We start from the raw sequence: 67,211 nt of genomic DNA on the forward strand, positions 1-67,211 counted from the left end.
GTAAGGTTGAAAGGGGCTCGTTATGAACAACAGAAGACTCTCCTATCACCCCCATCACTCAGCAAATTCTATGGGTTTCAGACAGTCGAGTCCGGAACAAGGGAACAGACCAAATATATATTTCTGATTCTAACACAGTATCATGGGGCCCCATTGCAGGGCAGGGGCACAGAGTAGGTCTGCTTAATGAAGGAAGTACAGTGTTCTGTGAGCCTCACCATGAAACAAGGCTGCCACTTCCCCCGGCCCCGAGAGCCGCCAGCACTGAGCCCACCCCTGTGGGGTCAGGGGCATCTCCGCAGGGGTTTTAGGACCAGACAGAGCTGGTGTTACATCCCAGCTCCATCTGGGCTTCCCACAAGCCCAGCTTTCTCAGGTCCCTCCGTAATAGGGGCACAAGGCGACGCCGGCCCCTCAGGGCATGTGACAATAATGAGACAGTGGATGTCAGGGGCACAGCAGAGAGAGGGTAGGATAAAGGTAGCTGCCTTGGCCTGTAATTTAGACAGGAAGGTCTGGCGGCTGGTGGGAGGGCCTGGTGGGACCGGGATGGTCCTGAGGACTGCGTGCTGCCGGCCCAGCTACCCCCCTGCCTCAGCCAGACAACGAGCCTCTGGAAGGTGTTGGCACACGGGAGGGTCCCTGAGGCGGCGCGGGATGTGGGGTGCGGGGAACAGCAGGGGATCAGGGAGGAGCGGGTGAGACTCTGCAGGAGTCTGGGGGCGGGTGGAGAGCTCTTCCGGGTCCTGGGGAGCAGGGCTCTGGGAAATGATGGGCTCGGGCTCCACTGTGGAGAAGCAGCTGCGGCAGCACCACGCCCGCCTGCACAGTGCACCTGGCGGCCCGGCGCCTCACTCCCTCCACCTGTGAAATGGGGCAGTCGCACAGGGAGCGCCCGAAGGAGAAAGGTTTGCAAACCCGGAAGCGCCGGCGGTGGTGGGCGGGGCGGGGCGGGGCGGGGCCTGGAGGCGGAGCCCGGCCTGCGGCCCCACGGAGTCCAGAGTCTTCGTAGTGGCCGCGGTAAGCGGGGAGGCGGTGGCGGCGACGCGGCGGCGACAGTAAGTGCGGGCCGGCGGTCAGGCGCGGGTCTGGCCCCCGCCCAGCTCTTCAGGCTCCCGGTCGCCCCCTGGGCTCGCGCAGTCGGCGGCCTCCCGTCGCGGCCCTCCTTGGGGGCTCCACGGGAGCCTCAGGACCCCGGCCTCTGTCTTGGCGCCTCTCGCTGTGACCCCTCTCCCCAGCGTCCCTCCCCTTCCTCTCTGCTCTCTCCTCCTCCCCCTACTTTCCTCTCACTTTCCCTCTTTCTGGGTCTCTATCTTCTTTCTCCCCCAGATTCTCTACCCTCCTCCCCATGGATTTCCTGAGACTGGACCTCACCGCCTGGATATGGGGGGCCTGGGTATGGGCAGATCAGCCCAGAGTATCCAGAAGGTGGCTGACTGTCCAAACTGGGAAGCCTGAGGCTGGGGGTGTCCGCAACCCCAAGGCAGATTCTGCCATGTACTCTGGGTGGCACCGTGTGTTTCCCAGCAGTGCTTTCCCGTAGGTTAGCTTCACCAGCCCCCCTGCCCCCATTTCATAGGTGAGGAAATAGAGACACAGAGGCGAGACTGACTTAGCCAGAGTCAGTCAGAAACTTCCTGGAAACCAGCACCCAGACCCGGAGGATGGTCTGCAGTGACTCCAGGCCCCGCGGGTTTCTGCTGCTTTGTGCAGGGGCTGCCCCTTGCCCCAGGTCACCCAGGACGGGAGCAGGGCTGAGCCCAACCAGCCCCTACAGGTGCCTGAGGAGCACTCCAGGCCACAGCCAGGCCACAGCCAGCCCACCAGCCGAGGCTCTTCCTTACCTTTCTTTTTAATCCAAAAGCCAGCAGCTAGTTTTCATAAAGAGTAATAAGACTTTGCTCACTCCAGTGCCTTGGCCTGTGACCTGGGTGAGAGGAAATTCCAGACTCCTTCAGAAGCTTTGTCAAGGCTGAATGGTCCTGGACAAATAGATGCCTGGAGCTGAGAATGGACTCTGGCAGAGGGTGGCCTGGGTGACCGAGCTGTTGGCCCCTGCACCCACCCTTGGAGCTGGAGCATCTGGAAGGAACCACTTGGTCTTTGTTGTCCTACGTGGGTGATAATTTTTACATTTTAAACACTAATTTAGAAATGGTGTGTGTGTGTGTGTGTGCACGCATGTGCATGTATGGCCACACTGTCTGGTTAGTGCTGAGCTCCCTGTGAGCAAAGCTGGGAAAGGGCTCTGCTCAACCAGGGGAGTTTAAGATAGACTTGCTGACTCGGATGCTCTGGGTGTCCGGCATCCTCCTGCCTGCCTGCTGCAGGGTGTATGCTGCCCCAGCAGGGGAAAACATCCTGGCTGCGCAGAGTCCGTTCATTCAGCAAACACTGATGAGGGTGCCCTGCAGTGTTGCCTTCACCTCTGCTCACAACTCACTGGCCAGGAGACCTTCCAGAAAGTCTGTACTTCGAGCCAGCAGACAAGGGTGCACGTTGCCAGCCACCTGCCTCCCAGGGACGCCAAGGAGTCCACGTGGGCCTCAGACTGCTTGGCTATGTAACCTCACTCTTACTGTGTGACTTTGGGCAAATTACTCAACCTCTTTGAGGCTCACTCTTCACCTGTGAAATGGGTCTTAGAGTACTACCTACTGTACTGGGCTGTTGTCAGCCTCAAGTGCTAGGTACAGACCTTGACACGCATGAGTACTGGATTTAATTTTAACTATCGGGAATTCTTACTGGTTGAATGTGGGACAAATCAAGTGACTTTAAGTCCTCATTCTTTGCTTCTGATAAAAAGGAGACAATAATTCGTGTCCTGCCTAATTCCGGGAAATGTTGTGAGGCTCTCCTGAAATAGTAGCAGAGCCTGATAAGGCTCTGTACCTCTGTGACAGAGTGTTCCCATCTCACCTGGCCTGGCTTGATGCTTTGAGTTAAGGCTCAGATTCCTATGTGAGCCGAGATGCATTGATTTGTTTATTGCAGAAGGGACTACAGAGTATCCCATCCTCAGCTTTATGGAAATATTTCCCATTTATCAAGCTGCTGCCATGGCCTAGGTGCTATATAGAGCATAGAAGTAGGCATGCTACCTTGCAGCCAAACTCCGCAGCCAGCCAGCCAGGTGACAAGCCCAGGATGGCAGGGAAGATGCTGACGTTTGTCAGCATTGCCTGCCAGTTGCAGTTTACAAAAACCATTGTAAAAAGGCTTCCCTGGGTTTGCAGATGGGGATGGGGAAGGTGAGGCTCAGAGCATGGTGACTTGCCCAAGGCCATGTACACAGTTGTTACTGGCAACCCAGAATCTTCAGTTTGTCTTAGCTGCTACCACGGATGGGGAGTTGCTGTCTCATGGTGGGATGTGATGAACAGAGGTGGGGGCCCAGGCCAGAGCTGCAAGCCCAGGCTTGGCCATTGGCCTGGTCTGTGACCCGTTCTTTGGACCTCGATTTCCCCACAAATGAAATGAGAGAGTGGACTATTAGATGTTTCAAACCAGCTTCTGGGGACAGCTGTAGACATCATGAGTTGTTTGTTGTTGTTTTTTTTTAATATTATTTAATTTGAGTGCCTTTATTTTTGTTTATAATTTTATTTTTGAACAGATAATACATTCACAAAGTTCAGAATTCGAGAGGCACATAAGAGTATGCAGTGAAGTCCCCACCCTCCCCATCCCCAGCCTCCCACCTCAGAGGCAACCACTGTTTGAAATTTTTTGTGTATCCTTCCAGAAGATATACGTACATATGTGTGTATTTTCTCCTTCCCATCTACCCCATCCCTGCTTTTTTGCACAAATAGTACCATATTCTGCACACTTTTCCTGCTCCTTACTTTTCTCACATAAAGTTGAAGAGTTTAGAGAGCATTGTGTGCTCATCAGGGGTCCTAATTCCTTTTGTTATGGCTGCTTAGAAAGTATGCCGTGAGACCAGATTTGCCCTTGCAGATTGATTGCCACAGGCCCCACCATGCCGCATTGCCTTACTCCCTGCTACCCCACAATTATTTGCTACTCTGTTGCCCTTGTATGGACTGGGGGGAACCTGAGGTCACTTACAGTGCGACATCTTGTCCTTCTCCCTAATCTTTAAACCTGAAGCTCTCGAACCACGCCTTGGTGACCCTGTAGACCTCAGAGCGGGGACATAGTCAGCTCTGTAGGACGGGTGAGTCCCGGCCTCAGCTTCTGATCACCTGCCCCATCTCTGCTTCTCTCTCTGCTCCAACAGTGGCCATCGTCTCAGAAGATGACTTTCCTCAAAGCTCCAACTCCACCTACAGAACTGCAAGCAGCTCTCTCCGAGCTGACCAAGAAGCACTGCTTGAGAAGCTGCTGGACTGCCCACTGCCCGGCCTGCAGAGGCCCAAGGACCGCTTCAGTGGTACCTACATCATCTTCTTCAGCTTGGGCATCGGTGGCCTGCTGCCATGGAACTTCTTTGTCACGGCCCAAGAGTACTGGATATTCAAACTCAGCAACTGCTCCAGCCCAGCCACAGGGGAGGAGCCTAAGGGCTCGGACATCCTGGTAAGGCGTGTTCCTCCTGGGAGGCGGTGAAGGGCGACTTCATTTGGGTGCACCCTTCCAGGGAGGCTTGCAGTGTCCTAAGAGTATGGATGCAAATTGGGAAGCTGTGTGGAGTATAGTACGTAGATGGAATTCACTTCAGCCCTAAAACACGCTCTGTGTTGTGTTTGAGGCCTCATGCTTCACGTGGCAGGGGAAGATGGAAATGGATAAGACACAGTCCCAGCCTTCACATTGCTTAGTATTTAACTTGGGGAGGAGATGCAAATGATGATTCTGTGCAGTGTGGTATGGTAACCAAGAATCCAGAGTCCATGCCTCCAGGGGTTTGAAAGGGTGGATATAATAGTGCTGAGTTCAGCTGTGAGTTGCAGAAAATTCCATAAGAGCAGTGGCTACCACAAGATAGAAGGTCATTTTTCTCTCATGTGCAAGTCTGGAGGGGGCCAGCCCAATGCTAGTGTGATGTTCCATGTTGGCACGAACCTAGTTACTCCACCATGTGTAGCTTCCATGTTCAAGATCACTTCATAGTCAAAGATGGCTGTTGGAGTTCTAGCCATTACATCAAATAAGAAGAGGAAAAGGACAGGCATAAGAACATAAACACTCTGGGAAGTAAAACACATTGCTTTTGCTCATATCGCATTGGTCAGTCATGTGACCACAAGCACTGCAAAGGAGGCTGGGAAATGTAGTCTTTAAGTGATGTCTTTATCCCAGAGAACCACGTACCCAGCTCAGATAGGAGTTTGTGCAGTTATGGAAGATGGGGAATTGAAGACTGGGCGTAAGTAGTCTTGTCATTAGGGGAGCGATCTCTGCAACTTAGAAGAATGGGGAGGAGACATTCCAGGTGGAAGGAAAACTCTGAGGTATGGCAGGTTGGGAGGAAAGTTCAGATGTCTATGAGGAACAGTGAAGCGTCTGGTTTTGCTATATGTGGGGTGCGCATAAGAGAGAAATAAGGCTTGAGATAATTTCCTGGGCCTTGAAGGCTTTGCTTGGGCCTTGAATGTCAAGGTGAGGAGTCTCAGTTTGGATGGCAGTGGCATCAAGCCCTCTCTCTCCACCTGGGGCTGCTCATTTTGCGGGGTGACTTTTCCCACGGGCAGGGAGAGTGTTAAAGAAAAAATTATTGTGCCACTTGTTAAAGCGGTAAGGAAACCTTTACTCAAGACTGTTGCAGTAAGGGAGAGAGATTGGGCTCAGCTCCAAATACTGCAAGGACAAGCGGGGATTTATAGCTAAGGAGCAAAGTGAGGGGGTCAGTGGTTGGAACATTACTAAGAGGAATCATCAGGGTAGAGGGAATTTTTTTTTCTCATAAATTAAGGTTTCATTATAATTTGGTTTAGTATAAAAATTGTCACTAACCTTACTTGGAAAGTAGCCATAGCATTTGAGAATTATTTCTTTTTTTAATGTTGAAGTATAGTTAATTTACAATGAAGGGTAGGGGGATTCTTGCTAAAGGCAGGCCAAAGACATAGACACCAAGGGTGAGGGATGAAGAACTTGATCAGATCTCGAGGGTGATAAGATATCAAGGGTGGGGGGATTCTCCATAAACTGACTTAGCAGGATTCTTGCTAAGACTGAGCTGGCAGGTGGAGATAGGACGGGGGCTAAGGTCCAGGTTTGGTGGAGAAGAGGGCTCAGTGTGGTTACTCTTTGTCAGGAGCCTCAGTTTCTGCAGCTGATCTAGGGCAGGGTCTGCTCTCTCTTGAAAGCTCATGGATGGGGGAAGCAGGGTGCTCTAAAGGCATGCCAGGCTGGGGGTTGCCAGCTGCCCCTCTCCTCCAGGGGTGCCCCAGGGGACAAGAAGAGGATACCCTAGCAGACCCTAGCCATACCCATCAACTGGCCTAGGAGTTGGCTCGCCACCCCTTTTCTGAGAGCACCTTTGAAATCCCTGACCTAACCCCACGGAACTTTCAATGAGCCTGACGTATTGACTGAGGCATCCCTATTGTCTACCTGGAAGGGCTCTACCACGGCTACGCAGTCGAATCACCCAGGGAGCTTTTTAAAAATTCCAATCTGGGCCCTACCCCAGAGATTCTGATTGAATAAGGCCGAGGTGAGGTGTGGACATGGGCACTTTAAGACTTCACACTCCCTCCTCCAGCCCCAACCCCTTGATTCTGACACCCTGTGAGGGCCTCTCCCTGTTAACTGAGGAATTCACAGCCGCCTCCAGAGGCCAGAGCCGTGCGTATAAACTCATTTCTGCAGTGAAGGGCTGTCACGGAACCTAGTATAGTAATTTAGAGCGTCCTACTCAAGGCGTGGTCTTGGGGCCAGGCATCACTGGGAGTGTGCTAGTGATGCAGAGTCTCAGGCCCCCAGACTGGCTGAGTCAGGAGCTGCCAACACGCCACCCTGGTGACTGGCAGGCATGGTAGAGTTTGGGAAGCACTGGCTAGGGCAGGGCTTTTGGAAACAGACTGCAGGGGTTCAAACCCTGCCTCTGTTCTTAGCTCCCTGGCCTCTCGGTGCTGCCTCATCTTGCAGGTATGTAACAGGAGGATAATACACCCACCAACTTCTTAGAGTTGTTGTGAGGATTAAGTAAATTAATAGGCATACAAAGCACTTAGAACGGGGTCTGGCACCACTACTGTGAGTTCCGTATAAACATTATTATTGTTACTATCCTTCGAGGGATGGGGCCACACTTCTGAGCTGCATGTGGCCCTGGTGTATTTCCAGACGTCTGGCTTAGCCAGGGTGCTTTATGATCCACTTTTATTTACCAGTGACTCAAGCGTCCCAGCTTTCTGCCAGCCTCCGTAAATCAGCCAGCCCACTTGGGCTTCATCCAGAAGATCCCTGTCTGTCTGGGGCAGCACCTGGCCTTGGGTGGCCCCCAGGGCTACATTCCCTGTGCACCTGTCCTGCCTCCTCTTCTGCCCACTGCCCTGGCCCCAGCAGCGGGCTGCCCAGGGCAGGCGAGGACGTGCGGTCCAGTCTCTGAGAGCGGCCCTCGCCCAGTGGACGTGTGCCGTGAGTGGCTCTTGCTGCAAAGCAGTCCCTTCCCAGCTGCAGGCACTTAGCATTCCAGGCCCTGCTGCTATGCTTTATTGCCTCTTTCCAAGTGCTGGCAGGTGCAGATGTAGTACCTGCGGCTACCCGGAGCTCCTGGCTCTTGGCATCAGAGATGAGAGACCTGTCACCCCTCGATTCATGGGCCAGGTTTGGGAAGCAAGCATGCTGGAGTGTTTCTGCATTTTGTGGGCCATTTTTCTTTGCCGAATTCCTCATTCCTGCCACCCACCTCCCCAGTTCTTTCCCCCTTTCTTCCTGATTTCCCTGCAAGAGGTGGCTGGTCTGTGCTGTCACCTGACGGCTACTCTGTGGGGAGCGAGCGGGGGAGAGTCAAATGGGTCTGTCTCCAGCCACCACCTGCAACTCAATTAGCTGTGGGTCTGGATGTCGGTTGTTCTCCGTAGTTCCTTTTTTTTTTTTTTTTTTTTAAATTTTATTTATTCATTTATTTTTGGCTGTGTTGGGTCTTCGTTTCTGTGCAAGGGCTTTCTCTAGTTGCGGCAAGCGGGGACCACTCTTCATCACGGTACGCGGGCCTCTCACTATCGCAGCCTCTCTTGTTGCGGAGCACAAGCTCCAGACGCGCAGGCTCAGTAGTTGTGGCCCACGGGCCTAGTTGCTCCACGGCATGTGGGATCTTCCCAGACCAGGGCTCGAACCCGTGTCCCCTGCATTGTCAGGCAGATTCTCAACCACTGCGCCACCAGGGAAGCCCTCAAGTAATCTTCTTGATGAGCTTCTCTGGTATGAAGAATGCTGACATCTTCCATTTGTTGGGTTTTAAATTAGTCACATGTGGTGACAGTACCCTTTTCGAAGATGAGAATTCCTCCCCCGCCAAACCGTTTGCTCTTTGGGAATAGTGAACACAGTTCTCTTACTCTACATCCCTGTGCCCCCAGCACAGAGTTGCGCATGATAAATATTTGTTGCTTTAGTTATTATATGGCTGGGGAAGAAAGCCCCATCACCCCAATCCAAGATAGGGATGGCATGGTTTTACAAGGGAGCAGAAGATCTGGGGGTCACAGTGGCCACCACCAAAGGAGTTCTGACGTTTCAGGTGGGTTAGCAGAGACATGAAGTGGGATTCCTGCATAGGAAAGGGATCCAGGTTGATCTGGTTCAGCAGGTCTCTGAGCATCTTCTCATTTATGGCATCTTTGTCCTGGCCCAACCCCTCAGCCCCAGAAAGCAGCAGGATGGCATGACTTGGGAGCTATTCTTAGCACTAAGGGCAGACATCCCAATTCAAGCAGAAGGGTTAAAAGCAACCAGGATGAACTAGTTTAGAGAAGGACAGATTATCAGAGGGCTTGGTAACGACCTGTTGATTTTACAAAGTCCCCGCCACACAGCCTGTACCTGCCGCCATTGGACCCACCATCTTACTTCATCTGCAGGATGACCTGGTGCGTTAGGTGCTGTAGCTCCAGTTTTCAGATGGAGAAACTGAGCCTCACAGATTTGGAGCCACTGACCCAAGGTCACTGACTAGCAAGTGACAGAACTGGGCTGTGGACCAGTCTGGAGGTCAGCAGAGCCTGTGCTGGTAACCAGCGTACTCTGGCCTCTCCATCTCCCCTAGCGTCCTCCGCTCTGGCTGTACAGTAGAATCACCTGGAGAGCTGTGAAAACCTACCCGCCTGCCCCACCCACCTGATTCTGGTGACATTGAAGGAAGGGCCTAGGCAGAAGCATTTTTAAGCTCTCTAGGTGAGGCTAACATGCAGCCACATGATCCAAGAGAAAGGTTAGCAGGTGGGGGTAATGAGTACCTGTCTTCTGCCTCTACCAGAGCATCCATTGAATGGGCTTAGGCTGCATCATGAGAGACTTAGGTGAGCCCTCTAGAAGGACTTCCTGCAGTGCAAGTGGTCAAAGCTGGCAGTGGAGGGGAGAATGAGAGCAGGCTCCCTACTGGAAGTCCGAGGAATGGCTTTCCTTAACCTGGTCTTCAGAGAGTGTGGGGTCCTCTCTGGGACCCTTACAAATGGAGGTGGTGATGCCAAAAGCTCAGCCTTTTTTGCACCGGTGCCGAATCAGATCTCGGAGACAGAGTTTTGGGTAATGTAGAAAAGAATAGCTTTATTGCTTTGCCAGGCAAAGGGGGACACAGCGGGCTCCTGCCCTGAAAAACTGTGTGTCCCAACCTGGAGGATTTGGTGAGGAGTTTTATAGCAATGGTTCAAGGGTGGGGTTGCTGATAAGATCAGGGTGTGTGCAGGGCCTGCACTCCCCTAATCAGGTCTCAAGTAATCTTCTTTTTTAAAAAAAAAAAAAAAATTTATTTATTTATTTATTTTTGGCTGTGTTGGGTCTTCATTTCTGTGCGAGGACTTTCTCTAGTTGCAGAGAGTGGGAGCCACTCTTCATTGCGGTGCGCGGACCTCTCACTCTTCATCGGACCTCTCACTCTTCATCGTGGTGCACGGGCCTCTCACTATTGCGGCCTCTCTTGTTGCGGTGCACAGGCTCCAGACGCACAGGTGCACAGGCTCCAGACGCGCAGGCTCAGTAGTTATGGCTCGCTCAGTAGTTGTGGCTCACGGGCCTAGTTGCTCCGCGGCATGTGGGATCTTCCCAGACCAGGGCTTGAACCCGTGTCCCCTGCATTGGCAGGCAGATTCTCAACCACTGCGCCACCAGGGAAGCCCTCAAGTAATCTTCTTGATGAGCTTCTCTGGTATGAAGAATGCTGACATCTTCCATTTGTTGGGTTTTAATTCTATAAAGAGCTTAAAGACACTGTTGTGTATATCCCTTGAGGCCAGGGCCCTGCCCCAGGGCTGCACTATTGTTTCTTGGCTGCCCCTCCCTTGTCTTTGCATCTCCTGCCTTCCCTGATTAGCAACTGTTGGAATCTGCCCTTTGGAACTCAGGGAAGGTCATGGAGGCTGGAGTCTGTTGCCTACAAGAAAGGGGGGACAGAAGGGCTTCTGTGCCCAGGAGCCCCATAGGGTCCTGCTCTGTTTCACTGGATGGAGGGTCTGGTGCTCGCCTGACCTAAATGCGTTGGGCTTAATTCCTCAACGTGACTCTGCTGTCCCCTGATGCCTGACAGCCTGGAAAGAGACTTCAGCCCTTCCTCTGGGCACACGCTCAGTGTGAGCTGAGGGGTTCCATAGCCACCTTCCTCTTCCTCCTTGTTTGCCAGCCTCCTGAAAAAGGAGCAGTAGGGCCGACTGGGCCCCGAAGTGGATGTCCTAGCACTTGGGGTAACACAGGCCAGAGCAGGTGAAGCCACGGGAACGGAGGACAGGGAAATGGAGACAGTCGCGGCCTCTGCTCTCCTGGGCTGCTGTCGCTGCCAGCACCAGCCAGTACCCTCTCTGTGCTGGATTGGGGAGTGGGCTGTGACCTGCTCCTGGAGGTTTAAGAGCCCTGGGTAGTTGATTTTGTGAAAGCTCTGTGCCTGGGAGGAAGCTGGGTCTATCTGTCTCGTGGGACTGCAGGGTAGCTGGGAGCAGCCCAGAGGGTGACAGAAGGACTTCATTCAGCCCCAGTCCTAGCGGTGCCCTCCCCCGCTGTGTGGCTCGGGGCCAGGCTCCGTGGCCCCTGGGTGCTCTGAACACAGACCCGCCACGGAGCGTCCGCAGCATGTACAGAGCGCTCCAGATGTCGCCGGGAGGGAAGTCCGGTATTTACTGCGCATCTCCTACACGGTAGCTGCGATGTGAGGACTGGGCCGATTCCGCCTAACATTCACCGCCTTTACCAAACCCTCGCCCTGTGCCAGCCACTGCGCTAAGGGCTCTGATTTGTTTATTAATTCCACGATATTTATTAAGCAACCTACTGTGTGCCAGAGGCTTTCTTTCCCTTATCTGTTTTGCTCCTTACTACAGCCCTCAGGGATAGGTATTATTATACCCATTTTACAGAGAAGGAAACCAAAGCTCAAAAAATACCGGTTATTTGTTCCCAGGCACAAAGTCAGTGACTCAGGCCGGGCCATCCGAACCCACATTGTCCATGCCCTTAACCCTGGGCTCCATATCAGCCTTTCCAGATGTTTTCAGACTACACATTTCATCTGGCAGAACCTACACGTCTGTAATGGAAACAGCAGTTTCATGAAGCAGCATCTACACTTAAAAAAATCTCTGATTGTAGTTTTCAAGGAGGAGCAAGTGATCATCCGTGCTGATCGTACAAATGGCTTACAAGCCACCCAGGCTGAGGAGGATGGAGGGTTTGCCTTTGGATTTAACCTCGTGTGGGCCCTTGGTGGCCCTGGGGAGCAGCGACATGGGGGTAGGGGCAGAAGCTGGACCCGAGGCCGTGAGGGAGAGGGTGGGGGAGGGACTGGGGAGACTGCAAACCTGGGAAATACCTCTAGGAGTTTTGCTCTGCAATTCTTTCCTTCTGGAGGATTGGAGCGGGAGTTACTGGGGATGTGTGGTCAGGAGGGTACGGATTTTCTGGGTTTGTTGTTTAACACAGGAGAAATAGCAGGTAGTTTGTGTGCTCACGTGAATGGTCCAGTGGAGAGGGGACCGTGGGTGCTGAGGAAGAGGAAGGAACATAGCTGAGTGCAGTCTGCAAGCAGACAGGGCCTGGGCTCGGGGCACAGTGGAGGGGGTCCCGGAAAAGCACACAGATGATTCATCCTGAGGAACAAGAAAGAAGGCAGGAAAAGAGAAAATGAAATAAAATTCTGGTTGTGGCCCATTAAGTGGATTTCATATCCTTTATGAACAGGGTTGCAACCTGTCATTTGAAAAGCCCTGCTCCGCCCATTTGCCTGTCACCTCACATCCAGCCATAAGGATGCATTTTGCCCACAGAGGAGGAAAGTGAAGCAATAAGTGACTTGCTGATGCCACAGGGCTATGAAGACAAGAGTGGGGGCCGTAACCCAGGGGTATCTGAGTCTGCATCAGATTTCCTGGGGCACTTGGCAAACACCCAGATTCCCAGGCTCCGCTGTGCTGGCTCCTTCTCCCTGGGGTGGGCCTGGGCACTGTTGCCAGGTGCTCCTGACATGGCCAGCTGGCAGGGTAGCAGGTATCCAGGTCTCCTCTGTGCCACATGCTGTTCCTTGAGAAGCACCATTCTGGGTGTAGATGGACCATGACGCTCCTGCAGTCCACTCCTAGTGCAACTCAGATCTCTCCGAATGGAAAAGTGCCTAGATTCCATTTGGCAATCCACTTTTTAAGAGCAGAATTCTGAGGAATAGTGCTAAGTGAGTGAAACACCCTTCCTTACGCCATGAAAGCACATTAAGGCAGGATTTTGCCTGAGCCCTGTCATCCCAGAAAAGGAGAAGTTGGGGGCGGTCTGGGGGTCAGGCAGGTTAGGATGGGGCTCTAGGCTTCCTGAGCAGGGCATGGGTGAGTGGCTGCCAGGCAGAGAGGGCAGGTCCCTCCTGCCAGCTGCCCAGTGGCCTGGGCTAGCATGGATGGCTGCTCTAAACCATTTTTAAAAATTAGAACCAAAGTGAGTCATTTTTTTTTTAATTCCCTTGTCCACCCTCTGATTCTAACTGCAGACCCAGCCAGCATGCTATTCCCAGTAAATATACCTGTGACGGCTTTTTCTTCTGTTTTTAGCTCTTGCTGTGTCCTGCAGAGGGAGAGAAAAAGCCCGACCCGAAACGCTGTCAGTCATGCCTTCAGTGGCCTCAACTTCTCTTTTTATTTTCTCCCTGTGTGCTCAGGGCCCCTGTCCACAGCTGCGCCCTGCTCCCTGGCCCTCCCAGGCTATTGATCGCTCCCCCTCTGCCTTCAGTTTTACTTCTTCCTGCACACATCCTTAGAATCTAGAGGCGATTTCCTCGACAAATTAGAACACAGCCTGGGCCTTACGTGCTCCACTGTCTCCTTAATGTGATTGATCATTTCGAGTACCCGGAGAGCAGAACCAAACTGTAGTCTTTGCCGGGCACCTTCGTTACAGGGCCATCATCTGGGAGGGGTCTGTGGCGGCAGCAGCGACCTGGGGGGCCCTCTTGGGAGTCTTCGTGTGTGTGCACACACACGCACGCATGCATGCATCTGAGGCCTGTAGCAGCCTGTCGTTTCTGCCCACATGGACCCCCAAAGAAAAACAGCCTCCCTGTAGAGGAGAGGGCGTGTTGGGTGAGGAAGTGCAGCTGGGTCTGCTCAGGACTGCCTCTTCCTGGTTGTTCTCCTGGGTTTCCTTCTACAGAGAACAGCTGGAGCACCGCCAGGCCACCTCATTTTTTTTTGCTTTTTTTTTTTGTTTTTTTTGTTTACCGCCTCCTCTTTAGGCACATGCCACAGGGCCTGGTCCCTGTCCCCAGCCGTCAGCCCTGGGTTGCTGATGTGTGTCAGCCCTCTGGGGGCTGCAGAAGCTGAGGGTAGGTGGGGAATTTCCTTGGAAGGCTTCTTCCTCCTTGCCCTGGCCACATGATCAGGCTGCAGAAGAGGAAGGACAGGCTGGCCGAGCGTCAGCAGGGACCGAGCCCTGAATCAGCTCTCACCCCGCAGAGGTTGTGCGTGGATTTACAGGCTCCCTGTTTCTCTGAACTTTCCCTCTACCTGTTTCTGAGCCATCTCCCTGCCTACTAAGGTTCCAGCCTGAGGGTGCGTAGGGGGCACATAAAGATGAAGATCCAAGGCTTGCTTGCCCCTGGTCAGGGACCTGGCGAAGGTGGGGTGGAAGGTTGACAGAAGTGATGTTGCCATTTTCCGTGCTCACCCTGCGTGGTGGAAAGACCTGGGGCTCAGGAGAGCTGGATTGTTTCTGACTCTTTGTCAAATTTGCGGGTTAACTTAGGGCTCCGTTACCTTATTTAAGAAACTAGATCGAGGCTGGCAAACTTTTTCTAAAGGGCCAGAGGGTAAATGGTTTAGGTTTTGCGGGCCACAGGATTCCTGTTTAACAGGTACTCAGCTCTGCCCTTGTAGAGTGAAAGCCACTGTGGATAATCTGTAAACAAAGGGGTGCAACTATTTTCCAGTATTTACAACAAAAGAGGGTGGGCAGATTTGTCCCCAGGCCAGTCTTTTGCCAGGACTAGCCGCTCCCTTGTGGTTCTCCCCCTACGAGCGTTGTGAGATCCATTATAGAGGTGCCTACCTGGCTTAATTTCTCTTCGTAACACTTATCACTGCCTGACATATTGTCCATTTGTTTATGCATTTGCCAAATGTCTGCTTGACCAGAACATCAGTTCCACGAAAGCAGGAACTTGGACTGAATCCCCTGTGAATAGCTATAGGGCTCAATAAATACGAGCAGAGTGATGAGTTAATCAATAAGCATTTGTAGAGGGCCAGTCACGCGTCAGTGCTGGACTGCTGGCGGGGAGAGAGCACGGGAGGAAGACCGTCGTCCCAGGATTAGATGCCGTGGTCCCATATTCAGGTGGTTGGAATCTCACTGTGGGGTCATTATTTTACCCGCACGCTCAGACTACACCAGAGCAGACTTCCTTCCCTGCCCCTGCCCAGTCGAGTTGCTCAAGCCTGAAACTGAGGCGTTACCTTTATTTCCCTCTGTCTTTCCACCACCACCTTCAGCCCATCAGCAAGTCTTGTCAGTTCGACCTCTGAAACTTCTCAATCCCTCCAGTTCTCCCCTCCACGGTCTCAGCCTCGCTGGCCCCCAGGGCGCCCCCTTCAGTCGATTCTCCATGGAGGCTATGGCAGTGGTCTCTTTAAGACAAAACAGAGAAGCTGTCCACTGTGCCAAGTAAGGGGACAGAGGACTGGGTCTGAGCTGTGTGACTTTGGGCAAGTACCCAACCTCTCTGAGCCTCAGTGTCTTCCTCTGCAACATAGAGGGAGCAAAGACGTGATGAACACTCGGGACAGCACCGCGTGGTGGGGGCTTGGTGAATGGGTGCTGGTACCACGTTTCTCAGCTGTTTAGAATCCCACATCCAAACTCCAACCCCAGCCTGGACGCCCAGGCCCTGCCCATGCCCCCAGCCTGGTCCCTTCCTCTCTCCCTCACTCCCTGGATTCCAGAATCACCCTGGTTTTTCAGTTGCTTGAACACACCAAGCTCATTCCTGCCACAGAGCCAGCTGTCTGCTGTTCCCTCTGTCCAGAAAGCTTTTCTCCTCACCCGTCACACAGCTTATCCTTGGGTCTCTGTTCACACATTAGCATCTCACTACCCTCTCTAACATCAATCCCCCACTAGGCTCTATTTTACCCCCTTATTTGGTTTCCTTTTTATCCCATTTGTTATAACTTGCAGTCTTTTTTTAAAACTTGTTGCTTCCTCATTTTTTTGCCTCCCTCACTAGAGCACCCCAGCTCCAGCACACGTCGGGCAAGTAGCAGGGGCTCGGCCATTACTTGTTGAGTAAGTGAGTGAGCTTTGGGGATCGACAACCTTTAACATTTCTTGAATGAATGGATGAGTGGATAAATGCATAGCCCCTGCCGCCCGCCCCTCCCCTTCCATTCATCCCATCCCCTCCTGCCAGGCGACCCACTAGACCTGGCACTGATCATATGGTTTTGCTGCTCAGAGGCCTTCCATAGCTCCCTAGTACCGTCTGGAATAAACACCCCTCTTCAGCCTGCTACACGGGAGCACCCGTTAGCCTCCCTCACCCCCATGTGCCCCATCATTTAACCAAACTGGAGCCTGAGAAAGGGCCAAAAGAGAGGGGACAGTGCATGAGGAGCTCCAAGGAGGGCCAGGAGGCCAGGCTACTGGCGGAGGGGGTGTCGCTGCTGGGCCCTTCGAGGCAGACAAGCACAGGACATATGTGCTTGGCTTGTGGGTGAGGGGCTGTGGGCAGAGGAGGGAGCTGAGCAAAGGCGAGGGGAGAGCTGGGACCCGGGGGAGTGGACGTGAGCCGCAGTCAGGTGATGGGGATGCGGGGGTGGGGGGGGGGGGCGGCAAATAATGGAGCTGGGGTGAGGGTGAAAGGGAAACCGAGGAAACTTTGAAGGGAGGACCCTGAGAAAAGGAGGGAGGAACCATGTGGCCTCGGGTCTTGGGGGTTCTCTTGAAGGCCTCTGATTTGGGAGCTTGGAGCTTGGGCTCAGCAGGCCACCCAGGCGGGATGGCCGCCGGCAGCAGAAAGTGTTTTGGAGTCAGGGAGTGACGCAGGCAGGCGTGGGGTGCCCTCAGAGCCAGGGGGTGGGGATGAACTCCCAGGGCAGGGCTGTAGCACAGGAAGGAGGGAGCTAATGAGGCCCCTCCAATGGCAGAGAGCGCAGGGGACTGAGCCACCGAGGAGGGGGCCTGGAGGTGGCCCGTGAGTCCAGGAGGGGGTGCTGGAGGGAAGGTGCAGCGGTTTCCTGTGGCTGCTCCATAGCAAGCTACCACAACCCGTGTGGTGTAGAGCAACAGGAATTTTATTCTCATGGTTCTGGAGGCTACAAGTCCAAAAGCAAGGCTCCAGCAGGACCGTGCTCCCCCTCTACCCCCGACAAAGACTCTGGGAAGAATCTTGCCTCTTCCAGGTTCCAGGGGCTCCCAGCGAGCCTTGGCTTCCCTTGGCCCGTGGCAGCACAACTCCGGTCTCGGCCTCTGCGTTCACTGGGCGCCCTCCCTGTGTGTCTGTCTCTGTGCCCTCTCCTTCTTGTAAGGACACTGGTCCTTGGATTTAGGGCTCACTCTGATCCAGTGTGACCTCGTCTTAACTAATTATATCTGCAAAGACCCTATTTCCAAATCAGGTCGCATTTGAGATTCTGTGTTGACGTGAATTTGGGGGGGACACAGTTCAGCCCATTATAGTGGGTGGCATGTGGTGACAGGAGCCTGAGGGCTCAGACCAGGCCGTGGTTATGGGTGGGCTGCAAAGAGGACCCCTTGAAGGAGTCCTTCCCCGGAGCCACCCAGGAGCGGGTAAGGCGTTCACAGTGAGGGCAAAGACTGCATTTTTAGGGAGTTTGGAGTGAAAGGAAGGAGGGTCCTGGTGGCCAGAGACAGTGAAGTCAAAGAGGGTTTTTTTCTTAGCGCAAGGGAGACCTGAGTGAGCCTCTTAGGCCGAAGAGTAGGAGGGATTAGCAGTGAAGGAGAGAGAGAGAGGAAATGCGGATGAGGAAGGTGGGGATTCGTGGTGGAGGTCCCCCAGAAGTCAGCTTCGGTGGAGGAAGGGCACCTTCTTGCCCTGGAAAGCTTTACACAGAGGGCAGGGAGGGCGGGGAGGCTCATTCCAGAAAACCTCAGGAACTTTGCCTATCCTCTGGCAGGAGTTCCAAAGGAGGTGTGAAAAAAGATCGCAGGCTGAGGAGGGCTTCCAAGCTATTGAAGAGCAAGATGTATCATGGCCCCAGGGAGTCTGGGCCTGGAGAAGGCCTGAGAGTCCATGCTCAGGCCAAGCATCAGGGCTGATGTTAGAACGGCATGCAAAGGTCTCATGGGGCCTTCTTTCCTTGGAGTGGCTGGGTCATCTTTCCGGGCCTTACCTGTCTGGCTCTGACCCCAGCTTTGTTGTGCCCTTGGGCCCCTGGCTACCCCACCACACCTTGGTGGATCTGGGCTCCTGTTTCCCTCACCTCTCTGAACCCTGGAACAGGCATTGCCCCTCCCTCCCTGCCTAGCCAGCCCTCCCTGTTCATCCAGGCCCCCAGCCACAAACCCCTTAGTTTTCTGAGGCCAGTGCCCCAAACAGGGGGCCTTAGAACCCACAGACAGGACGCCACCTGCACCCCTCGTGGGGACACCGGCCCTCTGCTCACTTCTTGGCCTGCCCAGGAGTGACTGTGACCAGTGCCAAGGTGGAGGCGCTTCCCCTGCAGCATCCCAGACACAGAACTCAGCTCTGGGCTGTCCGAAGGCAGCAAGTTTGCAACGGCAAGCTATTCTTGGCTCCAGCCTGCTCGCTGCTGCTAATTTCATGCTCCTGTGATCCAGGTAACGCTTTGCTGCCTCGAGCTGCCACCCCCCAGGCTTGAATCGCTTTTTCTCGCCCGGCAGGAGCCCAGCTGCCTCCGCCGTGCTCTTGAGGTGGGGGCCACGCAAAACTGCCTCTCAGAAGCCGCTGGGCGGCCAGCCCCAAGCTAGCTGGCCGCGGCTCGTGACTAATTTGCTGCACTTATTTCAAAGTGCGCAAAATGGCATTCGGGGGAGAGGAAGCTTACCCAGGGCCTGCCAGAGATAAACGGGCTCATTTTGGGGCCTCCCTGCCTGAAGAAACCTCTTTCCCTGGACTCTGAGCTCAGAATTAAATTCTTCCAGAAGAGATGCTTAGCACGGAGCCTCTCAGCGTGGAGGAGAGGAAATGCTCCCCGACGTAAAATGCGCCTCACATCTGGCCAGCTGGCTCTGCTGGGTTTTTAGATTGTGTTTGAAGAGCATCTCTCCCCCTTCCTGGTGTTCACAAGCTGGGCTAGAGGGTCACGGCCGGAAATGGTTTCTTCCTCTCCACTGCAAGTGGATCAATGCCCTGTGCCCCAGCCACAGGGCTGCTCCACACTGACCTGCCGCCCGGGGGCTGCTGGCACCTAGCGCTCCCGGGCGGGCTCTGTCCACACTCTGGGTTTTGATCCCCGCCCCCACCCGTCCTGGGGCGTTCTGCTGGGGTTTGCATGGTCAGGAGAGAAGCTGGAAGCCTGCCCAGTGCTTCCCAACTACAATGTCCTCCTTCACATGGCCTGTGCTTATCAGCAGACCGTATCCATCCATTTCGGTGACGGACAGTAGTGAGGGCTTTTCTCTCAATCTGTATTATTTTTTTTGCCCTTTTTACTGCTACTCCGATCTACAGGCCTGAGGAAATGCACAAGGGAATGGACGGTGGGGCTTAAGGAAAAGAGAGAGTTAACAGGCAGAGGGGAGAACTCAAGCCCCGTCATTTGCTGGCTGGGGCAGAGGGAAGACGCCACCCTGATGGAACCTTTGATCCCGCGGGCTGGTCCCAGCTCACTGCTGGGAAGGCTTGTGGGCTGCCAGTCCCGGCCTCTGGGGCAGCCAGTGACATGCTGTAATCCCAGTGACGGTATTTGGGTTTGTGTGACTGTAAGGCAGGCGGCCTCAGCTACAGCGGCTCTTACGTTTGTGGAGCGATGATAACGATCTCCCCATCCCACCCTGCCCTGCATCAGAAAATCCTGCCACCAGCACTCTCCAAGTGTGCACCTCTGTGCAATTCATCCACCTCTATTAGCCTCAAGCTTCTTATCTGTAAAATGGGAGCAATCCCAGTTCTGACTTGCTCTTACAGGCTGAGTTAAGAGCAAATGGACTGGGGTCTGTGCAGGCCACATGTAAGCAGTTTTGTTCAAATGTCAATAACCTGGTACTCTGCAGGGCTTCCGTGTCCATTGGATTACCTGGCAAGTGTCAAAGAGGACCTTTGATGTTACCTTTGCCAGACGCCAAGCCCTAGGTAATTGCAGAGTGCAGGGGAGATACTGGAGGGCAGGGGGATTAGACTAGACATTCAAGCAGCAGAAGTTTTCCTCTTTGTTCCTCAGAGCTGGGCTCGCCTCACATTGAGTTGGAGAATTCAGAATGGTGGGGCCACTCTCTCTCCTTAGCACCCCGAGGGGGAGGGGCAGGTGCTGTGGCTGCATTCCTGCCTCTCTGCCCTGTGTTTGGATTGAATGGATCACAGGGTGCCTTTCTGTCTCAGTGCAGTAGATTCCTGTGGATGCTGAGGAAAGCCTCAGGGTGGTCTGTTCCGACAGATGAGCTGGGGTTAGAGTCCTAAGTGGCAAAGAAGCATCCATCCCTGCCTTGGCATGTGCTCTTCCCGCCTCTTGGAATGCCATTTCTCTCTCCACCAGCAACACCTCCCCATATCTGTCTGGCAAACTTCCCCCCATCTTTCAGGCTACAGTCCAAGATGGCCTCCTGTGGGAAGACCCCCCCCCGCCAAACTCCCTCCTTCCCTCCCCTCCCCTCCCTTGTATCCATTGTTCTACAGCTGTAGGATTGCACCAGACTACATGCTCCCTAAGGGCATCAGGCACCCTCTCTTGTCTATTTTATACGCCAAACCACCAGCACGATGTTGGGCACACAGGGGCTGGCCACATCTTCAGTGAGCAAAGGAGTGGGTAGAACAGGAAGGGGTGCTGATGTGGATGGACAGTGGCCACTCAGCCAGGCTGAGGGCTGTGGGATTACCAGCCTCTGGGTCTCCTGCCTCCTGGGGCAGACAAACCTGCTTGGGGACCTTTCATCATCTCATAAAGTCCTGCCCTGCTACATCCACCCACCTTCCAGCCCTGCCTTCTTCCTGAATCAGATACGGTCTCCCACCTGCAATTATGTGAGGCCCAAACTGACCCCCATGAGCTGTGTAAACAGGGCTGCCATGCTGCACAGCTCTGCGGCGCTCCATTCATATCGCCGTCCACGTGACTGGTGCCCCCTGGGGTTGTGCACAGCACAGCCTCCACCGTCACAGGAGGGGGCCCAGTGCCATTGCCCTCCTCCACTCCTCCGAGACCGGAGTCCTTGGTGTCCTTGGGTTTACCTCTGGAGGTAGAGGCTACAGCCTTGTTGCAAGGTGCCTGGTGGGATAAATAACAACAGAGCCTTTTGAGGGAACTCTCAGGAATCGGTCCCAAGTGGAGGTGAACCATGGTGTGAATTATCCCCAAACATTGCATTACGTAAAATCACCCTGTGGGATGGAGATTTCAGATTGCTTCGGAGAGGGCAGCGCTGTTACCATTCTGACTGCAATGCGTTTGAACCAGTATTCAGATGTCTTCACATTTCCTTGAGTAACATGGGAGAAGGTAACCTCAACAGGCCTTGGAAGCAAATGAGACGAACCCAGGAAGTGAGTACCAGCTGCAAGTCTGCAATGTGTGGGATCGAGAATTGAACATAGGGCCTTTGCTATTGGATGTTTCTTAGAAAGGAGCCTGAGGCAGCACCTTACCTGTGATACTCCGTGGGTAGTGCAGTCCTAGGGAAGTAAGAGTGAAGGAAAGGGGAGTGAGGCAGGGATGGAAGAGAGCAGATACAGGCTGTGGTATCACTGCGCTGACCACAGCTTTGCAACTAAACACAGCTGCTTGCTCAGGCACACGGGATGTCTCCCGAGGAGCCACGTGGAGCCACCACATTTTAGAACAGATGTGGTGGAGGCGGGTGAGGAAGGAAAGACAAGCAATGTGTCTCTAGTCTCCTTCCCATCTCCCTCCTCTCATTGGTTGAAGCCTACCTTGTGGGTGGGGCTTTGCCTTCCCCACCCTTCAGAGAGGGTCACCTGGCCCCTCCCAGAGCCACCCAGGGAGCAAGAGCCTCTGCGAGCACAGCCCAAGCAGTACGCAGGCTCAGGGGTCTCTCCTTGGCAGCTGGCCCCCCTGCTGGTGGCGGCAGTGGCTTTATGACCACATGGGACCAAGTAGCAAGGCAAATGGCCTGAGGGGCAGGTGAGGTGAGCAGATCTGGGGTGGCACGTAAACTAAGTCCAGTTTCTTGAAATCAGTGCATGCTGCTTGCAAAAATGATCCTAATTTTAGCAAAGGATTTGGAGAGGAAAGGCTACGGGGACTGATGTGGTCGGCAAGCATAACCTTCTTTCCCCTTGTGGGCAGGCACGTTGGTCCTCATGTCTGGCAAGAAGTTGAATAAAATCATGGTCAGCTGTCTCTGCCTTCATCAAGGAACTGAATTGAAATTGCAACAGGAAGCTGCGATATTCAGAAAAACCCCCGTTACTAGGAACTCAGCTATCCCAAACCCTCACTAAATAGGAATCTACTGCTGCAGAACAGAATACTACCAACTTAGCGGCTTACAACAACACACGTTTGTTATCTCACAGTATCTGTAGGCCAGGAGTCTGGGCACAGCCTAACCCATTCCTCTGCTCAGGGTCTCACATGGCTGCAGTAAGGGGTTAGCCAAGGCTGCAGTCTCACTGGAGGCTCAACTGGAGAAGGATCACTTCCAGGCTTACTTGGGTTGTTGGCAGAACTCAGTTCCTTGCGGTTGTAGGACTGAGAGCTTCAGTTTCTTGTTGGGTATTGGCCAGAAACCACTCTCAGTGACTAGGGGTCACCTGCAGTCCTTGCCACATGGGTTTCCTTAGCCTGGCCCCCTGCCTTCTCCAAGCCATCAAGGGAGGAAAAAAAGAGTCCAGCAAGATGGGTACCACCATCTCCTGTAACATAATCCCGTCCACATAATAGTGTATACCTGTCACCTTTGCCGTGTTCTGTTAGTTAGAAGCAAGTCCAGGCAAGTCCCAGCCACACTCAGCAGAGGGGATGATACAAGGGCATGAACACAGGAGGCTGGGATCATGGGGGCCACCCTAAGAGCCTGCCCACCACACCTCATTTTGCTAGAACTCTGCTTATAAGCAAAAGCAGCAAATAATGAAGTAAAAACCACCACATGTTTATATCAGGAATTAAGTTTAATAAAAAAAAAAAAAAAAAAAGCTCTGTGGGATGTGCTGAGTCCACCTGTGTCACCAGCCACAGCTCCCGGATCTGAACCAGTAGAAAGATGACCCAGGGTCAAGTCCATTCTTCCCCTGCCCCCACGCCCCACCCTGCCCCCCACCACGTGCCCTTTGTAAAGCAGAGAAATGGGCTCAATCAACAGAAAGGGAGTCCTAGCCTTACCCAGTTGTCAATATTTAAAAAGCTTTTCCAACATTAAAAGGAACTTCTTCTGCTTAAATATCAACAAACCAGAACATTCAATTACCTAGAAAATCCCCATTCCTAAAATGTTCAAGGAACCTGAGCCTGCTTGAAAAAACAAAGACAGAGCTTCTGCATCCCACGTGATGGCCGTTTATAGATTTGCCACAAAATGAACAGCCACTGAAGGAAGGCTGTCATGAGGAACTCAGATCTGGGGCAGTCCTGGCCCCCACCTGCAGCTGTCTGTTCCTTGGGGCCCTTTTCCATTGCTTCCAACCGCCCAACGCCTGCCTGGCCTCACCTATGCCCAGCCACTATGTCAAGGCATAATTGACTGAGTGCCTCAGACCAGTCCAGGCTCCACTGAACCCATCAGGGCAGGACAATGAGGTGGCTCCTCAAAGGAGGAAGGCTATTTCTAAGGCTCATGGTTGATGGACCACAGTAGCTGTGATTATCATTTTAATTGCAAGGCCATCACAATCTTATATTCAGGGTGTGGATTTCAGAGACCACAAAGCACTCTGCAGCCTTAAAAACAGACTGTGGAAACGGTCTGTGCTTCAGACTAGAAGTGACCCATTATGACATCTTTCTTTCTTGGCCTCCACATTGCAATCAGACTCTCCCAGAAAGGAAAGATCTTACCCTCCCTTTTAAGGTCTGATGCAAATCGCGCCTCCTCTGGGATCTTTTCCCCAAACCCATGTTCATTCCCATTCTCTCCAGGACTCAGCCCCCTCGTCCTACTCCCCTACCCAGAGCTCCCTTAGAACTCACTGCTCCTACCACTGATTTGACAACAACCCCCCACAGAATTCTGACAGCTCTTCCTATGGTGTTTTGAGACGTTAAAAAACCTCACACTCTTATCTTACACTCTCAATGGGACACCCTGTTCTTAACAGGGAAGAAGCATGTCTTAAACTCTGCAGAGATCCCTACAATTGCCTGAGCCCTTTGCACATTGGCAAGATTTTTGCACACATTGTTCTTGGTACTTGGCACATTTGTACTCAAAATAGTTCCCCAGTTAAGTTCAATTTTGTAAACTTTCCAGAGTACTCACAGCTTTTTTATTTTTTAGGGTAAAGAATATCATTCGTATAAAGCCCTTGTACTTGCACACGGTATGCTTAATACATGGAAGCTGTTTTCACGGCTTAGAACCTATTGTCATTACTGACCTGGGGTTCACGGTTTGACATAAAAGGACCAAAGCCAAGATGTGTCAGCCTTTCCAGTGTTTTGGCTTTTTGTTCGACACGTATATTGAGGGATGAGGTACACTCAGTAAAATCTCCCCTAGTGAGTGGACAATTCCCTGAGCTTTGAAAAATGCATACAGTTGCCACTCAGTTTCTTCAGCTGAAAGTTGCAGCACATTATAATCAGGATTCTTCGTCTTTTATGTGGTCTCATGCACTCTTTGTCTATAATACTGTCGAGCTACTTCCAGGAAAATGCCCTTTTTCCTCATCTTGGCCAGACTAAGAGCCACTTCCCCAAGTGGCTTTGACCTTGGGTAGCAGCTCTATTGAAGGAGCAAATCCAGAGTCAGAACAGAGTTTCTCTGCAAGGATCAGGGCCCCATGTATTTCTAAGAGGCCTCACTTGGTTGCAAGAATGTGAGAATGTGGATGAGTCATAACAAAACCCATCTGGATATCTCCAAAATTTGACAATGGGCTAAGACGACTGATAGGATAAAATTTTTCTTTGTAAACATACGTCAAGTCCTGTCTCCGTTGCCTCAGACGTGGGTGGAACGGGTAGGATGGGTGGGAGCATGGGCTGCAGAGCATTAGTGCAGGGACAAAGTCCTACCCTTCCTTATGTCCCCAGCACTTAGCACAGCTTGTTGCTGGTGTCTGTTGTGTGACCGAGTGAGTGGTCTTAGGTTAGAGATGGGGCAAGACCATGCCATCTCGGGGTGGACTTACCCATCACTCGTAGGTGTCTAAAGACAGTGGGGAGAAGACCCACCAAGAGGGGCCCTGTGCGTGCTCTCAGATGGGGCCCCTCCCCTCCATCCTGAGTGACCTCAGCGGACTCCTCACTTCTGTGATTGCAGAACTACTTTGAGAGCTACCTGGCCGTTGCCTCCACTGTACCCTCCGTGCTGTGCCTCCTGGTGAATTTCCTGCTTGTCAACAGGTAGGCCGCTTTCCTCCCTCTCCCAGGCCCCTGACCTTCACCTCCAGCCTCATCCACTCCCCTTTGGTCCACAGTTGCTTCTCTTCTGCCAGCTTAAATGTGTCCACTAAAGTAGGAAGCAGGCAGTTCAGACTCCTCCGTGAAGACTGAGAGTCAGATCGGTTACCTGGGGCCCTGCCTATGGAATGCCCGGTCAGGGAGCCACACGCTGCCACATGGGGTCAGAGCTGACTGTCAACAGCTGCCTGGGCCGCAGGGACACCACGGATGGTGGGTGGGGCCCGGAGCCGTCGAAAGTTAAGAGCCTGGGGACTTCCCCCAACGCAGGGGGCACGGATTCGATTCCCAGTCTGTCAGGGAACTAAGATCCCACATGCCGCGTGGAGTGGCCAAAAAAAAAAAAAAAAAATCAGAGCCGGAAGTTAAGAGGCTGGCACCCCACCACCCTGGCTCTCACTATATGGGAATGGGTCACCCAATGCTCAGTGCCAAGCTGGTAACAGCAGCTCATGAGTCGACCACCCAGCAGCTCAGTGCCAAGCTGGTAACAGCAGCCCAGTCGACCATGGGCGTGGTCAGTGGGCGACTTCTGACACAGCATTTGTGAAGGGTGGGATGAACTGTGGAAGAAGGAATGATTTAGGAGATAGCCCGTGGCCCTTTCACCCCACTGGGTGACTGGTGCCATCCGTTCTCCATTTAGGTTTACAGGGGTAACAGCCTGAGCTACTTTGCCCCTAAGCTATCATTAGCTGATAAAGGTAGCTACGTTGTGATTCAGAAACTTGGGCATCTCTTGGGCACGGCCTACTGAAACCTTAGGTCGCTGGTGGCAAACCTGTTTTACCCAACTCTGCTCAGTTTGTAGTGACTACCTGGATCTCTGCTTAAACAGGATTCTACGGCAGGTCTGACCTCAGAGAGCGTGCTGTGATTGATTATTGATGTCTGTTCTGAGTCCAGGAGGAGAGAGGGCAGCGCATGTGCCTCAGGTGTGCTAAGCCTGAATAGACCAGTCTTTCCGAACATATTATGTTGTGGGGTTATTCCAATGATCTGTTGTTGCAGAAAAATGATCCCAGAGCATGGTGGCTGAAAACACTACCACTATCTCTCATGGTTCTGGGAGTCAGCAGGCTCAGCCGGCAGCTCTGGTTGGCCCTCTCTCATGCGGCTGTAGACAGCTGGGGCCTCCGCGGGGCACCTCTCTCTCTGTCTCTGTCCCTCCCCTCGGTCTCTCGCAGGTTGGCCTCAGGTAGCAGGACTTTTCATGTTGTGGCTGAAGAGCAGGCGCTCCAAGAGAGCAAGGCAGAAGCTGCATGGTTTTGGTAACCTAGTCTCTGCAGTCACATACTGTCCCTTCTGCCCACTCAGTTTTAAGGGACCAGGGACCCCACCTTTCAATGGAAGGAATGTCGAAGAATTTTGCACGCCTCTTAAAACCAAAGTGAAGGCTGAACGAGCAAGAGGGAGAATGGTCTGAGATGGCCTGGGGGCCGAAAGCCAGCTGGCCCCTAACCTGCCTGCTCATGCCTGTCCCTGGCACACTGGGCTACGGTCAGTGTCCTGGCAGGAGGAACGCAGCCTCCAGAGATCCCGCCCAGAAGGAGGCAGGGAATGGTGTTATGAGCAGGGCAGAGCTGGGTCCCTGGCAGTGACTCAGAAGAGAAGGCATGAGGAAAGGAAGGGCATGCAAGAAGAGGACGACAAGGAAGAGGTGACAGAGCCATGGCGGTGGGCAGTCCCTCGGCCTCTCACCGCCCTCTCTCCTTTCCAGGCCCCTCTCATGATCCTCTGTCCAAAGTGGAGGTCAGGAGATGTGCGCAGGACCACAGTGCCAGGAAGGGCTGGCCTGAGCTGGCGTCTTACCTGGCACTGCCCCCTCTGTGGTCGTGAGGTCCAGCAGGCCGGAAGCCAGCCGGGACCGGGGATAGCAGCAGTGGCAGGGAAGGCCCAGCCTCAGGGCCCTGGGCGAATAATCTCTGATTGTCGTAGTTAGCATTCCGAGCATTCATAGCCCTTGGAGGCATTCTCTCCTTTAATCTGCAATGGCCAAGAGCAGCAAATTTATCCCCCTGTTTTACAGATGGGAAAACAGGCTGACAGAGGTGACCTGCCCAAGGGCATGTGGCCATTAAGAGGTTGGAGCCAGGATTGGAACTGGGACCCTTCTTCCCCCCACATCCGTGCTTGGAACCTCTGGGCCACCTGCCTCCTAGTTCTCCAGCTTCGCGGGACCCCTCCCTGCAGCCAGAGCCGCATCTCAGACCTTATAAGTTGAGAACCCATTTCTGCCCTGGCTTCAGGCTACTGGCGGGAAGGAGGTGGTGAAGAAGGTCTGGGTCTGTCTGCAGTGGGCACTGCCCTCCCGAGGATGGCTGGGAGCTGGCTCTGAGGGCTCAGTGTTACAGGGCATCCTCCAGAAGGGTCCTGCCCACCCCAGGGCCTGCCTGTGCCCTTTCCCGGCTCCAGGAGAGGGGTGAGGGCCATGTGGAAAATGCTCCCAGCCTCTGTCTGTTTCTGGACAGTGGGAAGATGGTTTGGAGCTAAGTTGTTTTTTATTTAATGTGCGAGATTGAAATGTCCCCTTTTCTCCCCTCCTGGAGAACCCTGGCTTTCTCTAACTGGCTCATCCATAATCGCCAAGTGTTTTATTATGTTAAATCTGTAGCATCATAAATACTTATGAGGAGGATTTACATTTTGGAGACTTACGAAGAAATCAGTCCCCTGGGGTCCTGAGCCCTCGTGAGCAACGGATGGAAGCTGGCAGCCTGGGTACATCTGGCAGCCCTCTCCAAGAATCTCATGTCAGTATGACCTGCCCCAGGGTCCCAGGGCTGGAGCTGTCACTTCAGACGTCCCCTGTGCCAGAGCAGAGCCACCAAGCCTAGGGCAGCACTTGTCTAGACTTTCCCTAAAATCCCAACAGTGTTACCACCCCCTGGGCCGCTGTCCAGGTGGAAGGAGCAGAGAGTAAGGCAGCGTGCCCCCGTTAGTGCATGTGGGGTGGACTTGCACGGGGCACATTTTATAAAGCTTTACAAGCATGGACAATAGCCCCAGGCAAGATCCCTGAGTGCTTGGAGCCCCTGCAGGGAAGCTCCAGCTGAGAATGGGTTCTGCAGCTGGCAGTTAGCTGGCGAGGAGGAGACCTGTGCAGGTGAGGGTGTGACGGGGGAGCAGAGGCAGAGTTGGCAGCTGCGTTGCTTTTGTAATGCATTTGGTGTTTACCTCCTCCTCTCGCACTCTGCCCTCCTCTCCCTGCCCTGGGGGTGCCTGGGTAAGAAGTCCCCCAGCTCTCTCCAAAGCAACTTTCCTGTTCTAGCAACTACTTACCTTGTTTTGACAGGCACAGAGAGCTTCTGGGATTCCAGCAGCACTCCTGGGGTGGACCTTTCCTGCGCTGCATCTGGGAGGAGGTGGTTGGAGACAGAGGCCATTCCCAAGGCTGGCTGGGATCGCTGCTGCTGTTTCCAGCTGTCTCCCTGCCATGCTGAGGGGGTCAAAAAGCAGAGCGTGAAGGGGAGCTTGAGGCCCAGCGTGCACTGCTGGGACCCCTTAGTTATCAATTTGTGCATCCAGCAGGTGTTTACCAGGTGCCTGCCAGGCCCTATGCCAGCCCTGGGGGTGAGAACGAGATGGGGCCCTGTCCCTGTGCTGCTTCTCATGTCTCCTAGTCTGTCCTTTGCCTTCTTCTTGCCCCAAGGAACTGCTAAAACTTTGGGGCATTAGTCCCCAGCCTTTCTCTCCACTTGAATTTTTTCAGATTTAGAAGCATAGACTGGAAGAGACCTGAGCTTTTTCTTGTCCCACCTCTTCTTTTTCAAGGAAACTGAGGCCCAGAAAGGTTGAATATTTGCCTGGGGCCACACAGTGGATTGGTGGCAGAGTTGGCAGGGTTTCTGTCTCTGGACTCAGGCTCTGTGCCCCTGTGGCTCTTATCTTTGGGGTGGGTGGGGAAGCTCCAGCTCCTGGGAGAGAGTTGGGGGGGGAACTGTGTGACAGGGTTGAGTGTGTAGCATCACCCTGAGCATCAGAGTAAGGCCTGACCACCAGCCTTCAGGGCACCTGGTGTGCATTTAAAATAGATATTCAGGGGCCCCTGGGGTCCAGGTGCTCACCTGACTGCCCACCAGCTCCTGCCCAGGCCAAGTCCCCTGCAGACCCTGGGAAGATGTGTCTTGATGTGGAGTTTCTCAGAAACAGACCCTGGAACAAGGATTCAAGTGCAGGTAGTTTATTTGGGTGGCCACAGTAGGAGAAGGGGGGAGACTGGGAAGGGATGGCAGCCAGTAAAGGAAGCCTTATCAAGCCAGCTCCCATAGAAGGTGACCGAGCTTCAGCTGCTCAGAACTCTGGCAGCCAGTGTGGAACACACACCTGAAGGGGTGGGAGCTGGGGTATTTATCCACCCACTTCCCCATCATTGGCTGAAGGCTGTTCTTGGGAGGTGTTAATCAATCACCTGTCACTTGCAGCCTGCTTCCTGGTAAGAGGGGAGGGCAGGAGGGCAGGGCACCCATTGCTCAGAGGTGGAGTCTCTGACTATGTCGCTCCCCAGCTGGAAACCCTGATGTGCCTCTACGTGTTGGTTGGCACTCTTGGTAACAAAGGAAAGAGACACAAAAAGGATTTTCTCATTCTTTCCCTAGAAAATTAAAGTCAGGGCTGCCTCCATTGCTGGATCTAGGGGAGTACAAACGTCCTTCTCATCCGCCGGCCCTGGGTTCTGTGTGTGCCTACTTGGCTTCATCTCAAATGTGACCTCTCCCCATGCAGCTGGCCAGATAGGGACCAGCAGCCCCCGACACAGTCCTGGCAGAGACCCAGCTTCTCTCTACCTTTGAGTCCCAGCGATGACTGACTGGCCCTGCCTAGGGCTCATGCTAACCCCTAACCCAATCCAGTGGCCAGAGGTATGGGTGGGACACTCTGATCACCCCAGACCAGGTCGTGCGCCCTCATTTGTGGATGAGTTGGTGTGGACGGTATGACTGTCCACCTCCGCAGGACAACTTGGCATGGAAGGAGTGCTCTTGGTGGGAGGGATGCTGGCAGACAAAGCCTGTATGCCCACTCCACACCCACTCTGAGGATCAAGTCTTGGCACTTATCAGTTGGACTAGGCCCTCCAGGGTGGGGCTCCATGTCTGTCTGGTATCCTCTGCTCTCAGTGTCACCTGCAGCCAGAGTCCATTTTAATTCCCTGAGTGTGCTACGCTCTCTCTCACAAGATATGTGCACTCACATCCAGACATACCTTACACTCCAGCTTAGGTATTGCCTCCAAAAAACCTATGAGATGCCCAGAGTGGGTTTCGTGCCCCTCAGATGTACCCAGGATGCCCTATGGCCCTGCTGATGGAGCACTTTGCACACTGGAACAAAACGCCTGTCCCTCATCTGTCCTGTGTCCCGGGCATCCAGCCCAGTGCTGGACACACAGTAGTTGGCCAGTGTATTTGTGGAATGAACATACCAGAGAGGACGTGCCTTAGCAAGACAGCCATGGGCTGGGACTCAGCAGACCTGGGTCCTCATCCCAGCTCCTCACACCACAACCTTGAACTACCCCTTCACTTCCTCGGACTTCCTTCTGCCCCTGACACAGCCCAGGCAGCACCTGCTCTCCCTTCAGCCAAGGATAGGAAGGATACTCAAATTAGCCTGGGGCCACAAAAACACCTTGAAAAAATCCTTTCTTGCTTTTCATGCTCATCATTTCACACCTCTTTATGTATGTATATATTTTTCCCTACCTTTCACGTCTTTCTTTTTTTATCCAAAAGAAATTTGTGTATAACTAATCTGGATTTTCTCCCAGCCGCCACCCACTGGTTAGCAGGAAAATTAACTAAACATCCAATCTGGTTTAAAGCTTAGTCTAATCTGATAATTTAAACAGCCTCTTTAGATGATGTTCTCTCTCCCTGGAATAAAAATGCAGTTTCACAGAGAGCTAGGCTTCCCTGCTTCTCCCTGCAGGACGGTGTCTGGGCAGGTTGGAGGCTGGGAGAGGTGTAAGGCTTACATGCAGGAGTGGGGTTGGATGGGGGGAGCTGGCTGTAGCTTGGCGTCAGCTGCTGCCCATGACAACTGAGACCATCACAGGAGCCTCCTTCTGCTCTGGCCACCTGTTCTGGGCCACCCATGTTCCCTTCGTTCCCAGGGAGGCAGTAGAGTGTCGTTCTGAGAGCACATGTGGGAGCAGCTGACTGACCTTGGGCAAGTTGCTTAGCCTCTGTGACCTCGGTTTCCTTATCTGTATATGTGGGGTAGGTAAGACTACCTATTTTGTGGAGCTGGTGTGAGAATTCAACAAGTGAGCATTTAGAAACCACTTAGAAGAGTACCTAGCACAAATGAAGTACTATCTCAGTGTTTGCTTTGATGACGACAGTGCTGGTGATGATTTTCTTCTCTTCTCCCTTCTCTCCCTGCCACTGCTAAGTTTTGGGGGAAGGAATCCCAGTGGGTGATTGTTCTGTTTAAACACTAGACAAAGCCAGCGGGAGCTCATCCCCGTGGCAGGAGGAACGGGGGTCTTGCCTCAAGAGCCCTCATCTCCTGTCCTTGAACCTCACAGCAAGATGCAAAGAAGCAGCATCTGAGAGCATTTGCCCTGAGCTGGGTACCGCTGCCTGGTTCTATACACTCTATACCCCAGAGATCCTCACAACCACACCTTCAGGTGGATTGATTCTCCTTTCTTTTGTACAGATGCAGAAGCTGAAACCAGAATGATAGAGTCCCTAATCAAAGTCCACACAGGACTGTGAGCCAGGAAGGCAGGATTCAGACCCAGTCCTCCTGACTGCAGAGTGCACGGTCCCAGCCACTGAGCACACCTGCTTCCCTTAAGAATGTTCACCAACCCCAGCCTGGCATGGGAGGCCCGAGGGGGGTCTCTAACCGCTTCTGGTATCCTCGCCTTAGGGTTCCGATTCATGTCCGCGTGCTGGCCTCGCTGACTGTCATGCTGGCCATCTTCGTGGTGATGACCGTGCTGGTGAAGGTGGACACCTCCTCCTGGACCCGCAGCTTCTTCGCCGTCACCATCGTCTGCATGGCGATCCTCAGCGGCACCTCCACCATTTTCAATAGTAGCGTCTTCGGCATGACTGGTTCCTTCCCCATGAGGAATTCCCAGGCGCTGATATCAGGTGAGAGCTGGGGTCCAGACAGCTGAGCAGGTCAGTCTACTTGGGGGCTATGTGAAGGAGCCAGAGGTGAGCATGTGGTAGCCCTTCCAGAAAAAGAAATGAGTGTTAGTTGTGTTTCCATGATCTATTATTGTGTAACGAAGCACCCGAAAACTTCTTAGTGGCTTAGAACAATAAGAATCATTTCTTTGGCCCATGGATCTGCAGTTTGGGTAGAAGTTCTCAGGGACAGCTTTCCTCCTCTGCTCCACGTGGCATCAGCCAGGATAGCTCGCCTGGAGCTGGAGGATCCACTTTTGAGATGGTGTGCTCACCCAGCTGGTGTGGTGGTGCTGGCTGTTAGCTGGAAGCTCAGCTGGGGCTGGGGCTGGGGCCAGGGTTTCTCTCCATGTGGACCTCACCACGGCTGCTTGGGCTTCCCCATAGCATGGCCTCTGGGTTGCAAGAACAAGCATCCCAAGAGGTCCAGGCAGAAGCATTATTTCCTTTTATGACTTAGCCTTGAAAGACATTTAGGGGCACTTCCACTATAGCCATAAGCCTACCTGGATTCAAGGGAAGAAAACACAGACCCACATATCTCAGTGGGTGAGTATGAAAATCATACTGTAATGGGAAGAGAGACATAGTTGCAGCTCCTTTTGGAAAATACAGTCTGCCTACCAAGTGCGTTCCCTGAACCAGCGTTCCTCTCTTTCCCTCCCTCCTCTCCTCCTTTCCCTTCTCCTGTCCCCTTTCCTTCTCGTTATTTTTCCTTTCCCTTACCTTTTCCCCCTTCTTTTCTCCATCTTTTCTCCCCTCTATCTGTATTTTCTTCCTCTGTAATTTTGTAGAAGACCTATTATGTGCCAGGGATTCAAAGATGAACAAGACTCAGCCTCCCAGGAGCTGATAGCCTAGTAATAAACTCCTCTGTTACCCTGAACTTTGGCATTTTACAGGGCTGCTGACATGACTTGGGCTGACCCCTTTAACTAAAATTTTGATCCTAACCTAAGCCTGTTGCCTAGAGCTTAGCAGTTCTGTTCTCTCACCCAAATGTCTCAACAAGATAAAAAGGAGCTGGGTCAGGAGGAATCTGTGCTTTCCCAGGAGACCACCATCCCTTAAAGCAAGACTGGGAGCTCAGCTGCTCTGTTCAGTGTCTCTGCATGTCCATGTTGTGTGAAGGGGTGCAGTAAGCATTTGCCCACTTGAGAAGCATTTTGCGAAGAATCTGCTCTGTGCACATTAATTGATAATGCCAAGTAGTATGTGACAGGGATGACAAATACCTGGACAAGTGTATATCTCCTCCCCGTTCCCACACCAGTGCCAGACATCACTAATCGATCTGTATCTTTCCTCCTAAGCGTCTAAATCCTTCTCAACATAGCACTGGTTGACACTGTCAACAGATCAGAGTTCAGATGTGAGCTCAAATCTGTTTGCCATTTTTGTTATAAGATTAGGCTTCTGGCTGTATCCTCAGAGAAACCCTTGGGCGTAAAGTAAAATAAAAGTGGACCCATCGCTAAGTTTCCTGAGTACAATGAATATGCCCCTAGCAGTCCTTCAAGAAGGGGCATGCCTAGGCTGAGGGAAGTGGCCACTGAACACTGGATTTAATCCCTTCTGTCATCCTGGTCTCTTGTCCCCTCATCTCCCTCCATCCTGCTAGAGGATGTATTTTTCAATATAACAACCTTGCTGGCTATCTCTCCAGGAGCCAGTGACCAAGCACACCGATATGTTGGCAAGGCGCCCTTCAGGTTCATCTGGCCACCTGCGAACCTTCCAGAGAAGGAGACGACTCTCCCGTGCATTTTTAAGAAAGTCCATTTTTGAAAAAGTGGAGAAATCTAGTACTCATACTTCAGTATTAATTACCCTGGGCCCTAAGCCGTTGTCACCACTGTTTGCAACTCCCAGTGGGCACCCATCACCCTGGAAGATTCGAGGTGTCCCAATCTTCCAGAGGCCTCAGTGCCACTCACCAGCCCCCGTTGTTTTTCGTCCAGAGGAGCCCATCTGTGAATTCTGTGTGTGTTGGCATCTGAGGAACAACTCATTTGTTTTGTACTGGTGTTTTTTTAAGTCCCTCGTTTGCATGTATTTCCATAACTGATGAGATAAAAGTAGGGAGTCATGAAGGATGAGCTCCCGGAGGCCTGGTTTGTTGTTGATGATAATATTATAAAATCTCTACACGTTGGGAAGAGAGAGAGGAAAATCAATAGGCAATGATGTTAAGATCTCTTCCTCAGGGCAGCCAGGGAATGTCTTACGGAGTTTAACTCCAGTTCTTACAAATCACCCAGGTGGGGATTACAGCTTCTCAGAAGTTGGCACCCTCTTGGCAAAGAGTTTACTCTGTTGTTGCTGTTTTGATGTAGGAAGGACAGAAATAACCAAACACCTAATTGGGAATCTGAGAAGATTTATATGGCACTTCTCAGTACCAGACACTGTCCTGCTTTACATGTAATGATCCTCTTGATCTTCGTAGCAGCCCTAAGAGGTGGGTTTTAACATCCCCATTTTAAAGATAAGGAAACGGAGGCACAGAGAAGTTAAGTGACTTGCTGAAGGCCACACACGTAGAAGTGGTAGAGCCAGGATTGGACTCAGATGTTTTGATTCTAGAGTCTGTGCTAGAATTAAAACATCACTATGCTAACTTTCATTTCTTTGCCCTCCTCTCAAATCCCAACCTCTGGCCCCACCCAGGCTAATAGAACTCATATTGAGAAGGTTGGAGAGAAAAAGGGCCGTGGACTGTTTCCGGCAGAGCCACAGAGGTGTCAGGCAGAGAGTGGGTGAGGCAGTGAGGATGGGCATCGTGGTGGACGAGGGCCCAGCTGTCCCTCTCCCACCTCTGCTCTGTGCAACAATGGGCAGTGAAGTGGTGCCTGGTCAGACCTGCCAAGTAATGACAAAGCAGCTCGTGCCCACACGGACCAGTTGGCTGTTTGCAGTCAGTGGCCCTCTTGCCTCCTTGAGACTCAGTTCCCTGATCCTCTAATGCAGGCAAATCCATCCGTGCAGCCAGGCAATCCTGTATTCACAGGCACTTACTGTGTTGATCCTATTGGATGCGTCCATGTATTCATTGTTTTTTCCATTCACTGTTTCCATTTCCATCCCACTGTGGTCTCGTGGGAGGGACAGGACAAGTATGAGTGCCATCTTCCAGGCAAATAAACAGGCTGAGAGGAGTAATGATCTGCTCACACGTGACCATGTATAAGCTCTGACTCGTGGCCAGCACCAGTTGACCACCCACGGTTGTGAGGGTTCAACAGAGAAGCAAGACACATGCCCTGCTTCCCAGAATTGACTGTGTGATTGTGGTGAAGAAGGGGACTGACATTTGTAGAAAGCCTGCTGTGTGCTGGGCTCTTTCTAAACATCATCTCGTTCAGTCCTTGCTCTGCAAGGCAGGTGTCATTGTCCCCATTTTACAGATGAGCAAACTCTGGTCCCAAGAAGTCATGTTGCCCGCAGGCCGGAGCCTCTTTCCCAGTGTGGTTGCTGGGCGGTTGGGCCCCGGGGCAGGGAGAGGAGCTCTCTGAGATGTCCCACCCCTGAATCTAAAGTTTCTGACCCCATCAGAAGGGCAATAAAGAGAGATGGAGGGTCGAGGGTCGAAGGTGAAACCAGGATGCAGGTGAAACCTTGGAGGCCATTTGCCTCCTCAGGCAGCAGCCTCTTCCATGCCCCTTGGAGAAGAGCTGGGCTAGGAATACCCTCTTAGAGTCAGAAAGCTCATGGCTGCAGGACCCTCCGGGTCTGCCAAGGCCTCGCCATACTGTGAGAACAGCAGCATTCTTCTCAGCAGGGACAGCGTGAAGCTGGAGCAGAGCGCGGGCGGGCCTGAGAGGCAGGGAGGATGGGCCCGCCCTGACCATCTGCGGGGTGTCCCACGCTCTCCGCAGGAGGAGCCATGGGGGGCACCCTCAGTGCCGTGGCCTTGCTGGTAGACCTGGCGGGGGCCAGTGACGTGACGGACAGCACCCTGGCCTTCTTCCTGACGGCGGACGTCTTCCTGGCGCTCTGCATCGGGCTCTACCTGCTGCTGCCGCGGCTGGACTATGCCAGGTGAGGCCCGCGCTAGCTCTCTGCGGCATCCTTCTTTTATGTATGCTTATACCTTTATCCTGTCTACTTGAGTTCTTCTGTCCTCTAGCTAGAGCCCATGTTCACTTCCTGGTTTACTGCCTGTCTCCCCGCTGGAGTGTGACCTCCCCTGAGGGCAGAAATGGTGTGGGTTTTGTTCTTTGCTGTATCCCATGCCACGAGCTGTGCCTGGCTCATAGTCGTTGCTCAGTAAATTGGCTGGGCCGTTGGACATGAGAAGTTGGCTTTGCGTAGCAACCCCAAGCAGCTAAGCAGCTAAGCAGCTGGAGTCTGCATGTTTTCCGTCAGAGAGGGCAGGCGGCGGAAGTGGGACCTGAGGGAGGATAATGATGAAAAGTAGCTCCTTGGGCTGAGCACCTCCCCTGCTCCTGCTCAGTGCTCAGCCCGGCCTCATGGGGCTTCTCCTTTAAAGCTCACACAGCCGCTTCTCTTAGGGTGCAGCACTGTGACTTATCGTAATTATTCCCATTCACACATGAGAAAACCAGGCTCAGAGAGGCTGAATTACTTGCCTGAGTCCCACAGCCCGTCGGCAGCAAAACCAGCATTCGAGCCCAACTCCAAACCTCTGTTTCTAACCCTTGTCTCTTGGGGCCTCTCTCGACCCTGCAGGACCTCTTTCCTTGCCTTAGTCTCTCTCGCTTTCTCTCTCCTTCCTCCTTTTTCTTTTTTGCTTCCTGCTGCTCTTTAAAGAACAACCCATGACTTTTTCTTGCTTTTTATTCTTTTCAATGCATTTTCATAGCCATTGTCGTATTTGATGTAGGAATGGCAGGAATTATATTCCCCATTATACAGGTGACTAGATGGAGACAGGGAAGGCCAGGTGCTTGGCCTGTGGTCCCACAGCGTGCGAGCCGCAAGCTGGGGGAGAGCGTGGGTCCTGGCTCTGCCGGATCCACGGGAACCTATTTGGTGTGGGGGGCACTGAGCTAAGCAGTCCATTTTTTTCACTTAGGATATATGACAACCTTGTGCAGTTTTTACTGTATTTTCCCATTTTACCGATGAGGAAACTGAGGCTTTGGAGAGTTAACAGACATGCCCAGGTTTCTTACCTGGTGAGTCATAGGCGGGGCTTGGAACCTGGAGCCGTTTCCCGGCTGCACCATTTCCACTGCATCCTGCTGCATCCCTGGCTTGTGACTGCGAGGCCCTTCCTCACCACTGACTCCTCCTGTCCCTGTGAGAGCCGCCTCGTTAATCCCCAGAGCCCCCTGCCTTCACCAGAACCCTGAATCTGCCAGGGCAGGTTGCTCTCCCCAGTTAGAGGATTGTTGTAACTTCAGCTGGCCTCCATGGCCTCAGGAGGATAAAAGGGGACTGAGTGATGACACCAGGTACCCCAGGTGGCTACAGACCTGAGTCTGCCCACCCCCTCCCTGCCCCTTCGGGGCTGTCGTCAGAAATTACCCAGTTGTGCTCCACGATGATGTCCCTGTGATTCCTGGGGTCTGACTGGCTCGCTGTCCTCCCAGCCCCTCATATACTGCCTGACACCTTGTTGCTGCTGATGAAATTATTTTGAGTCAGTGAACAGAAAGCAGGAGGTTCCCACCACTCCTGCTGTTTCCCTGTGTCCTGTTTCAGGGAGCCTCGCGTGGGCTGTTTACACCGGGGTGGCCAACCTGCCTTGTTTGCCTGGGACTGAAGTCCCAGGGGTTCCCAGGACCGGGAGCTTTCAGTGCTAAAACCAGGATAGTCTCGGGCAAACCAGGGCAGGTGGTCACCCTAGTTTTCAGTCTCACTTAAGCAAGCCAAAATCCTTTCCAGCTGAGCACGTGAGACAAGAGAACATCCCAGGGCTATGCCAGCCCATGGAAGTTTCTATTTCTTTGCATATTAACACTTTGGTCAAGACTTCTGGGTTTACAGAAACCCGTCTTAGGATAGAGCTTTAGAGCTGTGCTCCCAGGGCTGCTCAAACTAAATCTTACTTAAAAGGGAGCCCACAGGTGCTGCACCCAGGAGGGCTGGGCTAGGCTGCCCCATCCCACTCAGGAGGAACTGAGCCTCACGCAGTGGTGGAAGCTGCTGACTGCGGTAGGGTGAGATGGGGCAGTTAGATTTGGAAGAACTTACGAAGAAGAGCTTTGACCAGAAGAACTTGGTGGGCAGCTTCCTCAGAGCAGACTAAGGCAAGGACTTATTGCTGAGTAGAAGCAGAAGTAAGAATAGTCCTTTCTCTAAATAGTGATTGGGAAACAAGGCAAGGTTCAAGGCTGAAGTGCTCAGCTCAGCAGTACATGGAAAAGTGATTCTGGGGAGGAGTCCTCCCACTGACTCGCTTATGGACAGTATGTAGGCTCTTAGGATGGGAAGGCTGGCAGGGATCTCAGAAGCTACAGCTACAGAACCCCTCCATTTTACAGAGGAGGAAACTGAGGCCCCGAGAGGGGAGTACCTGGCCTAAGGTCACAGTGGGGAGGCAGAAGTAGTGCTGAAACCAGAACCCAGCTATCACCAACCTACTGTTCTCCCCGGCCCCACACCAGTTCTTCTGTTTGAGATATATTAATGCAGTCAGTCCATGTCTCCTGGTTTTTAGGCACCCAAGGCCCAGAGAGGTTGAGTGACTCAGGAAAGGTCACACAGCAATGCAAAGAGACCCAAGCCTTTTCTACTCTGGTCAGAGTAGCAGAAATTGAAAAAATTGATCATATTCAGTGTTGAGTATATGGGGGAAAAGATACTTTTATAGGCTTATCAGTTCTTTCAACGATTATGTTTTGAAGGGTTATTCTGTGCCCAGAGATTTAGCTGGGAACAGCCAAACGTGTCTTTGCCCCAGAGAGCTGTCTTCTATTGAAGGAGACAGATGATAAACCAGTAAACCAACACAATGATTATAAATTGTGGTCAGTTTTTTTTAGAGAAACAGGTGCTCTCATGGAGATTGAAGGGTTAGGTTACTTTAGTTAGGGTAGGTAGGTGGTACAAAGCAGAGATAAATTGGTTCTACCTATCTGGAGAGCAGTATATCAATATCTATCAAAATTTTAAAGGTACAAACCTTGTGATCCAGCAGTTCTTCTTCTAGAAATCTGCTCTACTGAAATACTAGTATATATGTGCAAGGATTTATGTATAGGGACATTCATTGCACCATTATTTGTAGTAGAGAAAAACTAGAGCTAACCTAAATGTCCAGCATTAGGGGAGCAGTTAAATCGTCTATCCATACAGTGAAATACTCTGCAGCAACAGAGACAGAGCCATCTGTCCCTGTGTGAAAGGATGGCCACAAGATAACTCTTCTTTAGGCAATTGTGTGTATACATTTATGTATAATAGTTATGCATGTATTTAGGCAGTTTATAATGTATTTATATTATGTTAGTTATACGGTTGCAAAAAGTTTTACAATAGGTATAGTTCGATCCCACTTTTGCTTAAGAAACATAGCCGTGTGTGTGTGGTGTTTGCACATGCATGCAACAATATACACCAGACTTTTAATGATCTGTACCTCTAAGGAGTGAGACCAGCGGTGGGAGGTGAGAGTTCTTGTTCTACTGTATCATTCCTCTTATGTATTATTTGGGTTTATTGCATCAGGCATGTGTTACTTTTATAATTTAAGATTTTAAATTACTTTTATATTTGAAGAATAAATGCTACTTTAGCTCCACCTCTCCCCACCCCCAAAACCAAACAAAAATCAGTGAGTGAAGACTGGATCCCAGGCTCACCGTGCAGTGGTCAGTGCTGGTTTCCTCTCTGCCTGCTCATGGCATGGCCAGCACCACAGAACAATGGACTGGAGTCCAGCCTTACAGGCAGCTCTGGGACAGGAAGGCTGGGGACTGTGCAGGCCTCCCTCTGGCCGCCCCGCAGCACACGTGTCATCTGAGGGCATCCTGGGGCTTAGGCTTTACATGCTGGACCTAAAGACCCCCTGAAAATCTGAAAATCCCAAGTGACCCTGCTTTCCAGCCCCTCTTACCGCCAGCCTCTCTCCTGCAGGTACTATATGAGGCCTGTCTGGCCGGCTGTGTTTTCTGGTGAAGAGCAGCTGCCCCAGGACTCCCCCAATCCCCCTTTGGTGGCCCCTGGATCCAGCGACTCCCAGACACCACCCCTCCGCCCCATCTTGAAGAAGACTGCCGGCCTGGGCTTCTGCGTCATCTACCTCCTCTTCATCACCAGCCTCGTCTTCCCCGCCATCTCCAGCAACATCGAGTCCCTCAGCAAGGGCTCGGGCTCACCATGGAGCACCAAGTTCTTTGTGCCCCTCACCACCTTCCTCCTGTACAACTTTGCCGACCTGTGCGGCCGGCAGATCACAGCCTGGATCCAGGTTCCAGGGCCCAGAAGCAAGGCGCTCCCCGGGCTCGTGCTCCTCCGGACCTGTCTCGTCCCCCTCTTTGTGTTCTGCAACTACCAGCCTCGCATCCACCTGCAGGCAGTGGTCTTCCAGTCTGACGTGTACCCGGTGCTCTTCACCTCTCTGCTGGGGCTCAGCAACGGCTACCTCAGCACCCTGGCTCTCATCTATGGGCCCAAGATCGTGCCCAGGGAGCTGGCCGAGGCCACTGGGGTGGTGATGTCCTTTTACATGTGCTTGGGCCTGGTGCTCGGCTCAGCGTGCTCTGCCCTGCTCGTGCACCTCATCTAGGAGGGGCGACGGCTAGACCTCGGTGTTGTGCGATGCCTGGGAGCCTCAGCAAGATGGGCAGGAAGTGCCAGGAGGGCCCAGGCGGCGAGCAGGAAGGGCTGGAGTTGGGCTCTGCAGAGCGCAGAGCACAGAGCACACCCGGGCCTCGTTGCTGCCAGGGAGCTGGGACCAGTGCTGTCCCCGGGACCAGGTAGACATTCCAGATACTTTGACAGATGTCCTGAGATGTTTTGAGGACCAAAGACACCTGAATAAGACACAGTTAAAAGTTACACAGAAAGCTCCTTGCCGATGGGTACATTCTGCCTGTTGTTATTCCCTCTTGGGGAAAGTGTTGCCAGTGTTCGGCTCTTGAGTTGTTACAGGGTGAGTGCCAAGACCGTCTACAGGCCCTTTGCCTTCTCCCAGCCTTGCTCCTTCCAGCTGATGGCAAGATGCGAGACTCCTTAGCCCTCCCTACCCAGAGGAGGTCCCCCTGGGATGGCCAGTCCTCAGGCCTAAGACCCAAGCCTGTGCAGACCCCCACTTTCCACCAACCAGACTGGGGACCCTGGGAAGACAGGCCTTCCAGGAGCCCTTCCTTCCCTGGACATGGGCTCCAGAGGGCCTCCCTGCTGTACCCAGGACCAAGCATGTCAGGCCTGGATTTCAAACAGGGATGCTTAAAGTGGTCTATGGCCTGGGTCAGGGCAAGGTTTAATGTCCATGTTTACAATGTGTCAAGGCCATTGGTTCAAGGGCCTAATAAATACCTGGGTATTTAATGAAAGCCTTATTGGTGGCTGTTTTAGGGTCTTGGCAGGAAACAGCGTACTCAAATTGAGTAATTTAAGGATATTTGAAGAGTGGGTGTAGGAACCCTAAGGGGTTATGCATTATATCCCAGAAGTATTGGGCTGGCCAAAAAGTGCTTTTGGGTTTCTCCGTAAGACGTTGGCCAACCCAATAGTAAGGCTGTTCTACCCCAGGCCTGAAGGGAGGGACACGTCCAGCCTGCTGTGACCCACACGAGGCATGTTCCCTCCTCGCGTCCATCTCCTCCGTTCCCCTGTGGACTGAGTCACAGCCAAGGAGCAGGCGGAAGATGGAGGCTGGACTGGAGGGGCAGAGGGTGTCCAGAGGGGGCCACTAGCCCCTTCACCTTCCTAGGTGGGTTTATTATGAACATCAGCTGAGCTCTGAAGCTTTGGTCAACAGAATTAGGTGTTGCTTTGTCCTGGTTTTTTTTGGGTAGTCGTATGTTTTGAAGCTGTTGTTTCAAAAGGCAACCCTCAGGTTCTGAGGCCCGCACACACTTGTGATTACCTGACATGAGTAGTAATTTATATTTTTTCAGGTTCCTTGAAGCCTCCCGCAAGGCTGTTCCTTGGGGGAGCAGGCTGACATGGGAATCCGAGAGAGGAAGGAACTAGATCAGACCAGGAGTTCTTTCTCAAGAGTTGTGCAGGAAGCACAGAGCTTGCCCCGAGAAGTGGCAACCCTGAGAGCCGTGAATCAACCGGCTCCTGCTCTGAAGCGCACCGGATCCAAGATGTCCTGTGGACAGCTGATTAAACCGGGAAGCAGTCAGTAATCCACCCAGTGGCAGCAGCTTATCTTCCCCACCGACTCGGCTGATACACACTCCCTCTCTTTGGCGAGAGAATTGAAGAGGACACCGTTGAAAGGTTTTCTGAAACTTGATACTTGAAAAAAAAATTTTTTTTATTTTAAAAATAAATTCTCCCCTCCCGTTGGCAGGAAGTTGAAATCTCCCCCTTGGTTTTTTTTCACTGACTTCAATGCTGTTGATCATTTGGGGCATCTGTCTGGGAAGTGAGGTGACTCATCTCAACCTCAGGTATCTTATAAATGGGCAGCATGTCTGTTTTAAGGTAAAACAGCAGTCTGAGCTCAGGGTTAGGGACCACCCTGGAGCTAACAGAGGAGGAGGGGTGGGGGTCTCGCATGCTGTGTTGAAGGGGGTAGCTTTCCCCTGTTAGTGAGTTGATTTGGACTTAGCGTGGAGTGAATGGGGAAGAGGGTGGCCAGCGTGATGATGCAGTGTCGTGGGGAGCTGAGGAGATGACGGGCTCGGTCAGCGCCAGCTGTGCTGCTGCGGCCGCTGCCGGAAGAGGGGCCGGCTGCTTGGCTGGTGGGAGGGTTATCCAGGCTTTTGCCCACTTTTTTTTGTTGCTCACTTTAGTGGGCATTTTGCAAAGGATCATTCCTGTTCAGGGAGGAAGGTAAATAAAAATACATCTCCAAGTAGAGGGGCAGACGGTGGAGTTCAGTCACCCTTGTCCCCCATTTATTGTAATAGCAGCTCATGGGGCTTGTCTGCTCTGGGTCTCAAGTCTCATGTGACCCCAGGAGGCTTGGGAACTAGCTCACGTGTTTTGGGGCGTGAACAAAACTTGCTAAAGAGAAGGGGATTTTTCAGTGAAAGAGGTGGAGGAGAATCCCTGAGAAGTTGCCTTTGTCTAGTAGTACTCTGATTTAATCCCAAGTGGCAGTTTTTAGTGCATGCCCTTGTGTATTTCCATACCATACACGTCTTCATTTTCCTCCTTTCATTCAACAAAGAAAGCTAGAGGCAGCCAATTGACTCTTTAACTAGTGGGTTCCTACATGCATGGGGACATGAGGAGGCTTGAACCAGGTGTGGGTATTATTAGCAAAGACCATTCATTCTGCTGTCTTCAGCCCAGTGCTTCTGAGAACATTCGGGACCCTCTAATCAGCTTGGACGTGATGTGAGAGGGGGGTTACTGCAGGGTCCTGGCTTCTGAGATCATGGCATGCTTTACTACAGAACTTCAGATAGAAGAGAGAAAGCCAAAAGTCAGATGAAAGATTTTATTCTACTGGAGGTTAAATTTAAAGCCCATGCTCATCTTTTTTTTTTTTTAATTGAATTATAGTTCATTTACAATGTGTTAATTACTGCTGTATAGCAAAGTGATTCAGTTATGTATATTCATTTTTTATATTCTTTTCTATTATGGTTTATCATAGAATATTGAATATAGTTCTCTGTGCTAGACAGTAGGACCTTGTTGTTTATCCATTCTAGATATAAAAGCTTACATCTGCTCACCCCAACCTCCCACTCCATCCCTCCCCCAACTGCTTCCCCTTGGCAACCACCAGTCTATTTTCAAGGTCCATGGTTCTGTTTCTATTTCATAGATAGGTTCATTTGTGTCATACTTTAGATTCCACATATAAGTGATATCATATGGTATTTGTCTTTCTCTTTCTGACTTACTTCACTTAGTATGATAATCTCTAGTTGTACCCATGTTGCTACAAATGGCATTATTTTGTGCTTTTTTATGGCTGAGTAGTATTCCATTGTATATATGTACCACATCCTCTTTTTTTCTTTTTTATAAATTTATTTATTTATTTATTTATTTATTTATTTATTTATTTATTTATTTATGGCTGCGTTGGGTCTTCGTTGCTGCACGCTGTCTTTCTCTAGTTGTGGTGAGCAGGGGCTACTCTTCGTTGTAGTGCGCGGGCTTCTCATTGCAGTGGCCTCTCTTGTTGTGGAGCACGGGCTCTAGGCATGCGGGCTTTAGTAGTTGTGGCTTGCGGGCTCTAGAGCGCAGGCTCAGTAGTTGTGGTGCACGGGCTTAGTTGCTCCGCGGCATGTGGGATCTTCCCAGACCAGGGCTCGAACCCATGTCCCCTGCACTGGCAGGCGGATTCTTAACCACTGCGCCACCAGGGAAGTCCAGTACCACAACCTCTTTATCCATTCATCTGTCGATGGATATTTAGGTTGTTTCCATGTCTTACCTATTGTGAATAGTGCTGCTATGAACGTAGTGGTGCACGTATCTTTTTGGATTATAGTTTTGTCTGGATATATGCCCCGGAGTGGGATTGCTGGATCATATGGTAGTTCTATTTTTAGTTTTCTGAGGAACCTCCATATTGTTTCCCACAGTGGCTGCACCAACTTACATTCCCACCAACAGTGTAGGAGGGTTCCTTTTTCTCCACACCCTCTCCAGCATTTGTGACTTGTAGATTTTTAATGATGGCCATTCTGACTGGTGTGAGTGGTACCTCATTGTAGTTGTGATTTGCATTTCTCTGATAATTAGCGATGTTGAGCATCTTTTCATGTGCCTATTAAGCCCAAGCTCATCTTAACCCTGTGTGCTTTCTGAATGAAAGTATCTAGTTTCTACTTTACCAGCATCACTTCCTTGGTGGCAGCTTTGTCAGTGCCAGTTATGCCTGCGGTCTGAGTCACTGCTGCTGTCCACCCGTTTGGCTGGGGTCAGCCCAATTTCCAGTCCAGCTTTGACCCAGGCAGGATCCCACAAGGAATTTCAGCCCCACTAGCCGGTGGAGGCAGGGACTAGCCACCTGGCCACAGACCCAGGGTACTGGGCAACCTTTCCCTCAGCTGCTCAGACTCCTGGCCCAATGCTTCCTGTGCCAGATGCTTTATCTGCATTATTCCCCCATCTATAGATGAACACAGTGAGGCTCAGAGAGGTTAAGTAACTTACCCAAGATCACTCAGCTACTAAGTGCCCTAGACAAGAAACCTAGGTCTTCCTGAACTCAGAGGTCCTCACCCACCCTGCCCTCATATTCCCATATTGGACCTTCACTTTCTCCTTGGTTCTGTCACCCCTGTTTCTCACTCACAGATTGCTGGAGTGTTGTTCTGAGTAGATATAGTGCCCAGAACCCTGGCCTAGTTGATCTGACTAGTGCAGCTGGCCAGACCCCGTACTGGACTGGGCCCCCATGGATGCAGACCCTGGGCCACGTCAGGCTCACCACAATGACCACTCCTTGTCAGGCACGGCATCTTGGGCTGCTTCCAGGCCTGCTCTGTCCAGTCCATTTCAGTCCCCAGCCCCTGCCCCCCTGGTCCCATGTCCTCGTCTCCCCCACGCCAGCCCCTGGTGCGGAGGTCACCCCAGCGTGACTGCTGCTGATGGACCCGTCTTTGAACCGAGCCCCACCGGGCACTGGCCGTGTGAGTTACGAAGCCACCCTGAGCCAGTTTCCTCATCTGTAAAGGGGGTGATAAGTCCAGGAGTTGTGACTACCCGCGGTGCCAATGAACTGCCCCAGGCAAACCCGGTCACGCCCCCTTCCCAGCCCACACAGGCAGAGCTGCATCAGCTCACAGCATTTGTAACAAGGTGACTCAGGGGCACAGTGCAAACCCTCTGCTCCCGCCCAGGAGCTGGCCATGCGGGAGTTACAAAGGCAGCATCAGCCTGAGAGGACAACCTCAACTTCAGGCTGCTGTGGGCTTGACTCCAAAGGAGAGCAGTGACGACGGCCATGCTCTGTGCCCCACAAGAGTCCAGTCAGCTGACCCTGTGCACCCCACTGAGAACAGTTCCTGCCCTTGACTGCAAGTTAAAGGGAGATAGGGGTCTGCAGCTTGGGATGGGGGAGTCAGTCATAGCTTCTGATGCCCAGCAGAGGCTGGGATTCTGGTTCTGCTGCCTCCTAGCTGGGTCACTTTGGCCCAGTCTTGCTGACACCTTCTCACATCTAAAATGAAAAGTCTCTCAAGGCTGTTGGAAGGATTAAATATGCCCCAATATTGTAGGTCAAAGTACCTAGCATATAGCAGATCCTCAACAAATGTGTTTTCTTCACACTTTTTGCTGCTGCCTGGACAGTCTGTTGCGATGCCCAATGCCTTCCCCATGGCGGGTACCCTGTACCCAGTGCTCAGTGCCCACCCTTTGTCTGGTCCCCAGGCCCAGCATTTGTTTGGGCCAGCACCTCCAATTCTGATGCCTGCTGTTTGATGCCCAGGCCCCTGCCTGGGTCATGCCTGACCTGGGGCAGGCAGTGTGCATGAGGCAGAAAGCTGGAAATCCAAGACCCCAGACCAAGCTCTGCCCCTCACTCTGATCTCTGGGCAAGAGCCACTTCACTTTTTTCTAAGCCTCAGCTGGAAAAAATGGACACCCCAACACTTATCCTGCCTTCATCGTGGACGTGTGGCCAGGTACCCAGATGCCCTTTAGAAAGGGCCATCTGGTTGTGTCCAAAATGGTTCTGAGAGTATGCGCCCTGGAGCCAGGACTGTCTAGGTTTGAGCCCGCACCACTTCCTAGCTGCACGACAATGGGAAAGTTCAACCTGACTCTGTTCTCTCAAATGACTACAGCGGTGATTGTAGTCCCTGCCTCGCGTCTGGTGGCTGTATACACTGAATGGTAACTGGGAATGCGTATAAAACATTTAGAGTTGAGCCTGGTGCATCAACAGTGCTAATCCCCTCCTCCTAGAAGGCTGTGTCTTCAGACCTTTCCTGTTTACCTGACGCTAAACTGTCAGTACTAACCCACTGCCCTCGTTTCTCTTCCTCACTGGATGCTGGGCTGGCCTCCGCATCCCGGCTGCTGGCCCCTCCCCTGCACCAAGTGCTGCCCATAGTTGGGGCCAATAGAGTCTGCTTGGAGGAGCTTCCCCAGGAATGTGGCTTTATGGTGCTGCTCACCCAGTGATGTTTTTAAAAAGGGAAAAAGAAGAGAAAGGAAGGGAAGGGAGGAAGGGAGGAAGGGAGGAGGAAGGAAGAGAAAAGAGGAGATGAGGATGGGCTGGGAGTCTGGGATCTGCTCTAGGATGCAGGCAGGTTTGTGAATGAGAGTAAGAGGGTATCATTTCGGTCTCTTAAGTGCAGAGTTCTGGAAGGATTCCAGCTGTGTCCGCTGGGTCTGTCTGGAGAGTACAGACGCTTTCTTTTCCTTTTCTCCTCGTCTACTTGTTTCACCTATACACCTTTTTGGTGGAGGCAGCTGGAAAGGCATTTCTGGCCCATGGGCTGACACTCTGCTTTGTTATCCCCAGGCGGGGTTTGGTGCCTTTAACCTTGGAAGAGCACTCATTGGATAAGGTGTTTCTCTGCTGGGCGATGTCACAGACCACAGTTCTAAGGGAGACTCTGTGAGGCACTGGCCTGGCTGAGAGCCTCTGAGCAGGCCTGGCTTCTGTAGCAGGGCAGGGCACGGCCTGCATCACAGTAAAGGAGGTGCTGATTACTGAGCGCCTACAATGGCTAGGCTGTGCCATGTATAAGAACCCTGCCAGGTGGGGCTGGCATCCCATTTCACAGAGAGAGAAACTGGGACTCAAGGGGTTAAGTCGGCGAGAGGCTGAATTGGAATTCAGACCAGGGCTGTGAGGCTCTGAAGCCTGTCTTCTCTCCACTCAGCTGCCTTAGAAGATTGAGAGGGCACTGCCAATTTAAATGGTTTGCAGATCTGAGGAGCCCGGGGCCACATGCTGGGTGGGCAGGATGGGGTTCCAGGAGGCTGGATTAACCTGTCCAGTGTGAGTGACAACAGGCACCCAGCCTGCCCTCCGTGCCTCTGTGGGATTTGGTGCGGAGTCACTGGTCTTCAGTAACCAAGGCTACAGTCTTTAATGGGCACTTGAACCACAAGCTCACCAAGCTGAAGGCGAGGTTTACAGAGATGTGATAGAAGCAGGAGCCTCACTGTGTGGACCTTACATGTCAGACGCCTTGTGTATATCCGCTCCAGGGTACCAAGGAAGCAGGGGGCTCATCTTCCCAGACACAGAGCAGAGTGTGATGTCCTGGGATCACCACACCTCCTATCCCTGACTTAAACACACACCCAGAGCTGGGAGGGGCCCTGCGGTCACCGAGTCCACACCCTGCCTCTTGGCAGGGCGATACTTGGGTTGCTCTAGACCGGCTGGCACCAGGCCTGTGCTGCCTGGCAGATTCTTCCAGATGGAGTCCCGGAGCCCCAAGGAGACTGAGCATCCTCAGTCCTGCTCTTATTCTGGAAACAGCCTCATGTTCCCAGCACACCTCTCACACGCTTCGCTCTGGACAGAAGAAGGACATGGGATCTTTTCCCCAGCAGTCTCACCCCGACAGCATCCATCCCTGCTGCTCTGGCCCCAGTCCTGCTCTCTGGAGTTTAATGAGGGCAGAATGTCTAATGCCCCTGGACTTCTAAGTCCTTCCTACTTCCTTCTAAGACTCCTACCCAGGTCTCGACTGGAGACCTCTGGATGGAATGAGAGGTTCACGGAACCCTGAGATCATATTCGGAAGTTGGTGTGCTTGCCGTGGACCAAGGAGCCATAGCTTCCATCAGATTGTCAAAAGGGCCATGTTCCAAGGCTTCAGAGCCCCTGGGTGCCTGGCTACAATGACCTGTCCCGTCCGATGGTGTCCCTGTACTGGGCACAGTGCTGAAGGGCAGGACTCTGGAGCCAGGCTGCCTGACTTTGAATCATGACTCTATCTCTTATTAGTGATTTTGGGCAGGTTTCGTAACCTCTCTCAGTTTCCTTATCTATAAAACAGGGTACCCGCCCTCATGGGGTTGTTGTGAAGATTAAATGAGTTAATCCACATAAAGCTCTTCATCTGTGCTAAAGTATTACTTCTCCCCATCACCCTGTGAAGTTGGCAAGTCAAGGGCGATCCTCCCCCCTCTTCTGATGAAGAACAGTGGAGACTGTAACTCAGGAACAGAGCCTCTGCCTGCAAATGCAGCAGGTCCCTCCTGCTAGCCAGTGAGGTCTCTGCAGAGAGGAAGTTGGCCTGTGACGCTCTCAGGGGTGGGAGGGCTCCAGTTAGGGAAGCTGGGAAATAAACTGGATCTGCCAGCAGTTTCAGTCACAGGACACAGGAGGCTGGAGGTGGCTTTAGGTATGAGTCAGAAGCCACACAGCTGAATGGGCCTGACACCCTGGCCTGTGAGCGTCTCCATGATGGCCTCCTTGAGGCCACCCTGTCTAATCTGATTTCCAGAGAAAGAGCTACCGTTTATTGAGCACTATGAGCCAAGCATGTTAACATGTAATCTTAATCCATTCAATCACACCATGAGGAAGTATTACTATCCCCAATTTATCGGTGCCAAAACTAAGATTCAGACATAGCTGCTAAGTGGCAGAACTGCGATTCGCAGCCAGGTCTGTCTGACTCCAGGACTCCAGCTCCTAAAGATTTTGACAGCAGCAATTTGCATCAGAATCACCAGAGCACTTGACCGCGTACAGACTGTTGTACCCACCTGCAGGGATTCTGATTTCACAGGTCTGGGGTGGGGCATGAGAATGCGCATTTTTTTAACAAGTTCCCAGGCGGTGCTGATGCTGCTGGTCTAGGAACCCCACTTGCAGAACCAAAGGTGCTGGACCACCAAAGACGGATGAGGGGCTGTCAGGAGCTGATGACCTGGCCTGAACAAAGAGAGAGCAAGGGCTCCATCTGCTCCTGTTCCAGTCGAGGGCTCAGGACTGGAAGGTCTTTAAAGAAGCGAATGCATTGTGGATGCTCACACATCGTCCCTTAAAATGATCACGGATCCGGGGCAGAGACTGTGTTTAAATGCCAAGCTCATCTTCTCCACCAGCCCCCAAGGTTGGCACCCCGTGGCTTTACTCCTCAGTTGCATCTTTCCCACCTGCTCCCTTCACCATCTATATTCAGGAGGGAGGAGGGAGCGAGAAAGGGTAGGGCCTGAGGGCTGAGTCAGCCCCAGCCCACTGCTTGGAGTTGCAAGTCGGAAGGAGCTGTGGTCTCACTCCCCGGCATTCTGTAATCGGGGAGCAGCAGAGTGGGGGTGCAGGGCCGCCTCCTGCTAGGGGTGCGGTCACACCTCCTACCTGTTCTCGGGCACCCATTAGCTGCTGAGGTGGTATTAACTGTTTTTCATTTTGCTGGGTCTTTGCTGAGACTCAAAAAGGGAAATGAGCCATTACCAAACAACAGCCCTTTTTGAAACAGAAACTGAATTGACGGCATTTTCTAATAACATTTTGTGAGCTAAGAATGCAGAAGTCTGGCCTTGCTTTATCAAAGTTGTCCTTCAGAAGTAGTTGTCTCTGGCTCCCCTTCTGCTCACACAGTTCTGTGAGAAGGGATGGGAAGGGTCATATGCCAAAACGTGCCAGCCTGTTAGTGCCACACCAGCTGGTATTTAATGGCTGATCCATAGCCTATTGTGAGGATGTCAGGAAATTCTCCTTTCCTTGCTTTTTGCTGCTCCAGACCCTTGGGCTCTGCCCTGATGGGTAAGGACTAACCAGCTCAATTCTTGAAATAGAGAGCCAGTGTGCAGAGCTCACAATCACGGGACTTTGGGCAAGTCACTAACCTCCCTGAGCCTTAGTGTGCTTACCTGCAAAATGGGGATATTAATCTTGCATATCTCAAGATCCTGATCAGGGCAGAGTGCCCTGTAAACTGCAAAGGGTATACAAGATATTAGCTCTTGTTGTTATTATTAAACTAACTGTGGGTCCATTTGTAACCCCATTCCATGGGGCAAGGAATCTGCAGATCTAAGGGGACATGACAGCCTGGAGGTCACACCTCTTCCCCCTTCTGGACCATCCTCTGGGTACCCAGGATCCCTTGCCTAAATGGGCTCAAACTGCAACCAGGACCTGGGCAGGGTCTTTCCTAGGTCCATCCCCCCAAGGGCAGACTGCTCGAGGAACTTCTAGATTCAAGGGATGGCTGTGTGCAAATGGTGCTGAGTTGGGACATACGGGTTGGGGTAGCACATTGTGCATAGGAGACTTCTCCAGGTGTGGGACAGAGCCATCACATTCCAGAGTCAGAGAATTCCAGATTCAAACCTTCTGGGTTGTTATAATGGTGTATGTGTCAAGGTAGGAGGGAGAATATATTGTATTTAATAAGTTTGCTACCTGATTTGTAACTAACATATTGAGACACATGGTATATGGGCCTTGCCCCGGGCCCACAGATGTTCCTTTTTATTACTAGAAGTTTGAATTCCACTTCCTTTGAGCCAGGTCAACCTCTTATTTTCCTCGTTGAGTCTATCCTCCTATTTCTTCTTCTCTGTCTTTCTAAATATTCAAAGCTGTGCCTTATTAGAAATGTAGCCAGGACTAGTAGAAATTCTTCGAGGTCCCAGGGGCTCCCTTTCTTCTCTTCCTTAAACCATTTCTCACCCCCTAGAGACACACAGGACAGACCGTGGGCAGGGACATGAGTCCCCTCGTCAATGGCTGGCCTCTTTTTTGTCTCCTAAGCAGTATCCAGACAGTGGGTGTCTGTACCACTTCGGGGTATGAAGACAGAGCTCCATGCTGCTGCCACTATGGTAACCCCTAAACCATGGGGACCAGATGATTCTAAAAAAAGCCATGGGCTCCATCCTGGTGGGGGGGGGGGAGGCCCAAGAAGCCTAGAATTTTGTACAAGGAGCAACTACAGGAAGAGGGGTCCTGCCTGGTCCTCCCCCATCTCCATCCTGGAAGGGTGCAGGTCCTCAGGTGACAGAAGGGGCGAAAGTTGGTTGGTGAGAGGTAGCAGCCAACAACTGCACGCCATGAGCTGAGGCCTCATCAGGTTCCCCTACCTCTTCCTTGGCTTGCTGTTGCTGGTGTCATTATCCACATTTTGCTCCATATAAAACCCTTTCCCAATGTCCCCTTTCCTATTCAGACACCCTTTGGCAATGCAGAGACTCTGACGCGGAACTAGGGCTGCTTGCCTCTGTGAGTTGTCTCCCCCGCCCAGAAAGTAAGACAGGAAGAGTTGCTCTTTCCCCCTTGCCTTCTGTGGTCCTGGGAAGATGCAGACCGTAGTCAGACAGCTTTTGGTGCACATCAAGTTCTGCTGAACGGCTGTTTAATCTCACCTGTGCCTGAGATGGCTATATGTAGAGGAGGAAGGGCAAGGGGAGAAAAGGCTTGCAGTGGACCCACTAGGGGCTATCTCCTGCTCCCCACCTGCCCCACAGACCCTGAGAGAATCAACCCAAATGCTGGCTATTAGACAACTCCAAGGACTCCACTGTTTTTCCAAGTGTTGAGAGTGAACTATTGGTACTGTGCTGGGTGAATTTAGGTGCCATCCGGCAGAGCATTAAACAACACAGAATCTCAGCGTGGGGAAGTTCTCTTTTCAGTTCTTTCAATCCTAATTACCCATAGGAGGAACTTTCAGTTTAATTTGTGAGTATCTTCAACACCTCGCCAAAACTTGCTCTTCTTCCTTTTTAACAAAATGAGATCAGGCCTCAGTTCAAGGTCTTGCCTGCTAGAATTGAGAACAATGGTTTGTTTTTATTTGTGTTTCTATTTAGAGCTTCGTACCTTCTATTTATGACAGGTGATTATTGGTTTTCCAGTGAAGTAACGATATACAGTTTGCTTTTTCTTTTTTTTTTTCAGTTTGCTTTTCAAAGTAAATTTAAGTAAAGCAGCTGAGTTAACGAATATCAAATTTAAAAGATACAGGTAGTATTCGGATATGGCAAATACTATTCAATTTTATTATTTTAAAGGCAGGGAGACTGAGACCCAGGCAGGAGTCCCCAGAACCCAGGATGGGTAAGTCTCTCTAACATTTAGGAAGGACACAGACATCTATCTTCCCTGAAAACCATAGACTGTGTTCTGCTTGAAGGTCACAGGCTAGGTAAGGCCCCCTTCTAAGTTCAGGCTCCCATTAACTCCTTTCATGGCTGGTGTTTTCGCTACTTCCATTTTAGCCAATAAAAGTGAGAACTTCTGAAGTTACTGATTGTCCCTTTTAAACTCAGGGCACAAACCTGCCCATTTTCAGAGACAAAGGGCTTCATCCCTGTAGCTAGCAGTGACTGGTAGGGAGGAGAGGAATGGGATAAAAATAGAAGTGGAGAGAAGTGTTAAGTAGAAAGTAAAAGACACAGCAGCTTCAGCATTTTTAAGGACCTGAAACCCTGGAGTGGGGCAGCTACATCTCCCAGACTGTCCCTGTCCTAAGTGGACAAAGCAATATGTCTCTGACAAAGCTCTGGCCAAAGTCACCCTTTCGTGCTGATATGACTGTCATTACTTGTTACTATGACTGTGATGATTTGACCACTAACCTTGCCTGAGCACTTAGTAGGTGTCTTGCACTTCGCTAAGATGTGACATTCTCTCATCCGTCCTCACAAGAAGCCTTTAAGTTAAAACCTTGGCCTCTGGAGCTGCACTCTGGGTTGGAAAACTGGCCTCTTGGAGCTGTGTGACTTAAGGCAAATTAAATCCCTCCCTGAGCCTCAATTTCCTCACCTCTCTAAAATAGGCATAGTAATACACCTATCTCTCAGGATCAGAATGGTTCTATAATAGTACGCTTATCAAGGGTAGAAAGTAAGCAGTCAATAACAATGTCACATTATTAATCACTATTGATACTAGCACCAGGAAGACAAAGCTTCTGATAGTCATTCTACCCAAGGTCACAGAGCTGAACCAGGTTGGCTAAATTGGTGGGGTAAGTCCAGGAGTGTTTGGGCCTCCGGGCTTCGGGGCCCAGAGCTGGGGTGGCATGGCAGGGGCTACTGGACAGGGGCCCAAGCCGCCCGGTGGGTGCTCCAAGCGGCCTCCAGGACCCAGACCCATTTTCCTGGGGCTCGGACTGGCCGGAGACTCACACTGCTGTGACCTGCCAGGCGGGATGTGGCGGATCCTCAGCCCCGCGAGGCCGTCCCGCCTAGCGACGGGTAGCGATGACCGGCCAGCCGCTCTCACCTCGGCTGGGAACCGATACCACGCCAGCCTTTGAAGCACGGCCCAAGCGCGCCTTCCGGGAGCCGCGGGGCATGCCGGGAGCCGGGCCGCACAGCCAATCCCCGCGCGGGGGCAGGCAGCAGTTGCCCGGCAACGGTGGGGGCGCCCAGGCGAGGGGGCGAGGCCTGTAAGGCTGGGCGAGCAAGTGTGGAAGCCCGAGGGGTAGGTGACCTGCAGATCCCGGAGGAGTCAGCTTTTCCAGTCCCCACTTCCTTCCCTCCTACCTGGACTTGAAGGAAAGAGATTATCAAGACAAATGATAAGAAGCAAGAATAAACCATGGGAACTTATAATAATAAAAAGATATGCATATTGACTGAGCACGTACTGTGGGCCTGGCTCTTTACAGGGATTATTTCATTTGATCCTCATTTGATCTTGCAGGGAAAGTACGATTACTGGCCTCATTTTGTAAATGATTGACCGGAGGTTTAGAAAGATTAGGCACCTTGCCCAAAGTAACTCAGCTAGAGAGTAGCAAAGCTGGAATTTGAACCGGGTGGTCCTGAACCCAGGTGGTCTGTGCTCTTACTGAGTCAAGCAGTGAACACCCATTTCAATTCAGCAACAGAAGCTGCTATAGGCCTACCTGCAAGGGCCAATCCAGGCTTTATGGGTCCTGAAGCTTAGACAATTGGGGGGCCCTCTTTAGGAAAAAGAATAACAAATTGCAAATATAAAATCAGGTACAAAAGAAACTTGTTTAGAGTGTAAACAAATCACAACAAAACACTTTTGCTAATTTTACAAAAACACCTGACCATGTGAACGTGTTGCTAGGGCCCTACCCAAAGGCATCCTTGGCCCTTAGCTCCCACTGAAGTCCTTCAATCAGACGTCAAACTACCTTGCAGGCTTCTCTGCCCTTTCCCTGACTACCCTGCATCCCAGCCACAGGCCCTCCCTTGGCTGGACCCTGGCAATGGGGTTTAGTAGGGGTTTTCTGGCTGTGGCAGCAAGTTTGGCCTGCCCAGTGAGCAAGCTGAAGTGCTAGAGAGTTAACACCCTTGGTTGGAAGCAGCCCTCAAACACTGATGGACTCAGAGCTGGTAACCATCGGCAGTCAAGTAGGATCACGCTGAGAAATCTTTTATACCAGTGGTTCTTAGGGTGTGGCCCTGCAGCACTTAACCTGTTAGAAATGCACACTCTCAGATCCCACCCTACACCTACTGAATCAGAAACTCTGGGTGGTGGGGCCCAGCAGCTGGTGTTTTAACAAGCCCTCCTAGAGAGCCTGATGCACGCTCAAGTTTGAGAACCACTGTTCTACCACACTGTTTCCCAGAGTTCCTGTGGCCTGGAGCTCCCGTGTCTACAATGGTAACCTGCTCAATAATACACCTTTTTTTTTGTCTCCTTCCTTTGCTTGTCTCATTTCCTCACTCTTCAACTGGGGCTTCCTAGGATCATCTCCAATAAACTACCTGCACTTGAACCCTTGTCTCGGGTCTGCTTCTAGAGGAACACCAGCACAGGTGAGAACAGGAGGAGGTGTCACTGCGCAGTGAGGAGGAGGGTGGTGGCTGGCACCCACTGGATGGAGGCTGAATGTTCTGCTAAATGCTTTGCTTTCATTGTCTCATTCCCCACCCCACCCCTCCACGAGGGAATCGGGGTCGGAGGATTTAAGTGGCTTTGAACCCAAGGATTTGAACCCAATTCTGCTTGAGTCCCAACGGTGAGCTCCTTACCCACAAGGGTAGAGGGCCAGCCCACGTTATGTTCACCTGTCACTGCTGCTCTTCTCAGGGCAGTCAGGAATTCAATTTTGTCACGAGACCTGCTACAGTCTCCGACCTCTGGGCACAGCCAGAGTGCCCACCGTGGGACGCTGAGATGATGCGTGCACTGGCCTCATGGAGGGCACAGCTGGAGAGGCTCCCTCACTCCAGTGCTGAGGTCCCTTGGGTCCAAGGCTGGTCCCTACACCCTCCAGCCCGCTGCTGTGCCCAAGCATGTGCCCTTAACTCAGAGCTGGAGGCTTTTCTGTCACAGATACTGACATCTGGCCAGCTCTGCAGCTGAGGGTCCTACTTGTGGGGGCGGTGGGGAAGGGTGTGTGCAGACCCTTGAACTCTGCATCCTCTGATGTTAGAGGCCCTAGGCCGCTTGGTTCTGCACATTTCCAGGAAACTACGGCTCTCACTCCCATGTCACCTGCCCTAGCCCTCTAGGCTTGTACCCTCAAGAGGAATGGCCTTGCCTTCTCTAGGCCCACAGCACCTCAGGTCCCAGCTGTCTTTCTTGTTAACAACTTCTCCCCACTACCTCTACCTGTGATCCAGGAACGATGGCTGAGTTAACAGGTTGGGGGTAGATGGGGTAGATGTGGGGGATGCTGATGAGAGCACAGTCTTTGGCTCTGCTGCTGACTTTGGGCGAGTCTTTTTTTAACTCCCTTTTTTAGCCTTGTTTTTCTCATCTGTAAAGTGGGGAGCCCACCTCCCCTCCCTCGAGGTTGTTCTAATGATGCTCGCAGGAGATAGCAATGTACACATATGACACAGGCATGAGCAGTGATGGGTGCAGTCTGCACCTGGGGCCTCCTGTTCCCTCCATCACAATGAGGAGGGACCTGGGGGCTGGGCTTGGGTTCTCCAGGACCCTGGTCTGCCAGAAGGCTGCTGGCGATGCCTGAAAGGTAGAGCTCTCCCCAGGACACTGCCAGCCCTCCCTTCAGGGTGGGAAGAGACAGAAAGTCTTACTTGGGCAATCACTAGCTTGAGCATGTCTCAATGCCTCACCCTGCCAAAAACAGACACCCAGCTCTCCAGTTGAAATCAGGTCCCTCTATAATAATTTCTCACCACATATTTGTTTTTCCTTTGTGGCAGTTATCATGAATTATAATTATTTATCTGCCATTTTTTAGACTTTAAAATTTTATTTATTTATTTTATTTTATTTCTGGCTGCATTGGGCCTTCATTGCTGCGTGCAGGCTTTCTCTGGTTGCGGTGAGCAAGAGCTACTCTTCGTTGCGGTGCGCGGGCTTCTCATTGCGGTGGTTTCTCTTGTTGCAGAGCACAGGCTCTAGGTGCGTGGGCTTCAGTAGTTGTGGCTCACGGGCTCCAGAGCGCAGGCTCAGTAGCTGTGGCACACGGGCTTAGTTGCTCTGCGGCATGTGGGATCTTCCTGGACCAGGGTTCAAACCCGTGTCCCTTGCGTTGGCAGGCGGATTCTTAACCACTGAGCCACCAGGGAAGCCCTAGACTTTTTTTAAAATGGAAAATTGTGAACAATTACGAATGAAAACGGAATAGTGCACAGCCCTCATGAACCCATCACCCGGCTTCAACAATTGCCAACTTGGCGCCAGTCTTTTTTTACCTCTACCCGCACTCACTCCCCCTCCCTGTATTAATTTGAGGCATCCTATCATTTCATCTATAAATATTTTGGTAGGTATCTCTGAATGATTAGGGCTCTTTTATGAAATATAACCACAATGCCATTATTACACTTAAAAAGATGAGCAACAGTTTCTTGCTATGTGATTATTGTTAAATGTTTGTGTCCCTCCACCAGGCTGGGGGCTTCATGAGAGCTTTCTCTCTTGTTCTTGGCTGTATCCATAGTGCCTGAGAGCTAGCAGGCTCTTAGTATTTGTCGGATGGCTGGATGGATGGATGAATGGGAGAAAGGCAAAGGACGCTGGGGACCCACCCTGCTTTCTGTGGCTGCTCCTCCATCCCTTCAACACTGCGGTGTGATCGCTGCCTTGGAGGCCCACAGTCACATACTCTCTCTGACGTGAGCAACACCGTAAAACTCTCTCAGTTTCTTTCCCTCTCAACCTGCCTTCGGCTTAATCGGGCAGCAAGTCACTAATCCTCTCCTCATGGCTGCAGCCCACTCCCCCTGTGCAGCTAATTCCACCTTCCGACTTAATCATCATCCTTAGCGCTTTCAATAAGGGGCTTTGCATCTTCAGAGCCCCACTCAGGCATTAGCTGATTACTGTAATCTGTCCGACTCCCAAGGCATCAGCCAGGATGGCACGGGAAGCACAGGGCTTCCTTTATTCTCTTGGAGTCTCAGTTTCCTCATCTGTAAAGTTGGGTGAGTGGACCTAACTGGCATTGGTATGGGGAGTAAGGAAAATGAAGTAAATAAAGTGCCTGTTCCCTGACACATCAGAAGCACTCAGGAATGATGATCATTTCCCAGCATAATTCAAGGAATAACTCTCACTGGAGAGCCAAACAGATCTGGATTTGAATCCAGCTTTTGCCGCTTAAAGGGAAAATTTTCTGAGCCTCAATTTTCCCATCCTTACAATGGGGGTGATGGTGCCAACCTTTCAGAGTTTGCTAAAAGGATGAGAAGACATGATATGTGTCTGTGAGGCACTGGGCAGAGTGCTGGGCACCTAGTAAATGCTAAATAAGTGCTGGTGGTTACTTCTCTTCCCAGAAGGAGGTGGAGGCAGGGGAAGGAGAGGGAGGCTGTGGTGCCCCTGGGCAGGTACGGATCACATCTTTTCTCCTCTGTTCCCTAAGGTGTATAGTCAAAGGAGGATGCCTGTTGCACTCACCATTGTATCCCCAGCCCTTTGCTTAGCTCTGTGCTTAGTAATGAATAAGTGAATGAATTTGGTGAGGTGGGGATGTGAATAACACATCTGAACCGGACTGGATAGTTTCTAGAGGACTCAAGATCTTTATCACACAACCAGAGAAGGTAAGCAGGCCAAGGATTATACCCACATGTTACAGATGAAGAAACTGAGGCTCAGGGAGATCAACACTGGGTCTATAAGTGTTAACAGCTGGGGCTAATTCCACGCCAATTTGGCTCTGTCAGGAAGAGTGTGCCAAGCATTGGCCTCAGGAAGAGTTGGGCCTCTGTCTTAGGTGGAGTTACAGGTCTTTCCAAGATTTTCTAAAGCTGCAGGGATTCTGCCTGCTATGCCTTCTTCCTCCCACTGTGCCTGGTACAGCCTGTATCCCAGTGCACTTGTCTTTTTTAAAATTTTTTGGTTGTCTTCATTAGATAAGTTTTTTCCCTCTTTTTCTTTTTTTAATTGAGACATAATTGACATCCAAGTGCACTTGTTTTTAATTACTGACAGTTTCAGCTTCAGGGCTGCCATGAAGCCCTGAAGGCTACACACTGTGCAACTCCAGGGGATGGATGCCATTCACCAGGACAGCAATGAATCACCAAGAGGTAAGTCCCATTGTGAAGCCGGAGGTGACCCTAGGAGGAGATGGGGGACCCTCCCCATGTACTGGCTGGACTTTGGTCAGGAACTCAGCTCCAGGAACCAGGGCTTCTGGGAACTCCCTGGTCTGTGCTTGTAGGCAGGGTCCACATTTGGAGTGTGGACGTCCACGGCCTGATCTCCACCCTTCTTAGAGATAAGGGTAGGAAAGCCTTGGACCCCGAACCCTAGCTTTAAAACTTGAGGTAGTTTAGGAAAGGGAGAAAGACTCAACCCAGTACTGTATATACTATATTACATATATAAGTAATAATTTAATCTTGATAATAAAACTCTTTGAATAGGCATCATCCACCCATTTTACAGATGACTTAACTGGACACATGGAAGTTAATTAACTTGCCCAAAGGGTCACACAGCAAGGAAGTGCGGAGCTGGGATTCAAACTCCAGGCACCGCTATGTTACCTCTGGTTGTAACCTGCATTTTACAAGGGAGGTAGCTGAGGCCCAGAGAGGGGCAGTGACTTACCCAGGGTCACACAGCCAGCTAGTGACTGAGTAGATACTGAACCCAAGAATCTGGACTCAGTCCCAAAACGAGCCCATAAGGGTGCCTGGCCCATCAATTAATATTTTTGATAAAAACAAGTCTAGGGAGAGACCTAGGATGCCTGGGACAGGAATGCTGGGGGATGGGGCGTGTGTGGAGCAGATGGTGAAGGACAGTCACCAAGCTTCCGCACTTTTGGCTCCGGTCTCTCTAAAAAGAGAGCCTGTGTTCCCTCCATTTCAGGACTGCGAGCGCGGTCCCGCAGAGTGAGAGGTGCTGCACCGCACTCGGCCTCTAGGTGGCGCCCGTACCGCAGATCTGGATTCCTTTGGACAGCCGGGCCCTAGGGAACTGGTCTGTCCCTGGGGGCTGGTCTGTCCCCAGAGTTTTCAGTACGCCCTGGACAACAGCTCCCTTTCCCCCCCTCCAGGCTACTTCTGTCCTGGCTTTGGCAGCGAAGGATTGGCAGGGCCCAGACTGGGAGCTCATGCCTCAACTCAGTCCTCACTTACAAGCCCTCTGCAGGGCCCTGGGTGAGAAACTTCAGAGGGACTTGCGGATCATCCAGATGCTTCCTATCTGCTGGACCTTGGGCAGTTTGCTCAACCTCCTTGAGCCTCACTTTCCTCATCTGTAGAGTGGAAGTGGGTTTTATTGCCAAGATATTGGGAGGATCAGATGGAACATTTTATAAAATGCCTGGCCCCTTGCAGGTGCTCAACAGATGGGAACTATTAGGATTGTTCCATGGACGGTGGCTGCCTGCTGTTACTTCTGCCCGGCTGCTATTTCTTCCTCGTCTTTTACCTGTCACCGTCAGCCTCTTAACCCGGCCCTTGTGGACCTGGTACCTCCTTGGAGACGATGTAGAATGGCAATTAAGCAGAAAGCCTGAAGTATCGCTAGCTGGGTTCAAATCCTTGACTCTAGGACTTCCTGTGTGGCTTCGGTCAAGTTCCTTAGCTTCAGTGCTGCAGATTCTTGGTGCTCATCCACTACACATTCCAGCGTCCCAGTAGTTAGGTTGGAGCCATGTGACTAACTAGTTCCCGCTGGAGAAATGGGAGCAGGAGTGATGTGCGTGTCGCTCTAGGAAAGGCGGTTAAGAGCCTGTGGACCTCCTCCATCCCTGTCTTGCCCTGTCATGGTGGCCTGTGTGTGGCCACAGGGGTATGTGTTTGTGTTGCAATACCCCACAGGGATATTGTGTTAGAGTATAGCTCTAAGATGGAAGCGCCCTGAGTCCCCAAGTCACCCTCAGAGGAGAGCCATCCCACCAGCCTTACACGGTATGTGAGCAAGAAGTAAATTTTTATTGCCACTGAGATTTCAGAATTTGTTTGTACTGCACCATGGCCCAGTTTAACTTCACTGATACAGCCTTCCTTTGCCTCAGTTTTCTCATCAGTGAAATGGAGACAATACTAGTGCCGTTCTCATAGAGTCGTTGTGAGGATTAAGTGAGATTGTGGGCGTAACCCCCTTAAGATGTAAAATTTTAGTTTTTATTACTTCTTAGGAAGGTACAGAAAAGCACGAAATGACTTTAGATTCTCAGAGCAGGAGGAACCCTGGGAGGACCTTGAACTCACTCCTCATGGTTAGATGAGGAGACAGAGGCTCAGGGGGAGAAGTACCTTGTTCAAGGTCATTCAGGCAGAACACGGCAGAGTCAGGGCTGAATCCTAGGTCTTCCGATCTCTGTCTGGAACTCCTCCAGATACACCTCGGTCGCTGCTCTCTGGGCGCTTCTGATTTTATTGGAAACAAGACAGACAGACATAAGACAAAACGATCACTGAAGGTTCCATGCGGGAGTTGTCCAGAGAGTGAGGAACCTGAGGATCAGAGGACTTCCTGACGGTCCGGGAGGCGGGCAGGGAAGGCTTCTGGGAGATGGTGGGGCTTGGAAACTGGGCTTCAGCAGAGAGCAGGGAGGGCAGTGGGCAATGGCAGGAGAGAGGACAGGGTGAGCCTAGGCCAGGGGACAGGGAGGTCTGAAGAGCAGAGCGAGTGGCCCGTAGAACAGATGAGTCAAGGCATGGTCTGTTTAACCAGTCCCCTGTTGAGGAGACATGTAACTCCCCCCAATGCTCCCCTTCCCCCCATTATAAAGGGTACCGCACTAAACATCCTTGTACCCACCTCTGTGTATTTTGCCAGCTGAGATAGAGGCTATGTTGGGAAGAGAGGTTGGGATGACGTCCAAAGGTATGCTGGGCCTGATTTCTTAGGGTGAGAGGCTTGGGGGCTTTGAATGCCACCCTGATGCTTCCGCTTAATTCTTCATGTCAGGCGACATGAAAATGGGAACAAGCTCTTTTCTGGGGTAGTTTGACTGCAGTAGGGCCCAGAGGTGGGAGGCGGGACCAGCTGCCTCCCTCTTTACAGGACACTGGGTTTTCTGGTGTGTGACTAATGGGGCCAGGGTTGGGGCTCAGACCCTGGAGGCGGCAGCTCTTGCTTATTGCCCCCCAAGTCCAGGCTGTGGATGTGCCCAGGGGCGTTGCCTTCTCTCTGCCCCACAGTCTGCAGCCAGGGCGGGTTCTGTGGGTGGCACACAGGGCCCCACTTTGGAAGGGCCCAACCCCGTTTGAAGCTCTGTCACCACCCTTCTATGGAATGCACGCTGGAAGATTAACAAGAGAGAGGCAGCCCCTCTGTGTACCCATGTGGAAAGAGCTCCAGGACATATTTTTAAGAGCAAAAAATCAAGTTATAGAACAATATGTGAAGTGTGACTCTATTTATAAACAACAAATATTTCTTAAAATCACACACACACACATGCAACCTTATTATTCAGTTTTCCCCCCTACTGACTGGTTATATCCATCCATTTACGATTCTTCTAGGGTTAGCCTAGAGATAGAGCAGGCATCCTTGATTTATTAACACTTACCACACATCACATTTTCACCCATGTCCCGGACAATTGCAAGGGCCTTAGAACATTCTAACTCCATTTACCCCCTTCCTGACTCATGTGCTATTGTGTTGTGTATTTTAATTTTCTCTCGTATTTTAAACATTAGTTGTATTGTTTTATACAACCAAGATTCATTTGTATTTATCCATATTTCCCTTTCTGTTGCCCTTCTTTCCTTCCTGAATATCCAAGCTTCCATCTGGGACCACTTTCCTTCTGCCTGGAGCCTCCCCTTTATATTTATTTTTATATTTGAACCATTCATATGGTTCAAAATTCAAAAGAAGAGAAGTGTTCTATGATAGATGTCTCTCTCTCCCACCCCTGCCCCCAGCCCCAAACTATATATTTGCATGTGTATATAGAACATTACTTGGAAGGATACACACCAAATTGAGAGGGGTGGCTTGTCTGTGTGGTCTGAAACGTCTGCGAGGATAATGTATTCCTGTCTCCTGTGTGCAAAGGAAAGTCAGGACCCGGGACAGGCAGCCAGGAGACCCAGTCTTTTCTGACTGACAGCCTCTCACTGTGTCTCTCAGTGCACTCAGCCTCTCTGCATTATCTGGGTCCTCTTTTGATCCTTGCCCCAGGCCTGTGGGCCAGGAGGGGCAAGGTTCCCCATTTCCAGGACAGCTAATGCCCGTGGCTCCTGGGTACCATTTTATATTCATCAACTCATTCAGTTCTCACAACAGCTATATTAGCATTGTCACCATTTTACAGATGAGCAAACTGAGGCAAAGAGAAGTTCAAGAACTTCTCTGCCACAGAGCCAGGATTCAGACTAAACCCAAACAGCCCAACTCCAGAGCCCAAGCTATTACTAACTCCATTTTACTGATGAGGAAATGGAGGCCCCAAAATGTTGAGCCATATGCTCTAATTCACACAGTCAGTAGCTGCAGAGCAAGAACTCATATCTGTGGTCTGGGGGTCGATACCCATACCCCACCCCCCAAGACCAGTGGTTTTCCTCTGCATATTAGAATCACCCAGGGAGCTTTCAAAAACACTACGTGTAGATGTTAGCTCAGACCAATCAAATCCGAATCTCTGATCCTATTTTTACATCCCCGACCCTCCTCCCAGGAGCTTCTAAAGTGTAGCTGGGGTTGAGAACCGCTTCCCCGGGGCCCACAGGTAGGCAGGGCTTGGGATCTGACTGCTTGGGTTCAGTTTCATTCAGACTTTGCCCCCGGTGACCTTGGGCAACCTGCTTTTACATTTCTGTGCTGGCTCCGTTTCCTCATCTGTCAGATTGGATCATTAGAGTGTCTTCTTTTTTTTTTTTTTTTTTTTTTTTTTTTTCAATTTGAAAGCAGTCACTGTTTATTAACTGACCAAATTACAAAAATAATCATGGTAGATACCTTAGTTCATCCTTCTAATAAGTCTGTTGATCTGGTCTTCCCTGTTGCCAGCATCTCCACCTTCTACAAAATGGGTAGTCTTTTTCTTCATTCCACCTCGTGGAGAAGACAACTTGAAGGGCCACAGGAAGTTGTTTGCTTCTTTGAAACGTTTTCCAACAGTATAGATCTCATGAATCAGATCCTCCATGCAGATAATACCGTATTTGCCAAGACATCGAGCAATCAACACGTTATCCGTCAGGGCAATTCGCTTCTTGTTGATTTTGCCATAACCACGCTTGTAGATCAATTCATTTACTGACTTTAGGTTTGGGTACCCCCATGCAATGTATGGTTCCACAATCCTCAGCATGTTAATTGAAGCCTTGTTGAGCTTCACAAAGGTGCCATTGAAAATCTGACGGAGGCGAAGAAGCTGCAACACCTTTCGAACCTTTGGGCTCACGCCATTGATACCTCTGATCCTGATGACAAATGCCAATTTGGGTTCCGCGGGTACGTAGAAGTTGCCAGCTTTTCTTGCCATCCTAGCCATGCGAATCTCCGTTCTGTACATCTGCCGGTATTCCTTGTGATAGTGCTTGGCTTTTTCATAGATAAGCTTCCTCCTTGCCTTTCGAAGCATCTTCTGGGCAAATTTCTTTCTCAGGCGCTTGATCTTAAGCTCTGCGAAATTCTTTCGCTTTTTCTTAAGGGTTTCCGGCACAGCAGGAACCTTCTTTTTCTTCTCTTCAGCGCCCTCCATGGTTCCAGCCGGGAAAGAGGAGCTAGAGTGTCTTCTTCATTGGAGGATTGAATGAGATAATCCATGCAAAGCACTTGGAACAGTGTCTGGAACAAAATCCATTTTAAACTGATGGCATTACTATTACTATTATTATTATTACTATCTGTGTAGCTTTGTAGAGAGCCTGCCCGTCTCCCCTCAGGCTCTTCGTCTGTGAAGGCACCTTGAGGTGTGAACTGCCTGATCTTGAAAGGCGTCCTCTAGCTCCAGGGTGCTCATGTCAGTGTTAGCTGGCTGGATATCGAGGCTTTGCCAGTCTTTGAGAAGCCCAGCCCTGCCCATTTTGTGCAGAGGCTGCAGCGAGCACATGCCTGGAGAACCAGGGACCTGCTTCTGTGGGCTGAGTCCAGGCTCTGATTATGGTGTCGATGCTACTCTCAGCCAGGACATGCTATGCTGGGCTGTGAGGAGAGAAATCGCCCACGGTGGGGAGTGGCGGACCGGGCTCCAGCTGCCCCCAGAGAAAGACAGAGGGCCCTGGGTGGAGGGCCCCTCCGAGAGGCAGGGCGGGGGACCCTGGCAGAGCAGGGGGCCCCGTGCCCACTTCCTACCAGTGCCCAGAGCACATGGTGCCGGTCCTTGCCACCAAGTGCCATTCGCGCCAATGCATAATTCATGCGCCCATGTGCCAATCTGTGCCAGCTTTAATTAGCTCCTAACTTTTTGTCATTCATTTTGCTGTGAATACCTTATAAATAAATGATGGGAGAGGGGAGCAGGGAGCGGGGCAGGAACGTGAGGGGAAGAGCCTGGCTCCTTAGGCCTCATGGGGGACAGAGAACCTTGCTGTAGAGGGGGCCAGGGAAGCCATGCCCTCGGGGGTTCCCCGGGGGCCCTCGACTCTGCAGATGGGTGGCCCCAGCCCACCCTGTTCGCCTTCCAGCCTCGCTCATTCACAAGCTGCATCGAGCCGCCACAGCTGTGCCAAGCTCTGAGGGCCCACAAACTAAACTCAGGAGCACACATGCTTGGTTTATGGTGGCAGGCGCTGCCCCAGGAGAGGGGAGCGGGCAGACGCAGACGGGAAGTAACAAACGGCTCCGCAACAGCTCAGGGCTGGGAATAGAGGGGGAATAGGAAACGGTGAAGTGGGGAAGGGATGCTGTTATGGAGGGTGCCCAGAGGAGAGGCGTTTATGTGCGCTAAAAATAATAATCGACGCTCACGGGGAGGAGAGACTTGTTTGTGAGTGTTGTTTTGTTTTCACAGTTTATAAAGCACTTGAGTGTGTATTTTTCTCTTCCGACCTGAACGGCAACCTTGGGAGGTATTCAGGGAGGCTGGGGGCTATGCGCCCATTGACTGCTGAGGAAACTGAGGCTCAGACAAGTCGGCTGAGACCCAGGTCCACTGCATTCTATCTCCTGAGCCTTGCCTTACACCCCCCTGCCTCGCCTCCATTCCTGGGGAAGAAAGGAGGGGTGGAAAGCTCCCCAGTGGGGCCGGGGTGCCGAGGGGCCGAGGGGGAAGCCAATTCAGTCCCAGGTGGTTTAATAGGATGGACAGATTTAAAAGAGCAGATCTGGATTCCCTCCCCCTCCTTTCCTCCTATCCTTTCTCATTGAGAGTGCCAGTGGGTCAGCAGATTATTTGGTATTTTAGGGATACAGAGACAGTGAAGGGGAGATGCGCATTCCTCCAAGATGCCAGCCCAGGGCCATTGTGGGACAGTGCAGTCT

At 51.8% G+C, this 67,211-nt stretch overlaps 2 protein-coding genes across 4 annotated transcripts; one reads left to right on the forward strand and one right to left on the reverse strand.

The window, feature by feature from the left end:
• Positions 1-985: 985 nt before the first annotated feature.
• On the forward strand, positions 986-43,138 carry SLC29A3 (solute carrier family 29 member 3). 3 transcript variants are annotated; one of them, XR_011074483.1, is made up of 7 exons: positions 986-1,058; positions 4,250-4,548; positions 25,180-25,262; positions 32,202-32,428; positions 36,346-36,508; positions 40,514-41,531; positions 42,502-43,138. XR_011074483.1 is itself a non-coding variant. In XM_068547758.1 (6 exons), coding segments are annotated over exons 1-6 (1,425 nt in total). In that variant the 5' UTR covers positions 986-1,057; the 3' UTR covers positions 41,166-43,138. The 3 variants fall into 3 exon arrangements, 2 of the variants coding, with proteins under 2 accessions (XP_068403859.1, XP_068403860.1); XM_068547758.1 differs by having other exon boundaries at positions 40,514-43,138; XM_068547759.1 differs by lacking the exon at positions 25,180-25,262 and having other exon boundaries at positions 992-1,058; positions 40,514-43,138.
• A 21,545-nt stretch (positions 43,139-64,683) lies between these two features.
• LOC137767101 (large ribosomal subunit protein uL30) lies at positions 64,684-65,505 on the reverse strand. The gene has a single exon (XM_068547760.1). The coding sequence runs from the start codon at positions 65,488-65,490 to the stop codon at positions 64,744-64,746; it is 747 nt and encodes a 248-aa protein (XP_068403861.1). The 5' UTR covers positions 65,491-65,505; the 3' UTR covers positions 64,684-64,743.
• Positions 65,506-67,211: the final 1,706 nt, after the last annotated feature.

Source organism: Eschrichtius robustus, chromosome 7 (assembly GCF_028021215.1).
Source record: "Eschrichtius robustus isolate mEscRob2 chromosome 7, mEscRob2.pri, whole genome shotgun sequence".
In the NCBI taxonomy this organism is placed as follows: Eukaryota; Metazoa; Chordata; class Mammalia; order Artiodactyla; family Eschrichtiidae; genus Eschrichtius; species Eschrichtius robustus.

Coding starts and splice junctions, on each gene's coding strand:
- SLC29A3 (XM_068547758.1), top strand. Junction 32,429..36,345: donor TTCCCAGGCGCTGATATCAG/GTGAGAGCTGGG, acceptor CGCTCTCCGCAG/GAGGAGCCATGGGGGGCACC. Junction 36,509..40,513: donor CCGCGGCTGGACTATGCCAG/GTGAGGCCCGCG, acceptor TCTCTCCTGCAG/GTACTATATGAGGCCTGTCT.
- LOC137767101 (XM_068547760.1), bottom strand. CDS start 65,490: ATGGAGGGCGCTGAAGAGAAGAAAAAGAAGGTTCCTGCTGTGCCGGAA.